The following is a 62670-nucleotide window of genomic DNA, read 5'->3' as shown; positions in this document are numbered from 1 at the left end:
CAAAATCTACTGTTCCCTGAGTTGTTCATGTTAGCCATTCTGATAGGTGTGAGGTGGTATCTCATTGTTCCTACATCACTCTTTAAAATGAATATTCCTTACCTGACTTTGCCAATAGGCCTATGGTGTTATGGAAAGACACAAGTAAAAGATACACAATCAGTTCTCTCACTTACTACACTCACATGCATATATGTGAAAATGCTAATATGCAAAATTAACACCCATCACAGGACATCAGCAGTGGAGAAATAGGGAGGACCGGGAAGTTGCTCCTCCATGGAGACAGAAATGGACTAAGTTACCTTGTGAGTGCTCCAGAAGGCAATTAGGAGAACCCCACCCAGGCAGGCAAGTACAAAAGACAAAGAAAAACATCAAAGAGACAAAGTTTGTGACACTGGCCCACAACAGCTACTCACCCTTCCTGACACTCCTTGGCAACACTGTGTGGAAACAGTTACCTCTCATCAGGAGGCGAAAACACAGGAGTGACCTCTATGTTCAGTGATCTGGCTTTTTTGCAGGTGCCTGAGGGACTTATTTCTGTCATGAAGGACGTGGAAGCAGAGAGAATGAGGGCACCTGCTGGATGCACTGTGATGGCTGCTCAGACAACAGGTGAGCTTTTGTTTACACACTGGAGAGACTACAGAGCTGAGGACAACAGAGGAAGGTATCATGGGCTCTAAAGAAGTAACTATACTTCCGTAAACTGGGAAATTCCAAAAATTCAGACGTTACCAATTACTTGTGTTCTCCTGTACAAACAAGTTCATAAGCCTAAACCCAGAGTTTGTGTTCTTAAATTCACTAATCTCAACAAAAGACCACAAGGCCATAAAGAAAAAGAAGAATTTGTTTCACTCACAGGAATGAAATAAATCTCCAAAACTGACCTTGAATTAATCAAGAAGTATTAATGGTATGACCAAGAATTCAAGAAGAAAACATCATAAAGATGCCCATGGAGGAAGAAGAGAAAACAGACAGGTAACTAAATGAGAGCAGAAAAACTATGCATGACCAGAATGGAAACCCAAAGAGGCAAAGTATAAGAAACAATCACCCAGAATTTGGGAGCTCAAGTGGAGAATCTTTGAATTTAAAAATATACTAAGGAGTCAGCAACAGACTTGATCAAGCACAAGAAAGAACTGGGACCTGGAGACCCCTTGTTTTAAATTACCTAAGAGGACCAAAGAAAAGTGTGGAAAAGAAGAAAGACTCAGGACACATGGACACCTACAAGTGGACCAATGTGTACATTATGGGGACCCCATAAAGAGAGCAGAGTGAAAGGGGGCAGCGAGTTTCCATGAAGAACTAAAGGCTTGTAGTTCCCCTATATGTGGAAAGGAGAGGCAAGTTCACAAGCACAGTAAATTCACAGTAGGATAAGTATCAATGGCAGGAGATGGGTGAGGGACAGTGCTTGGTGATGGCTATTAAGGAAAGCACTTGTTATGATGAGCACTGTATGCAAATGATGAGCCACTGAATGAATTATACTGAAATCAATATTGCACTGCATATTACCTAATTAAAATTTAAATAAAAATTGAAGGAAAAAAGACAGGACATGAACACAGTTGTAATTAACGGACCAAAAATGACCAGTGAAAAGAGAATTTTGAAAAGCTTGACAAAGGCAACTTATCTTGTACAAGAGAGCTCCTACAAGATTGTTAGTGGGGTTCTCGGTAGATGTTATAGAAAGAAAAGCATTGAACGATGTATTCAAATACTGAAAGATCAAAAAATATCCACCAAGAATACCCTACCTGGCACAGCTATTTTCCATGCATGTAGAAATGAAGACTTTGCCAAGGCAAAACCCCTCTAAGTTTATCAGCAGATCTGTCCTACAAGAAATGTTTTTTTAAACTTTTTTTGAAAATGTTTTTATTTATTTTTGAGACAGAGAGAGGCAGAGCATGAGCAGGGAGGGGCAGAGAGAGAGGGAGACACAGAATCCGAAGTAGGCTCCAGGCTCCATGCTGTCAGCACAGAGCCCGACGCGGGGCTCGAACTCACAGACTGTGAGATCACGACCTGAGCCGAAGCTGGACGCTCAACCGACTGAGCTACCCAGGCGCCCCTACAAGACATGTTAAAGAAAGTCCTTCTAGGGGCAACTGGGTGCGTCGGTTTGTCAAGTATCCAACTTTGGCTCAAGTCATGTTCTCACGGTTCGTGACTTCAAGCCCTGTGTTACTATCTTGCTGACGACTTAGTGCCTGGAGCCTGCTTCAGATTTTGTCTCTGTGTCTCTCTCAAAATATAAATAAACATTAAAAAATTTTTTTTAAAAAGTCCTTATTGAACTAAAAAGATTCTAAACAGTAACCGAAAACACATAACCTAAAGCTCTGAGAAGTATAAATATTTACACAACCATAGAAACCTGTAGTGTTGTAACAAGGTAGGACAAGTCACATTTATTTCTGCTACAGTCTTTTTCTTAAATAAAAGCATAAAAATCAAATCTAGGTAATAATATATGCAATATAAAAATAGAATTTATGATGTCGTCAACATAAAGTGGGTGCAGGTGCAGAGATGATACGTAGAAGAATTTGTATAAAATTGACACTATCGGCTTAAAACAGTGTCTTAGGGGCACGAAGGTGGCTCATTCGGTTATGTGTACAATTCCTGATTTCAGTTAAGGCATGATCTCCCAGTTTGGGAATTCAAGTCCTGAGGTAAGGGTTGATTCAGTGGCTATTCGGTTAAGTGTTGGACTTCAGCTCAGGTCATGATCTTGGGGTTCATGAGTTTGAGCACCACATCGGGCTCTGTGCTGTCAGCTAACAGCCTGGATCCTGCTTCAGATTCTGTGTCTCCCTCTCTCTCTGCCCCACCCCCACTCATATTCTCTCTCTTGCCTTCAAGAGTAAAATAAGATGTAAAAAAAAATTTAAAAAATTGTGACCCTAAAACAAAATACAAAGGTAATAGCAAAATCCCACCGAAATAATGTTGTGGAAAGTTCCATACAAAAGGAAGCACATTATTATGAAATTGCAAGCCCAGACAAAATGTAACCCAAAAATTTCTACATAAAAATGATGAAGTATTTAAAAGAGGCCCATGATAAATGTAGATATTTTTTAAAGCTTATTTTGAGAGAGAATGCTCTCCTAAAGCAGAGGAGAAACAGAGAAAGAGAGGAAAGAAAGAATCCCAAGCAGGCTCCATGGTGTCAGCTCAGAGCCCAATGCAGTCCTCAGACTCATGAATCGAGAGATCATGACCAGAGCCCAGGCACCCCGAGCTATAGCTCTAATTTTCAACTGTGACTGTGTACCCATGAAAAAGGAACATTTTCAATTACTGGCATGTCTTCACGGGCATTACAATTGTCAAGAATGTTCCTTAAAATCAACCATGGAAACCTCTAATGAAAACTTTTGTGAATAAGCACTTAAGACATTAAACAATGTGTTATGTGAATAGATTTCTCCTATCACACAGATTTCAGGGTATAATCCATTGTTCATTTTTTAAATGTTTATGTATCTTAGAGAGAGAGAGAGAGAGAGAGAGCGCGAGAGAGAGAGAGAGCGCGCGCACAAGCCAGGGAGACTTAGAGAGAGAGGCAGACACAGAATCCAAAGCAGGCTCCAGGCTGTGTGAGATCTCAGCACAGAGCCAGACATGGGGCTCAAAGTCACAAACCCAAGATCATTTCCTAAGCTGAAGTTGAAGGCTTAACCAACTGAGCTACGCAGGTCCCCTATAATCCATTCTTTAGAATCAAGCAAACAAAAACCTTTCATTTCTTTTTTGTGAATGTTTAAAAAGTTTGAGAGAGAAAGGGAGGGAGGGAGGAGGGAGGCTGGGAGAGAGAGAGAAGGGAATTCCAAGCGGGCTCCACACTGGGTACAGAACTGGACTTAGGGCTTAAATTCAAACCATGAAGTCATGACCTGAGTTGAAATCAAGAGTCAGATGCTCAACCCTCTGAGCCACCCAAGTGCCCCAAAACCTTTCATTTCTAAATAAACAAACACAATCAAAAATGTAAAATAGGCCAACAATCGCTTTTTAAAAAAAATCTTTGGTGTTAAATTCAAATACATTCTGAGTAAATAAATAATAATTGATTTTTTCTCACGTGAAATTACATTCATAATGAACTCTTTTTCTAAACATAGGACGTTTCCTAATTGTCTGCCTCACTTCTTATAAAGCAAATGCCCATGGTATATCAAGACTTTTGATATAACACATCATAAAGGAATCTCCTACATAACGACTCCGAGTGAAAACATATGACAAAGTCACAGGGACTTCATATTATACGAGATAAATTCATAAAAGGATTCAATTAACAAATAAAGTAACAATTGAGACTTAATTATAGGCTGTGAGTTTTCACTTCTAAATATCCTAGCTCCCCTATGGCATTAATTTAAATAGAATTATATGAAAATAATAGGTGCTTTACATTATTTCACCATTGAGGAATGCAAAACATTGAGTGGAAATTTCTTCTTTTACTTAATACAAAGAAAATGAAAGTTTATTTAGACACAGAGATAAAGAACAGTGTGGAAAGGGTGGGGTTGGAAGGAGGGACAGTGGGAGGGAGGGATGGTGGGAGGGAGGGAGAAACCAAGCACCATCTGGGCTGTCAGCCCAGAACCCTATGTGGGGCTTGAACTCAGAAACCCTGAGATCATGCCCTGAGCCAAACCAAGAGTTGGACTCTTAACCAACTGACTCACCCAGGCATCCTGAACTTTCTTTCTTTCTTTTTTTTTAATATTAATTTTTGAGAAACAGAGAACATGTGCCAGATGGACAGAGAGGCAAAGGATCCCAAATGGGTTCTCCACTGACAGCAGAGAGGCTGATGCAGGGCTCAAATTCAAACTGTCAGATCATGGCTTGAGCTCAACCCAGACGCTTAACCAACTGAGCCAACTAGGCACCCCAAGAAATGAACTTTTGAAGCGAAACAAAGAACGAGATTTCCTCATATTAGGGAGTTGCTTTATCACCTGATGTGATTACTGGGTCTGTATTTTGTATGATTAAAATGAAAGCCACCTTAATCCTGGAAAGGATCAACCCGAAAACTTGTGATGTCTCCCTCTGGCGTTCCTGAGATTTCTGCACCTCACCTCAAGGTGCCCACCACTATCCTGACACACTTCACACAAGAAGCAAAACAGAAGTCAGAAATGCATTGGCGTACAGTTCCTCAGAAATACAGAGATTTCCGCAAGACCTCAAAGCAAATGGAGAACCAATTAGATTATGGAGGACCTCACTGTGGATGTGAAGAACCCTCCGTGGGACTGAAGGAGAATCCTTACAGAATGGAAAGCTTGGTATGATGGAAAGCAGATGTCCGATGTGAGAGGAAGAGACCTGAAACTGGCCTTTTCAACCTAATTTCCATTCAAGGAGAGCTGCTCAACCACATTCTGAGGTCCAATTCCTCCTTCACGACTGGACCTCAGCTCTGTCATCCGCTTCATTTCCACCTACCTGGGTGTGTAGCTACTGTCTCCTTTCTCCTCACGGCCCAGACATCCTTCTTGTGTTCCAAAAAGATGACCAGGTCTGGCTTTGACACAACAAGACCTGTTTATTAGAAAAACAGAATATGAGTGTGGTTGGAGATTCTAACTTCTGATCCACTATTGTGCTTAGTAGAGCAGAGAGGACAGAGTAGAAGCTAGAAAATGATTTCCCAAATGCTGTGGCCCAACAACCCCTTTAGAACATGCAGGACAAATTTTCCATGTTCAGATCTTGACCTTCACTTCCGAGGACTACCATGACAATAATGAGTACAAATTGGTATTTAAGACAAAAGAGATACCGTTTTATGCCACTTAGCCTTTAGAATTGTCATTAATGTACAGAAATGATAATGTTACCCTAAGGAAGGGAAGGTAAAGCTGAAAAGGAAACACCATGAAGATTTTTCTGTACATCCACAAACCCATACTTCTTTCCCTGACTGCAGGGATCTGAATCCCAGTCATGCAAAGAGGAAGATTCCAAGAGACAGTCTTCAAGGGAAGGAACAAATCCCTGAGTATGGTTTGGGAAACGTGGAAGGAGTTATCCTCACCCAAGAAATGGAGGTGTCCGTAGTTCTCTAACATCACATCCCTGTACAGTTCCCACTGACTGTGGTTCAGGCACCTCAACTCTTTCTGAGAAAATTCTATGGCCACATCCCTGAATGTCAGCAATCCCTGCAATAAAAAACACACTTATCAAGTGGCCACAGGCAGAGTTCATAATGCTAGGTCAAATGAAAGAGGCAGTTAATGTCACCAGCCGGACTGCAAGACCTGACTTTAATGCTTGTGCTTGTACCTACCCATCTTAGTTCCACACTTTACTTAACCTCTTTTTCTATCTTATCTTTTACTTCACAAAAAACACCCCATGGGTATAGTCTCCTGTAGTGGAAACAGAAACCATCCAACAAAAGGTAATGACTGCCCTGAGGAAGAGTTTGGATGGGCTCAGTTGGAGATTAACCCCTGACTCACACCTAAGCAAATGCATAATAGACTAAACTACGGAGTGAGTACAGTTACCTTCATCTCATACATACATTTTATTTTAAATCTTATGTCTTTGAGTGAGATAGAGCGTGCCCAAGTGGGGGTGGGGCAGAGAGAGAGAGACAGAATCCCAACCAGGGTCCATGCTCAGAGTGGAGCCTGATCTCAGGACTTTCATCCTGACCTGAGCCTAAGTTAAGAGTAGGACGCTCAATGGACTCAGCCAACCAGGAGCTCCCTTTTACCTCATTATAATGCTAAAATCCCACCCAAGGAGGAGCACAAACCTCATTTCCTATGAAATATGCAGAGTACGTACACAACTGTTCTCTTAAGGCTTATGTGCAACCTTATACTCCACTTGACATAAGATGATGGCCTCCCCTTTCTGAATATCCACGCTAACCCTAAATGAAAGGACACCATTCCCCCTTCCTCCGTGAGTATCTGATTTGCATCTTCCTCCCTGTGATTTCCTTGTTTCTTGTAAATCATTTTTCCTTTGCTCACATCCTCACCTGGTATAGTTTTTTTGTGATCCACCAACGACTGAACTTCTGTTAGTTCAGTTAGATCAGGAGAACTGGTTCTGGCTTAGGTGAGGTTCCTGCTTGATGAGGTAAGATTATTTGTCACCCAGTAGTATTCTCTAGCATATTCTTTACCTTGGAGGTAAGAACCTTTATAAATACTGTTTTTATTCAAGAGAATTTTTAAAAAGAAGGCATCAACACAGGCATATACATTTTGAATACTGTATTTACATCATACACCTAAATGACACCTAAAATATACGGAGGGGCCCCTAACCAAATGATCATAGCAGGTGTCAAACCTGAAGAATGATGGAAAGAAGGTATGCACACAGAATTGATCACCTTTATACATTCCATGCTCACATCCATAAATATTCAAAGAAGTTGTATAGATATTAAATGTAGAAAAGTATACTGGTGACTAGGAAACATTTTCAATGAAGGACACCTGGGTGGTTCAGGTGGTTAAGTGTCCACCTCCTGACTTTGGCTCAGGTCATGATTTCACAGTTCACCAGTTCAAACCCCACCTCAGGCTCTGTGCTGACAGTCTGGAGCTGGCTAGGGATTCTCTCTCTCTGCCCCTGCCTCTCTCTTCCTCAAAAACAAACAAAATATTTTCAGTGACATGAAACTCATAAAACTAATTGTAGATAATGGTGCTTAGGTCTTTTACTCACACTATCAACACAAACACACATTAAGATACAAATACAACAGTTATTTCTGACTCTAGTATGATGAGGGATACAATCAGAAAAATTTTCACCTTTAGGACAGAAAGCTAACATACAGTTGTATTATATGGGCATTCATCAAATAAAGGCTGGTTCCTACATTTTTCTTTAAGTTTATTTATATTGTGAAAGAGAGCGTGGGTAAGCACGGTGTGAAAGGTGGAGAGGCAAAGAGAGGGAGAGAACCCCAAGCTGTGTCTTCAGGCTCCAGGCTGTGACTGAGCCACCTAGGTATCCCTGGTTATTACATTTTTACAGGGTCTCATGACAACAGGGACATGTCACCACTGCTTCATATTGAACTGAATGGTAAGCACCAGAGAAATCTTGCAGAAGCAGTTTTACACGTAGAAATTTAAAGAAACATTTGTGATTGAACACTCTGTGCACCTACCATCCCCTTGAACATATAAGCTTCATGCAACCAAAGTACAGTTCTTTCTGCCCCCGGGTCCTGCCCTGTGCTACACTTCAATAAACTATCTGGCACTACAGAGTATCTCAAGAGTTGTCTTGACCATAGTACTCCATGTTCTGCTAATATAGTTTTTATTTGAAAGCTTTTTTATTTTTTTTTTATTTTTTTTTTATTTTTTTTTTAAATTTTTTTTTTTTTCAACGTTTATTTATTTTTGGGACAGAGAGAGACAGAGCATGAACGGGGGAGGGGCAGAGAGAGAGGGAGACACAGAATCTGAAACAGGCTCCAGGCTCTGAGCCATCAGCCCAGAGCCTGATGCGGGGCTTGAACTCACGGACCGTGAGATCGTGACCTGGCTGAAGTCGGACGCTTAACCGACTGCGCCACCCAGGCGCCCCTGAAAGCTTTTTTAAATTTTATTTTTTAATTAATTATTACTAAGGAGAGAGAGATAGAGACAGGGAGAGAGAGAATACCAGGAGGGGCAGAGAGAGAGGGAGAGAGAAATGGAGAGGCATGGCTCCTGTTCACCTGATGCTGGGCTCCAGCTCAGGACTGGTGAGATCATGACCTGAGTGGAAGTCCCACGCTTAATGAACTGAGCCATGCACATGCCCCTCGTTGAAAGCTTTATTTCATTCATCATTTGTGCTGTTTTATTTCAGGATTTTAAGACACTCAAACATGGTAATTCTTGGTACTATGTGATTCTTCTTTCTTTTTCTGAAATACACAGAAGTAAATAGAGTATGCATGTGTCATGACTATGCAGCAAAACAAAAAGCTACAGGATGAAGGTCTGACTCATTGAGAACCTCGATGTAGAGGTCATTACATCTACTACACAACAATGAGGGTATCATTGTCCGGTGGGGACTAATGTGAGGTGGGCCAGGAGACAATGTTCAAGGAAATAGTCTTCAGCCATTTTGGTAAATGAGGCTGTTTGTGTAAAAGCACAGGGACAGGATCTGCGGGAAGAATGAGCTGCAGGGAGATTGAGAGGAGCTGTTGATTATATACTTTAAGTTGGGGGCGGGGGGAAGAAATATAAGTTTCTACAGGGATTTCCTATGTTAAAGAAGACTTCCAGGACCTGGAATTCTGTCTAGGGTAAAGCTAAGCTTGCTGTTTGCCTCTAGGAAAGCATCAACATTAAAGCAGTTGTGAATTCCTTTAGGGATTTCTTCCTTGGCCAGTCTCGAGTATTTCTGCAGGGCTTGTAAGTTGTGAGAAATTTTAATTTTATCCACATTGCTTTTGCATTTGTCCTCCTCCTCAGAAACTACAATGGAGGGAGGGGTGCCTGGATGGCTCAATCAAGCTTCTGACTTTTGAATTAGGCTGAGGTCAAGACGTCTTGATTTGTGAGTTCGAGCCCCGTGTCCCACTCAGTGCTGACCCTGTGTCACCTACTTGGGACTTGGCTCTCTCTTGGCCACTCCCCTGTGCACGCTCTCTCTCTCTCTCTCTCTCAAAATAAACTTAAAAACTTAAAAGAAAAAAAGCTACAAGGTAAAACAAATACAAGAAAAGAGAAACTAGGAGAAAGATATTTCCAGTTTAAATGTGATGGTGTCTGGAAATTGGTCAGGGAATCTGGCTGAAATCATTACAACTGATGAGAAAAATATGAACATTACAGGGGAGGAATCTGGCAGAGAGCACAAACCCAAGTAATAGAAGATAACATCAGCTGTAAGGAAACAAATGGATATCAGTGCCTAAGGCACACCTCAGGACACGGGATCGCCGGTGTGCTCTTGTGACCCCAAACAGTAAATCACAATATAAACAAGTTAAGGACACAGTGGATTTATACAGACTTTATCGTATATACTTGTCGTGTCCTGGAATATCTAGGATATCTTAAAGTAGCTTTTCCACATCCTCAAGAGCAGGAACATTCTAAGTTATTCTGTGCCTCATATCCATCTTGTGTATTTGTGCATTTTCATAATCCTCCTCTACCCGGGGCACAGAAAGCATTCAGATAAGACCTACACGGGAATGGTTTTCCTTGATTGGTATCCCAGGACCAGACCCCATCAGCAACAGGACAGTTGGCCTCAACACCTTCCTCTCTGGATCTGTCACAAAGGGACTATTTTCAATACTTGTAGGAATTTAATTCAAAGTGACAACTGCTGTTGCCCTACTAGAAGCCAGGTTGGAGAAAAGGGAGAGAGGTCTCTGGGATATAGGGGAGGAGTGTTCTGAAGACATAACCTGGAATATCATTTCTGAAATGTTAATAATTAGGGGAAAATCTGGGGCACCTGGGTGGCTCAGACTGTTTACAGTCGACTGTGGCTCAGGTCATGGTCTCACGGTCTGTGAGTTCGAGCCCCACATCCGGCTCTGTGCTCAGAGCCTGGAGCCTGTTCCAGATTCTGTGTCTCCCTCCTTCTCTGACCCTACCCTGTTCATGCTGTCTGTCTCTGTCTCAACAAAATAAACGTTGAAAAAAATTTAAAAAAAATTAGGTGAAAACCTAAAGCAGAACCATAAGAACTAAACAAATAAAACCATTGGTATTTAAAATTTTTTCATTTAGAGAGAGAGAGAGAGCGAGAGAGAGCGAGCATGCATGCAAATGGAGGACAGGGACTCAGGTAGAGAGAGAAAATCTTAGGTAGGCTCCAAGCTCAGAAGGAACCCTGATGCAGGGCTGGATAGCAGGTCCCTGGGATCAAGACCTGAGCCTAAATCAAGAGTCATATGCTCAACTGAATGAACCACCCAGGTGCCCTGCAATTTCTACATGCATGGATTATCCTGAAAACAAGGTGACAGGTCCTCTTGCAATGGACCGAAGCTTACCTGAGAATTGGCCATTGCTCCTTTCCTCTCCTCTTCAAGAGTTTTATCAGAAGATTTTTGTGGAGAAATCCCAGCTGAAGTGGGAGCAAGTGCCTTTAAAGCCACCACTGCAACCTCTTCACCAGTAACCTGGTCACCTGCAGGCAGGGCTTTGAAATGCAAAAAAGACCCAAGTTCCTCATCATTTGTGTCAGGAGCTATTCAGAAACTATGGTGTCCCACGTGGAGACCAGCCTCTGAGTTTCCTGTCTCTGCTTTCAGGGGGCCTCCCCTCCCACAGAAGCTCACAAATTCTGCTTGAGCATAGGAACAGTGTGTTACATGGACCTGACCCTCCCCATCCCCTGTACTGGAGACCCTTGAGCCAAAGCCTGCACTCAACTCTGATAACTTAATGGGAAGCCTTTCAGCTTAACTCTGGCTTCCCTTAGCATTTAGTTGGAAAACATAGGGTTCAGTAGGGAGAATGGGAACCATTAGGACCTGAGGCCCCTGGGTGGGGAAAACACATTTTGGAACAATGCTGAGAATGTCTGACTACCGAAAACCCCCTTAGCTGTCAGGTTCCTCTTAAGAATGGACAGACACCACCTATTCCCCATCAGGAATTTGACTAAAGACCTAACTAAAAACCAGCAGTAGATGATAAAACTTAAAACCCACAAGGAGCAATAAGGCCATAGACCACCCCTCCTGCAATGGAAATGAGCCAATAAGGAAGGGACAACCCAGCACCTGGAGTTGTTAATCCAGTACGCGTAGGACTTGAGAAGGAACAAGGGGGAAGGGAAGAGGGAGAGACCAGAACCTTATACCACAAAGGCCCTTGCCTATTGTCACTGGTATTCACATTCCAATGCCCCCTCTCTGTAAAGATAGCTTTCCTACTACTCTTCCTCTGTTATACTATAATAAAGTTTTGCCTGTTGCTCATTTTGTGTCCACCTCTTTATTCTTTGATTCGGTGAGAAAACAAATCCCTGAATCCTAAGTTGATGCAAAAAAATCCCATACAGAATCCCATGGAGCACTTCACTAAAACAACACTGTTGTTTCCACCCACACCAGTTGAGGGAATCTGAGGGGGAGGGTAGCAGCAATGATTACTAATGCAAACTCCACACAGGATCCTTTTGGGAAGCATTTGGGAAGTGAGCAAGGAAAACAGTAACCATGGGTATGGTTATTGTCCTGATTTGAATCCATGCCTTCTCCACTGATCAGAGTTTCTGCAAATTTACACATTCTCCTCCTTTCTGCTTCTCAGAAGGACACACGTTTACAAATGGAGCTTTCCCTGATACATGCGAATGAGCAAGTTTTCGGGTGATAGTGGGGTGGTCCAGAGCGATGGCCAAGAAAGAATTCTTGAAGACATTTTCCATTGGCATGGAAGATCTTTTTCCACACCTGTGCTTTCAGCCTGAGTGTGTTCCTACAGCTGAAGTGAGTCTCTTGAAGGCAGCACATATCCTTCATTTGTGTACTTCTTTCCTTTCAGTCAATTTATCTTTTGGATGGAGAATTTAGTCCCTCTATATTTAAAGTACGTATTGACACAGGTATGGATGGAGTTACTCTTGTCATTGTTTTCAATGTTTTTAGCTATTGTAGAATTACTTGCCCCTTTCTTATCTATTTGGTCTTTTTCTTTGTGATTTGTTGATTTTGTAGAGTGGTGTACTTCTATTCCTTTCTCTTTATGTTTTGTGTGTCTACTACAGGTTTTGCTTTGTGGTTACCAGGAGGCTTTAAGGAGACATCTTATAAAAATCTATTTTGTTAACACCTTAATTTTGCATAACAGAATACTTTGAAACAGAAAAACATCAAAGAGACACAGTTTGTGACACTGGCCCACAACAGCTACTCACCCTTCCTGACACTCCTTGGCAACACTGTGTGGAAACAGTTACCTCTCATCAGGAGGTGAAAACACAGGAGTGACCTCTATGTTCAGTGATCTGGCTTTTTTGCAGGTGCCTGAGGGACTTATTTCTGTCATGAAGGACGTGGAAGCAGAGAGAATGAGGGCACCCGCTGGATGCACTGTGATGGCTGCTCAGACAACAGGTGAGCTTTTGTTTACACACTGGAGAGACTACAGAGCTGAGGACAACAGAGGAAGGTATCATGGGCTCTAAAGAAGTAACTATACTTCCGTAAACTGGGAAATTCCAAAAATTCAGACATTACCAATTACTTGTGTTCTCCTGTACAAACAAGTTCGTAAGCCTAAACCCAGAGTTTGTTTTCTTAAATTCACTAATCTCAACAAAAGACCACAAGGCCATAAAGAAATAGAAGAACTTGTTTCACTCACAGGAATGAAATAAATCTCCAAAACTGACCTTGAATTAATCAGGAAGTATTAATGGTATGACCAAGAATTCAAGAAGAAAACATCATAAAGATGCCCATGGAGGAAGAAGAGAAAACAGACAGGTAACTAAATGAGAGCAGAAAAACTATGCATGACCAAAATGTAACCCCAAAGAGGCAAAGTATAAGAAACAATCACCCAGAATTTGGGAGCTCAAGTGGAGAATCTTTGAATTTAAAAATATACTAAGGAGTCAGCAACAGACTTGATCAAGCACAAGAAAGAACTGGGCAACCTGGAGACCCCTTGTTTTAAATTACCTAAGAGGACCAAAGAAAAATGTGGAAAAGAAGAAAGTCTCAGGACACATGGGACACCTACAAGTGGACCAATGTGTACATTATGGGGACCCCATAAAGAGAGCAGAGTGAAAGGGGGGCAGCGAGTTTCCATGAAGAACTAAAGGCTTGTAGTTCCCCTATATGTGGAAAGGAGAGGCAAGTTCACAAGCACAGTAAATTCACAGTAGGATAAGTATCAATGGCAGGAGATGGGTGAGGGACAGTGCTTGGTGATGGCTATTAAGGAAAGCACTTGTTATGATGAGCACTGTATGCAAATGATGAGCCACTGAATGAATTATACTGAAATCAATATTGCACTGCCTATTACCTAATTAAAATTTAAATAAAAATTGAAGGAAAAAAGACAGGACATGAACACAGTTGTAATTAACGGACCAAATGACCAGTGAAAAGAGAATTTTGAAAAGCTTGACAAAGGCAACTTATCTTGTACAAGAGAGCTCCTACAAGATTGTTAGTGGGGTTCTCGGTAGATGTTATAGAAAGAAAAGCATTGAACGATGTATTCAAATACTGAAAGATCAAAAAATATCCACCAAGAATACCCTACCTGGCACAGCTATTTTCCATGCATGTAGAAATGAAGACTTTGCCAAGGCAAAACCCCTCTAAGTTTATCAGCAGATCTGTCCTACAAGAAATGTTTTTTTAAACTTTTTTTAAAAATGTTTTTATTTATTTTTGAGACAGAGAGAGGCAGAGCATGAGCAGGGAGGGGCAGAGAGAGAGGGAGACACAGAATCCGAAGTAGGCTCCAGGCTCCATGCTGTCAGCACAGAGCCCGACGCGGGGCTCGAACTCACAGACTGTGAGATCACGACCTGAGCCGAAGCTGGACGCTCAACCGACTGAGCCACCCAGGCACCCTACAGGAAATGTTAAAGAAAGTCCTTCTAGGGGCACCTGGGTGTGTCGGTTTGTCAAGTATCCAACTTTGGCTCAAGTCATGTTCTCACGGTTCGTGACTTCAAGACCTGTGTTACTATCTTGCTGACGACTTAGTGCCTGGAGCCTGCTTCAGATTCCGTCTCTGTGTCTCTCTCAAGATATAAATAAACATTAAAAATTTTTTTAAAAAAGTCCTCATTGAGCTGAAAAGATTCTAAACAGTAACTGAAAACACATGATAACCTAAAGCTCTGAGAAGTATAAATGTTTACACAATTATAGACCTGTAGTGTTGTAACAAGGTAGGACAAGTCACATTTATTTCTGCTACAGTCTTTTTCTTAAATCAAAGCATAAAAATCAAATCTAGGTAATAATATATGCAATATAAAAATAGAATTTGTAATGTCATCAATATAAAGTGGGTGCAGATGCAGAGATGATAAGTAGAAGAATTTGTATAAAGTTGGCACTCTCGGCTTAAAACAGTGTGTTAGGGGCATGAAGGTGGCTCATTCGGTTATGTGTGCAATTCCTGATTTCAGTTAAGGCATGGTCTCCCATTTTGGGAATTCATGTCCTGAGTTGAGGGTTGTCCAGTGGCTCATTCGGTTAAGTGTTGGACTTCAGCTCAGGTCATGATCTCGGGGTTCATGAGTTTGAGCCCTGCATTGGGCTCTATGCTAACAGCAAGGAGCCTGGAGATCCAGATTCTGTGTCTCCCTCCCTCTCTGCCCCTCCCCTACATGGACTTGGTCTCTCTCTGAGGAATAAATAAACATTAAAAAAAAAAAAATCAAGCCCTGTGTTGAGCTCTGCACTAGCAGCATGTATAAAATTTTGTTATACCTTTAAGATGCTTTAAGTAATCTCTAAGGTAACTGGAATGAAAGTACATACAGACATTACATTCACCAATAAATACATGATGAAATTAATTCTATTAGCATGATAACTCACCTAAACAGGATACAACATTCATTTACCACTAATCAAGGAAAGAAATACACAAGATGAGTCACAAGTACGCACAGGTAATATTGCTACAAGTACATAGATACTTTTATTAGCGAAGGGCATAAAGCTGATCTTATCTGAGTTAGACTTACTCACGTCCAAAAACATTAGGAATTGAAAATTGTCACCCTATCGGGCACCTGGGTGGCTCAGTCGGTTGGGCAATGAACTTCCTTCAGGTCATGATCTCACAGATAATGAGTTTGAGCCCCACATCGGGCTCTGTGCTGACAGCTCAGAGCCTGGAGCCTGCTTCACATTCTGTGTCTCCCTCTCTCTCTGTCCCACCCCCACTCACATTCTCTCTCTCTCTCTCACCTTCAAGAGTGAAATAAGACATAAAAACAAAATTAAAAAGGAAATTGAGACCCTAAAACAAAATACAAAGGTAAAAGCAAAATCCCACCTAAATAATGCTGTGGAAAGTTCCATACAAAAGGAAGCACATTATTATGGAATTGCAAGACCAGACAAAATGTAACCCAAAAATTTCTACATAAAAATGATGAAGTATTTAAAAGAGGCCCATGATAAATGTAGATATTTTTTAAAGCTTATTTTGAGAGAGAATGCTCTCCTAAAGCAGAGGAGAAACAGAGAAAGAGAGAGAAAGAAAGAATCCCAAGCAGGCTCCACGGTGTCAGCTCAGAGCCCAATGCAGTCCTCAGACTCATGCATTGTGAGATCATGACCAGAGCCCAGGCACCCCTAGCTATAGCTCTAATTTTCAACTGTGACTGTGTACCCATGAAAAAGGAACATTTTCAATTACAGGCATGTGTTCACGGGCATTATAATTGTCAAGAATGTTCCTTAAAATCAACCATGGAAACCTCTAATGAAAACTTTTGTGAATTAAGCACTTAAGACATTAAATAATGTGTTATGTTAATAGATTCCTCCTATCACACAGATTTCAGGGTGTAATCCATTGTTCATTTTTTTAATGTTTATGTATCTTAGAGAGAGAGAGAGAGAGAGCACACGCCAGGGAGACTTAGAGAGAGAGGCAGACACAGAATCTGAAGCAGGCTCTGGGCTGTGTGAGATCTCAGCACAGAGCCAGACATGGGGCTCAAAGTCACAAACCCAAGATCATTTCCTAAGCTGAAGTTGAAGGCTTAACCAACTGAGCTACGCAGGTCCCCTATAATCCATTCTTTAGAATCAAGCAAACAAAAACCTTTCATTTCTTTTTTGTGAATGTTTAAAAAGTTTGAGAGAGAAAGGCAGGGAGGGAGGGAGGGTGGGAGACGGAGAGAGAGAAGGGAATTCAAGCGGGCTCCACACTGGGTACAGAACTGGACTTAGGGCTTAAATTCAAACCATGAAGTCATGACCTGAGTTGAAATCAAGAGTCAGATGCTCAACCCTCTGAACCACCCAAGTGCCCCAAAACCTTTCATTTCTAAATAAACAAACACAATCAAAAATGTAAAATAGGCCAACATTCGCTTTATAAAAAAAATCTTTGGTATTAAATTCAGATACATTCTGAGTAAAGTAAATAAATAAGCGATTTTCTCTGACGTGACATTACATTTATAATTAACTCTTTTTCTAAACATAGGACGTTTCCTAATTGTCTGCCTCACTTCTTATAAAACAAATGCCCATGGTATATCAGGACTTTTGATATAATAGATCATAAAGGAATCTCCTATACAATGACTCAGAGTGAAACCATATGACAAAGTCACAGGGACTTCATATTATACAAGATACATTCATAGAAGGATTCAATTAAGAAATAAAGTAACAATTGAGACTTTCTTATAGGCTGTGAGTTTTCACTTCTAAATATCCTAGCTCCCCTATGGCATTAATTTAAATAGAATTATATGAAAATAATAGGTGCTTTACATTATTTCACCATTGAGGAATGCAAAACATTGAGTGGAAATTTCTTATTTTACTTAATACAAAGAAAATGAAAGTTTATTTAGACAGAGAGATAAAGAACAGTGTGGAAAGGGCAGAGAGAGAGAGAGCGAGCGAGCGGGGGGGGGGGGGTGGGGAGGGAGAAACCAAGCACCATCTGGGCTGTCAGCCCAGAACCCTATGTGGGGCTTGAACTCAGAAACCCTGAGATCATGCCCTGAGCCAAACCAAGAGTTGGACTCTTAAACAACTGAGTCACCCAGGCATCCTGAACTTTCTGGGTTTTTCTTTAATATTAATTTTTGAGAAACAGACATCATGTGCCAGACGGACAGAGAGGCAAAGGATCCCAAATGGGTTCTCCACTGACAGCAGAGAGGCTGATGCAGGGCTCAAATTCAAACTGTCAGATCATGGCTTGAGCTCAACCCAGACGCTTAACCAACTGAGCCAACCAGGCACCCCAAGAAATGAACTTTTGAAGTGAAACAAAGAACGAGATTTCCTCATATTAGGGAGTTGCTTTATCACCTGATGTGATTACTGGGTCTGTATTTTGTATGATTAAAATGAAAGCCACCTTAATCCTGGAAAGGATCAACCCGAAAACTTGTGATGTCTCCCTCTGGCGTTCCTGAGATTTCTGCACCTCACCTCAAGGTGCCCACCACTATCCTGACACACTTCACACAAGAAGCAAAACAGAAGTCAGAAATGCATTGGCGTACAGTTCCTCAGAAATACAGAGATTTCCGCAAGACCTCAAAGCAAATGGAGAACCAATTAGATTATGGAGGACCTCACTGTGGATGTGAAGAACCCTCCGTGAACTGAAGGAGAATCCTTACAGAATGGAAAGCTTGGTATGTTGGAAAGCAGATGTCCGATGTGAGAGGAAGAGACCTGAAACTGGCCTTTTCAACCTAATTTCCATTCAAGGAGAGCTGCTCAACCACATTCTGAGGTCCAATTCCTCCTTCACGACTGGACCTCAGCTCTGTCATCTGCTTCATTTCCACCTACCTGGGTGTGTAGCTACTGTCTCCTTTCTCTTCATGACCCAGACATCCTTCTTGTGTTCCAAAAAGATGACCAGGTCTGGCTTTGACACAACAAGACCTGTTTATTAGAAAAACAGAATATGAGTGTGGTTGGAGATTCTAACTTCTGATCCACTATTGTGCTTAGTAGAGCAGAGAGGACAGAGTGGAAGCTAGAAAATGATTTCCCAAATGCTGTGGCCCAACAACCCCTTTAGAACATGCAGGACAAATTTTCCATGTTCAGATCTTGACCTCCACTTCCGAGTACTACCATGACAGTAATGAGTAGAAATCGGTATTTAAGACAAAAGAGATACCGTTTTATGCCACTTAGCCTTTAGAATTGTCATTAATGTACAGAAATGATGATGTTACCCTAAGGAAGGGAAGGTAAAGCTGAAAAGGAAACACCATGAAGATTTTTCTCTACATCCACAAACCCATACTTCTTTCCCTGACTGCAGGGATCTGAATCCCAGTCATGCAAAGAGGAAGATTCCAAGAGACAGTCTTCAAGGGAAGGAACAAATCCCTGAGTATGGTTTGGGAAACGTGGAAGGAGTTATCCTCACCCAAGAAATGGAGGTGTCCGTAGTTCTCTAACATCACATCCCTGTACAGTTCCCACTGACTGTGGTTCAGGCACCTCAACTCTTTCTGAGAAAATTCTATGGCCACATCCCTGAATGTCAGCAATCCCTGCAATAAAAAACACACTTGTCAAGTGGCCACAGGCAGAGTTCATAATGCTAGGTCAAATGAAAGAGGCAGTTAATGTCACCAGCCAGACTCCAAGACCTGACTTTAATGCTTGTGCTTGTACCCACCGATCTTAGTTCCACACTTTACTTAACCTCTTTTTCTATCTTATCTTTTACTTCACAAAAAACACCCCATGGGTATAGTCTCCTGTAGTGGAAACAGAAACCATCCAACAAAACGTAATGATTGCCCTGAGGAAGAGCTTGGATGAGCTCAGTTGGAGATTAACCCCTGACTCACACCTAAGCAAATGCAAAACCTTCATCTCATACATACATTTTATTTTAAATCTTATGTCTTTGAGTGAGATAGAGCATGCCCAAGTGGGGGTGGGGCAGAGAGAGAGAGAGACAGAATCCCAACCAGGGTCCATGCTCAGAGTGGAGCCTGACCTCAGGACTTTCATCCTGACCTGAGCCTAAGTTAAGAGTAGGACGCTCAATGGACTCAGCCACCCAGGAGCTCCCTTTTACCTCATTATAATACTAAAATCTCACCCAAGGAGGAGCACAAACCTCATTTCCTATGAAATATGCAGAGTATGTACACAACTGTTCTCTTAAGGCTTATGTGCAACCTTATACTCCACTTGACATAAGATGATGGCCTCCCCTTTCTGAATATCCACGCTAACCCTAAATGAAAGGACACCATTCCCCCTTCCTCCGTGAGTATCTGATTTGGAACTTCCTCCCTGTGATTTCCATGTTTCTTGTAAATCATTTTTGCTTTGCTCACATCCTTACCTGGTATAGTTTTTTTGTGATCCACCAACGACTGAACTTCTGTTAGTTCAGTTACATAGGAGAACTGGTTCTGGCTTAGGTGAGGTTCCTGCTTGATGAGGTAAGATTATTTGTCACCCAGTAGTATTCTCTAGCATATTCTTTACCTTGGAGGTAAGAACCTTTATAAATACTGTTTTTATTCAAGAGAATTTTTAAAATGAAGGCATCAACACAGGCATGTACATTTTGAATATTGTATTTACATCATACAGTACATGTGCTATCTATTTCTTAAATGGAAAGTTCTGGGGAGTGACAAATGTACTTAGCATATTCTAATATGAATTAGAATTTCACAACAGGACCTTGCGGATCTTGTTAAAATGCAGATACTGTTCAGGAGTTCTAAGATGGGGTAGATGTCTGCATTTCTAACGAGGCATTAGTCTATGGGCCAAGAGATACATATTTCAATAACGAAGAAGAACTCAAAGACAAGAACTTTTGGGGAACTTGGAACTGAATGGTATTCATAGCAACTATGGGTTCTACTAGAATAGCAAGAAAGGCAATAAACCTTTCCAAGCATTTCCTGGTTAGTAGAGAGCATTCACAGTTTTTCATAACTTATTGGAAAATAAATCATATTCTAAGACAACAGACACATTATTCTTCTATTTCCATGTGAATATTTTTTCAAGTATCCAACGTGGTAGGGATCAGGTTTTAACCCAGGTCATCTGACCTGGAATTGACCTAAAATGACACCTAAAATATACGGAGGGGCCCCTAACCAAATGATCATAGCAGGTGTCAAACCTGAAGAATGATGGAAAGAAGGTATGCACACAAAATTGATCACCTTTATACATTCCATGCTCACATCCATAAATATTCAAAGAAGTTGTATAGATATTAAATGTAGAAAAGTATACTGGTGACTAGGAAACATTTTCAATGAAGGACACCTGGGTGGTTCAGGTGGTTAAGTGTCCACGTCTTGAATTCGGCTCAGGTCATGATTTCACCGTTCACCAGTTCAAACCCCACCTCAGGCTCTGTGCTGACAGTCTGGAGCTGGCTAGGGATTCTCTCTCTCTGCCCCTGCCTCTCTCTTCCTCAAATCAAACAAAACGTTTTCAGTGACATGAAACTCATAAAACTAATTGTAGATAATGGTGCTTAGGTCTTTTACTCACACTATCAACACAAACACACATTAAGATACAAATACAACAGTTATTTCTGACTCTAGTATGATGAGGGATACAATCAGAAAAATTTTCACCTTTAGGACAGAAAGCTAACATACAGTTGTATTATATGGGCATTCATCAAATAAAGGCTGGTTCCTACATTTTTCTTTAAGTTTATTTATATTGTGAAAGAGAGCGTGGGTAAGCACGGTGTGAAAGGTGGAGAGGCAAAGAGAGGGAGAGAACCCCAAGCTGTGTCTTCAGGCTCCAGGCTGTGACTGAGCCACCTAGGTATCCCTGGTTATTACATTTTTACAGGGTCTCATGACAACAGGGACATGTCACCACTGCTTCATATTGAACTGAATGGTAAGCACCAGAGAAATCTTGCAGAAGCAGTTTTACACGTAGAAATTTAAAGAAACATTTGTGATTGAACACTCTGTGCACCTACCATCCCCTTGAACATATAAGCTTCATGCAACCAAAGTACAGTTCTTTCTGCCCCCGGGTCCTGCCCTGTGCTACTTCAATAAACTATCTGGTACTACAGAGTATCTCAAGAGTTGTCTTGACCATAGTACTCCATGTTCTGCTAATATAGTTTTTATTTGAAAGCTTTTTTAAATTTTATTTTTTAATTAATTATTACTAAGGAGAGAGAGATAGAGAGAGACAGGGAGAGAGAGAATACCAGGAGCGGCAGAGAGAGAGGGAGAGAGAAATGGAGAGGCATGGCTCCTGTTCACCTGATGCTGGGCTCCAGCTCAGGACTGGTGAGATCATGACCTGAGTGGAAGTCCCACGCTTAATGAACTGAGCCATGCACATGCCCCTCGTTGAAAGCTTTATTTCATTCATCATTTGTGCTGTTTTATTTCAGGATTTTAAGACACTCAAACATGGTAATTCTTGGTACTATGTGATTCTTCTTTCTTTTTCTGAAATACACAGAAGTAAATAGAGTATGCATGTGTCATGACTATGCAGCAAAACAAAAAGCTACAGGATGAAGGTCTGACTCATTGAGAACCTCGATGTAGAGGTCATTACATCTACTACACAACAATGAGGGTATCATTGTCCGGTGGGGACTAATGTGAGGTGGGCCAGGAGACAATGTTCAAGGAAATAGTCTTCAGCCATTTTGGTAAATGAGGCTGTTTGTGTAAAAGCACAGGGACAGGATCTGCGGGAAGAATGAGCTGCAGGGAGATTGAGAGGAGCTGTTGATTATATACTTTAAGTTGGGGGCGGGGGGAAGAAATATAAGTTTCTACAGGGATTTCCTATGTTAAAGAAGACTTCCAGGACCTGGAATTCTGTCTAGGGTAAAGCTAAGCTTGCTGTTTGCCTCTAGGAAAGCATCAACATTAAAGCAGTTGTGAATTCCTTTAGGGATTTCTTCCTTGGCCAGTCTCGAGTATTTCTGCAGGTCTTGTAAGTTGTGAGAAATTTTAATTTTATCCACATTGCTTTTGCATTTGTCCTCCTCCTCAGAAACTACAATGGAGGGAGGGGTGCCTGGATGGCTCAATCAAGCTTCTGACTTTTGAATTAGGCTGAGGTCAAGACGTCTTGATTTGTGAGTTCGAGCCCCGTGTCCCACTCAGTGCTGACCCTGTGTCACCTACTTGGGACTTGGCTCTCTCTTGGCCACTCCCCTGCGCACGCTCTCTCTCTCTCTCTCTCTCAAAATAAACTTAAAAACTTAAAAGAAAAAAAGCTACAAGGTAAAACAAATACAAGAAAAGAGAAACTAGGAGAAAGATATTTCCAGTTTAAATGTGATGGTGTCTGGAAATTGGTCAGGGAATCTGGCTGAAATCATTACAACTGATGAGAAAAATATGAACATTACAGGGGAGGAATCTGGCAGAGAGCACAAACCCAAGTAATAGAAGATAACATCAGCTGTAAGGAAACAAATGGATATCAGTGCCTAAGGCACACCTCAGGACACGGGATCGCCGGTGTGCTCTTGTGACCCCAAACAGTAAATCACAATATAAACAAGTTAAGGACACAGTGGATTTATACAGACTTTATCGTATATACTTGTCGTGTCCTGGAATATCTAGGATATCTTAAAGTAGCTTTTCCACATCCTCAAGAGCAGGAACATTCTAAGTTATTCTGTGCCTCATATCCATCTTGTGTATTTGTGCATTTTCATAATCCTCCTCTACCCGGGGCACAGAAAGCATTCGGATAAGACCTACACGGGAATGGTTTTCCTTGATTGGTATCCCAGGACCAGACCCCATCAGCAATAGGACACTTGGCCTCAACACCTTGCTCTCTGGATCTGTCACAAAGGGACTATTTTCAATACTTGTAGGAATTTAATTCAAAGTGACAACTGCTGTTGCCCTACTAGAAGCCAGGTTGGAGAAAAGGGAGAGAGGTCTCTGGGATATAGGGGAGGAGTGTTCTGAAGACATAACCTGGAATATCATTTCTGAAATGTTAATAATTAGGGGAAAATCTGGGGCACCTGGGTGGCTCAGACTGTTTACAGTCGACTGTGGCTCAGGTCATGGTCTCGCGGTCTGTGAGTTCGAGCCCCACATCCGGCTCTGTGCTCAGAGTCTGGAGCCTGTTCCAGATTCTGTGTCTCCCTCCTTCTCTGACCCTACCCTGTTCATGCTGTCTGTCTCTGTCTCAACAAAATAAACGTTGAAAAAAATTTAAAAAAAAAGAGGTGAAAACCTAAAACAGAACCATAAGAACTAAACAAATAAAACCATTGGTATTTAAAATTTTTTCATTTAGAGAGAGAGAGAGCGAGAGAGAGCGAGCATGCATGCAAATGGAGGACAGGGACTCAGGTAGAGAGAGAAAATCTTAGGTAGGCTCCAAGCTCAGAAGGAACCCTGATGCAGGGCTGGATAGCAGGTCCCTGGGATCAAGACCTGAGCCTAAATCAAGAGTCATATGCTCAACTGAATGAACCACCCAGGTGCCCTGCAATTTCTACATGCATGGATTATCCTGAAAACAAGGTGACAGGTCCTCTTGCAATGGACCGAAGCTTACCTGAGAATTGGCCATTGCTCCTTTCCTCTCCTCTTCAAGAGTTTTATCAGAAGATTTTTGTGGAGAAATCCCAGCTGAAGTGGGAGCAAGTGCCTTTAAAGCCACCACTGCAACCTCTTCACCAGTAACCTGGTCACCTGCAGGCAGGGCTTTGAAATGCAAAAAAGACCCAAGTTCCTCATCATTTGTGTCAGGAGCTATTCAGAAACTATGGTGTCCCACGTGGAGACCAGCCTCTGAGTTTCCTGTCTCTGCTTTCAGGGGGCCTCCCCTCCCACAGAAGCTCACAAATTCTGCTTGAGCATAGGAACAGTGTGTTACATGGACCTGACCCTCCCCATCCCCTGTACTGGAGACCCTTGAGCCAAAGCCTGCACTCAACTCTGATAACTTAATGGGAAGCCTTTCAGCTTAACTCTGGCTTCCCTTAGCATTTAGTTGGAAAACATAGGGTTCAGTAGGGAGAATGGGAACCATTAGGACCTGAGGCCCCTGGGTGGGGAAAACACATTTTGGAACAATGCTGAGAATGTCTGAATACCGAAAACCCCCTTAGCTGTCAGGTTCCTCTTAAGAATGTAACAGACACCACCTATTCCCCATCAGGAATTTGACTAAAGACCTAACTAAAAACTGGTAGTAGATGATAAAACTTAAAACCCACAAGGAGCAATAAGGCCATAGACCACCCCTCCTGCAATGGAAATGAGCCCATCAGGAAGGGACAACCCAACACCTGGAGTTACTAATCCAGTAAGCGTAGGACTTGAGAAGGAACAAGGGGGAAGGGAAGAGGGAGAGACCAGAACCTTATACCACAAAGGCCCTTGCCTATTGTCACTGGTATTCACATTCCAATGCCCCCTCTCTGTAAAGATAGCTTTCCTACTACTCTTCCTCTGTTATACTGTAATAAAGTTTTGCCTGTTGCTCATTTTGTGTCCACCTCTTTATTCTTTGATTCGGTGAGAAAACAAATCCCTGAATCCTAGGTTGATGCAAAAAAATCCCATACAGAATCCCCTGGAGCACTTCACTAAAACAACACTGTTGTTTCCACCCACACCAGTTGAGGGAATCTGAGGGGGAGGGTAGCAGCAATGATTATTAATGCAAACTCCACACAGGATCCTTTTGGGAAGCATTTGGGAAGTGAGCAAGGAAAACAGTAACCATGGGTATGGTTATTGTCCTGATTTGAATCCATGCCTTCTCCACTGATCAGAGTTTCTGCAAATTTACACATTCTCCTCCTTTCTGCTTCTCAGAAGGACACACGTTTACAAATGGAGCTTTCCCTGATACATGCGAATGAGCAAGTTTTCGGGTGATAGTGGGGTGGTCCAGAGCGATGGCCAAGAAAGAATTCTTGAAGACATTTTCCATTGGCATGGAAGATCTTTTTCCACACCTGTGCTTTCAGCCTGAGTGTGTTCCTACAGCTGAAGTGAGTCTCTTGAAGGCAGCACATATCCTTCATTTGTGTACTTCTTTCCTTTCAGTCAATTTATCTTTTGGATGGAGAATTTAGTCCCTCTATATTTAAAGTACGTATTGACACAGGTATGGATGGAGTTACTCTTGTCATTGTTTTCAATGTTTTTAGCTATTGTAGAATTACTTGCCCCTTTCTTATCTATTTGGTCTTTTTCTTTGTGATTTGTTGATTTTGTAGAGTGGTGTACTTCTATTCCTTTCTCTTTATGTTTTGTGTGTCTACTACAGGTTTTGCTTTGTGGTTACCAGGAGGCTTTAAGGAGACATCTTATAAAAATCTATTTTGTTAACACCTTAATTTTGCATAACAGAATACTTTGAAACAGAAAAACATCAAAGAGACACAGTTTGTGACACTGGCCCACAACAGCTACTCACCCTTCCTGACACTCCTTGGCAACACTGTGTGGAAACAGTTACCTCTCATCAGGAGGTGAAAACACAGGAGTGACCTCTATGTTCAGTGATCTGGCTTTTTTGCAGGTGCCTGAGGGACTTATTTCTGTCATGAAGGACGTGGAAGCAGAGAGAATGAGGGCACCCGCTGGATGCACTGTGATGGCTGCTCAGACAACAGGTGAGCTTTTGTTTACACACTGGAGAGACTACAGAGCTGAGGACAACAGAGGAAGGTATCATGGGCTCTAAAGAAGTAACTATACTTCCGTAAACTGGGAAATTCCAAAAATTCAGACATTACCAATTACTTGTGTTCTCCTGTACAAACAAGTTCGTAAGCCTAAACCCAGAGTTTGTTTTCTTAAATTCACTAATCTCAACAAAAGACCACAAGGCCATAAAGAAATAGAAGAACTTGTTTCACTCACAGGAATGAAATAAATCTCCAAAACTGACCTTGAATTAATCAGGAAGTATTAATGGTATGACCAAGAATTCAAGAAGAAAACATCATAAAGATGCCCATGGAGGAAGAAGAGAAAACAGGTAACTAAATGAGAGCAGAAAAACTATGCATGACCAAAATGTAACCCCAAAGAGGCAAAGTAAGAAACAATCGCCCAGAATTTGGGAGCTCAAGTGGAGAATCTTTGAATTTAAAAATATACTAAGGAGTCAGCAACAGACTTGATCAAGCACAAGAAAGAACTGGGCAACCTGGAGACCCCTTGTTTTAAATTACCTAAGAGGACCAAAGAAAAGTGTGGAAAAGAAGAAAGACTCAGGACACATGGGACACCTACAAGTGGACCAATGTGTACATTATGGGGACCCCATAAAGAGAGCAGAGTGAACGAGGGCAGCGAGTTTCCATGAAGAACTAAAGTCTTGTAGTTCCCCTGTCTGTGGAAAGGAGAGGCAAGTTCACAAGCACAGTAAATTCACAGTAGGATAAGTATCAATGGCAGGAGATGGGTGACGGACAGTGTGCTTGGTGATGGCTATTAAGGAAAGCACTTGTTATGATGAGCACTGTAGCAAATGATGAGCCACTGAATGAATTATACTGAAATCAATATTGCACTGCATATTACCTAATTAAAATTTAAATAAAAATTGAAGGAAAAAAGACAGGACATGAACACAGTTGTAATTAACGGACCAAAATGACCAGTGAAAAGAGAATTTTGAAAAGCTTGACAAAGGCAACTTATCTTGTACAAGAGAGCTCCTACAAGATTGTTAGTGGGGTTCTCGGTAGATGTTATAGAAAGAATAGCATTGAACGATGTATTCAAATACTGAAAGATCAAAAAATATCCACCAAGAATACCCTACCTGGCACAGCTATTTTCCATGCATGTAGAAATGAAGACTTTGCCAAGGCAAAACCCCTCTAAGTTTATCAGCAGATCTGTCCTACAAGAAATGTTTTTTTAAACTTTTTTTAAAAATGTTTTTATTTATTTTTGAGACAGAGAGAGGCAGAGCATGAGCAGGGAGGGGCAGAGAGAGAGGGAGACACAGAATCCGAAGTAGGCTCCAGGCTCCATGCTGTCAGCACAGAGCCCGACGCGGGGCTCGAACTCACAGACTGTGAGATCACGACCTGAGCCGAAGCTGGACGCTCAACCGACTGAGCCACCCAGGCACCCTACAGGAAATGTTAAAGAAAGTCCTTCTAGGGGCACCTGGGTGTGTCGGTTTGTCAAGTATCCAACTTTGGCTCAAGTCATGTTCTCACGGTTCGTGACTTCAAGACCTGTGTTACTATCTTGCTGACGACTTAGTGCCTGGAGCCTGCTTCAGATTCCATCTCTGTGTCTCTCTCAAGATATAAATAAACATTAAAAATTTTTTTAAAAGTCCTTGTTGAACTAAAAAGATTCTAAACAGTAACTGAAAATACATGGTAACCAAAAGCTGAGAAGTATAAATATTTACACAATTATAGAAACCTGTAGTGTTGTAACAAGGTAGGACACGTCACATTTATTTCTGCTACAGTCTTTTTCTTAAATAAAAGCATAAAAATCAAATCTAGGTAATAATATATGCAATATAAAAATAGAATTTATGATGTCATCAACATAAAGTGGGTGCAGGTGCAGAGATGATATGTAGAAGAATTTGTATAAAATTGACACTATCGGCTTAAAACAGTGTCTTAGGGGCACGAAGGTGGCTCATTCGGTTATGTGTACAATTCCTGATTTCAGTTAAGGCATGATCTCCCAGTTTGGGAATTCAAGTCCTGAGGTAAGGGTTGATTCAGTGGCTCATTCGGTTAAGTGTTGGACTTCAGCTCAGGTCATGATCTTGGGGTTCATGAGTTTGAGCCCCACATCGGGCTCTGTGCTGTCAGCTCACAGCCTGGATCCTGCTTCAGATTCTGTGTCTCCCTCTCTCTCTGCCCCACCCCCACTCATATTCTCTCTCTTGCCTTCAAGAGTAAAATAAGATGTAAAAAAAAATTTTAAAAATTGTGACCCTAAAACAAAATACAAAGGTAATAGCAAAATCCCACCGAAATAATGCTGTGGAAAGTTCCATACAAAAGGAAGCACATTATTATGGAGTTGCAAGCCCAGACAAAATGTAACCCAAAAATTTCTACATAAAAATGATGAAGTATTTAAAAGAGGCCCATGATAAATGTAGATATTTTTTAAAGCTTATTTTGAGAGAGAATGCTCTCCTAAAGCAGAGGAGAAACAGAGAAAGAGGGGAAAGAAAGAATCCCAAGCAGGCTCCACGGTGTCAGCTCAGAGCCCAATGCAGTCCTCAGACTCATGAATCGAGAGATCATGACCAGAGCCCAGGCACCCCTAGCTATAGCTCTAATTTTCAACTGTGACTGTGTACCCACGAAAAAGGAACATTTTCAATTACTGGCATGTCTTCACGGGCATTACAATTGTCAAGAATGTTCCTTAAAATCAACCATGGAAACCTCTAATGAAAACTTTTGTGAATAAGCACTTAAGACATTAAACAATGTGTTATGTGAATAGATCCCTCCTATCACACAGATTTCAGGGTATAATCCATTGTTCATTTTTTTAATGTTTATGTATCTTAGTGAGAGAGAGAGAGATAGAGAGAGAGAGAGAGCGCGCACAAGCCAGGGAGACTTAGAGAGAGAGGCAGACACAGAATCCAAAGCAGGCTCCAGGCTGTGTGAGATCTCAGCACAGAGCCAGACATGGGGCTCAAAGTCACAAACCCAAGATCATTTCCTAAGCTGAAGTTGAAGGCTTAACCAACAGAGCTACGCAGATCCCCTATAATCCATTCTTTAGAATCAAGCAAACAAAAACCTTTCATTTCTTTTTTGTGAATGTTTAAAAAGTTTGAGAGAGAAAGGGAGAGAGGGAGGGAGGGTGGGAGAGAGAGAGAGAGAGAGAAGGGAATTCCAAGCGGGCTCCACACTGGGTACAGAACTGGACTTAGGGCTTAAATTCAAACCATGAAGTCATGACCTGAGTTGAAATCAAGAGTCAGATGCTCAACTCTCTGAACCACCCAAGTGCCCCAAAACCTTTCATTTCTAAATAAACAAACACAATCAAAAATGTAAAATAGGCCAACAATCGCTTTTTAAAAAAAAATCTTTGGTGTTAAATTCAGATACATTCTGAGTAAATAAATAATAATTGATTTTTTCTCACGTGAAATTACATTTATAATGAACTCTTTTTCTAAACATAGGACATTTCCTAATTGTCTGCCTCACTTCTTATAAAGCAAATGCCCATGGTATATCAGGACTTTTGATATAATAGATCATAAAGGAATCTCCTATACAACGACTCAGAGTGAAAACATATGACAAAGTCACAGGGACTTCATATTATACAAGATACATTCATAGAAGGATTCAATTAAGAAATAAAGTAACAATTGAGACTTTCTTATAGGCTGTGAGTTTTCACTTCTAAATATCCTAGCTCCCCTATGGCATTAATTTAAATAGAATTATATGAAAATAATAGGTGCTTTACATTATTTCACCATTGAGGAATGCAAAACATTGAGTGGAAATTTCTTATTTTACTTAATACAAAGAAAATGAAAGTTTATTTAGACACAGACATAAAGAACAGTGTGGAAAGGGTGGGGGGGGGGAAGGAGGGACGGTGGGAGGGAGGGATGGTGGGAGGGAGGGAGAAACCAAGCACCATCTGGGCTGTCAGCTCAGAACCCTATGTGGGGCTTGAACTCAGAAACCCTGAGATCATGCCCTGAACCAAACCAAGAGTTGGACTCTTAACCAACTGACTCACCCAGGCATCCTGAACTTTCTTTTTTTTTTTTTTTTTAATATTAATTTTTGAGAAACAGAGAACATGTGCCAGATGGACAGAGAGGCAAAGGATCCCAAATGGGTTCTTCACTGACAGCAGAGAGGCTGATGCAGGGCTCAAATTCAAACTGTCAGATCATGGCTTGAGCTCAACCCAGACGCTTAACCAACTGAGCCAACAGGCAACCCAAGAAATGAACTTTTGAAGTGGAACAAAGAACGAGATTTCCTCATATTAGGGAGTTGCTTTATCACCTGATGTGATTACTGGGTCTGTATTTTGTATGATTAAAATGAAAGCCACCTTAATCCTGGAAAGGATCAACCCGAAAACTTGTGATGTCTCCCTCTAGCGTTCCTGGGATTTCTGCACCTCACCTCAAGGTGCCCACCACTATCCTGACACACTTCACACAAGAAGCAAAACAGAAGTCAGAAATGCATTGGCGTACAGTTCCTCAGAAATACAGAGATTTCCGCAAGACCTCAAAGCAAATGGAGAACCAATTAGATTATGGAGGACCTCACTGTGGATGTGAAGAACCCTCCGTGGAACTGAAGGAGAATCTTTACAGAATGGAAAGCTTGGTATGTTGGAAAGCAGATGTCCGATGTGAGAGGAAGAGACCTGAAACTGGCCTTTTCAACCTAATTTCCATTCAAGGAGAGCTGCTCAACCACATTCTGAGGTCCAATTCCTCCTTCACGACTGGACCTCAGCTCTGTCATCCACTTCATTTCCACCTACCTGGGTGTGTAGCTACTGTCTCCTTTCTCCTCACGGCCCAGACATCCTTCTTGTGTTCCAAAAAGATGACCAGGTCTGGCTTTGACACAACAAGACCTGTTTATTAGAAAAACAGAATATGAGTGTGGTTGGAGATTCTAACTTCTGATCCACTATTGTGCGTAGCAGAGCAGAGAGGACAGAGTAGAAGCTAGAAAATGATTTCCCAAATGCTGTGGGCCAACACCCCCTTTAGAACACGCAGGATGAATTTTCCATGTTCAGATCTTGACCTCCACTTCCGAGTACTACCATGACAATAATGAGTAGAAATCAGTATTTAAGACAAAAGAGATACCGTTTTATGCCACTTAGCCTTTAGAATTGTCATTAATGTACAGAAATGATGATGTTACCCTAAGGAAGGGAAGGTAAAGCTGAAAAGGAAACACCATGAAGATTTTTCTCTACATCCACAAACCCATACTTCTTTCCCTCACTGCAGGGATCTGAATCCCAGTCATGCAAAGAGGAAGATTCCAAGAGACAGTCTTCAAGGGAAGGAACAAATCCCTGAGTATGGTTTGGGAAACGTGGAAGGAGTTATCCTCACCCAAGAAATGGAGGTGTCCGTAGTTCTCTAACATCACATCCCTGTACAGTTCCCACTGACTGTGGTTCAGGCACCTCAACTCTTTCTGAGAAAATTCTATGGCCACATCCCTGAATGTCAGCAATCCCTGCAATAAAAAACACACTTGTCAAGTGGCCACAGGCAGAGTTCATAATGCTAGGTCAAATGAAAGGGGCAGTTAATGTCACCAGCCAGACTCCAAGACCTGACTTTAATGCTTGTGCTTGTACCCACCGATCTTAGTTCCACACTTTACTTAACCTCTTTTTCTATCTTATCTTTTACTTCACAAAAAACACCCCATGGGTATAGTCTCCTGTAGTGGAAACAGAAACCATCCAACAAAATGTAATGACTGCCCTGAGGAAGAGCTTGGATGGGCTCAGTTGGAGATTAACCCCTGACTCACACCTAAGCAAATGCATAATAGACTAAACTACGGAGTGAGTACAGTTACCTTCATCTCATACATACATTTTATTTTAAATCTTATGTCTTTGAGTGAGATAGAGCGTGCCCCAGTGGGGGTGGGGCAGAGAGAGAGAGAGACAGAATCCCAACCAGGGTCCATGCTCAGAGTGGAGCCTGACCTCAGGACTTTCATCCTGACCTGAGCCTAAATTAAGAGTAGGACGCTCAATGGACTCAGCCACCCAGGAGCTCTCTTTTACCTCATTATAATACTAAAATCTCACCCAAGGAGGAGCACAAACCTCATTTCCTATGAAATATGCAGAGTATGTACACAACTGTTCTCTTAAAGCTTATGTGCAACCTTATACTCCACTTGACATAAGATGATGGCCTCCCCTTTCTGAATATCTACGCTAACCCTAAATGAAGGGACACCATTCCCCCTTCCTTCTTGAGTATCTGATTTGGAAGTTCCTCCCTGTGATTTCCTTGTTTCTTGTAAATCATTTTTGCTTTGCTCACATCCTCACCTGGTATAGTTTTTTTGTGATTCACCAACGACTGAACTTCTGTTAGTTCAGTTACATAGGAGAACTGGTTCTGGCTTAGGTGAGGTTCCTGCTTGATGAGGTAAGATTATTTGTCACCCAGTATTATGCTCTAGTATATTCTTTATCTTGGAGGTAGGAACCTTTATAAATATTGTGTTTATTCAAGAGAATTTGTAAAATGAAGGCATCAACTCAGGCATATACATTTTGAATATTGTATTTACATCATACAGTACACGCCATCTATTTCTTAAATGGAAAGTTCTGGGGAGTGACAAATGTACTTAGCATATTCTAATATGAATTAGAATTTCACAACAGGACCTTGGGGATCTTGTTAAAATGCAGATACTGTTCAGGAGTTCTAGGATGGGGTAGATGTCTGCATTTCTAACGAGGCATTAGTCTATGGGCCAAGAGATACATATTTCAATAACGAAGAAGTAGAACTCAAAGACAAGAACTTTTTGGGAACTTGGAACTGAGTGGGATTCATAGCAACTACAGGTTCTACTAGAATAGCAAGAAAGGCAATAAACCTTTCCAAGCATTTCCTGGTTAGTAGAGAGCATTCACAGTTTTTCATAACTTATTGGAAAATAAATCATATTCTAAGACAACAGACACATTATTCTTCTATTTCCATGTGAATATTTTTTCAAGCATCCAGTACGTGGTAGGGATCAGGTTTTAACCCAGGTCATCTGACCTGGAGTTGACCTAAAATGACACCTAAAATATACAGAGGGGCCCCTAACCAAATGATCATAGCAGGTGTCAAACCTGAAGAATGATGGAAAGAAGGTATGCACACAAAATTGATCACCTTTATACATTCCATGCTCACATCCATAAATATTCAAAGAAGTTGTATAGATATTAAATGTAGAAAAGTATACTGGTGACTAAGAAACATTTTCAATAAAGGACACCTGGGTGGCTCAGGGGGTTAAGTGTCCACGTCTTGAATTTGGCTCAGGTCATGATTTCACAGTTCACCAGTTCAAACCCCACCTCAGGCTCTGTGCTGACAGTCTGGAGCTGGCTAGGGATTCTCTCTCTCTGCTCCTGCCTCTCTCTTCCTCAAAATCAAACAAAACGTTTTCAGTGACATGAAACTCATAAAACTAATTGTAGATAATGGTGCTTAGGTCTTTTACTCACACTATCAACACAAACACACATTAAGATACAAATACAACAGTTATTTCTGACTCTAGTATGATGAGGGATACAATCAGAAAAATTTTCACCTTTAGGACAGAAAGCTAACATACAGTTGTATTATGTGGACATTCATCAAATAAAGGCTGGTTCCTACATTTTTCTTTAAGTTTATTTATATTGTGAAAGAGAGCGTGGGTAAGCAAGGTGTGAAAGGTGGAGAGGCAAAGAGAGGGAGAGAACCCCAAGCTGTGACTCCAGGCTCCAGGCTGTGACTGAGCCACCTAGGTATCCCTGGTTATTACATTTTTACAGGGTCTCATGACAACAGGGACATGTCACCACTGCTTCATATTGAACTGAATGGTAAGCACCAGAGAAATCTTGCAGAAGCAGTTTTACACGTAGAAATTTAAAGAAACATTTGTGATTGAACACTCTGTGCACCTACCCTCCCCTTGAACATATAAGCTTCATGCAGCCAAAGTACAGTTCTTTCTGCCCATGGGTCCTGCCCTGTGCTACTTCAATAAACTATCTGGCACTACAGAGTATCTCAAGAGTTGTCTTGACCGTAGTACTCCATGATCTGCTAATATAGTTTTTATTTGAAACTTTTTTAAATTTTATTTTTTAATTAATCATTACTAAGGAGAGAGAGAGACAGAGAGAGACAGAGAGAGACAGGGAGAGAGAGAATACCAGGAGGGGCAGAGAGAGAGGGAGAGAGAAATGGAGAGGCATGGCTCCTGTTCACCTGATGCTGGGCTCCAGCTCAGGACCAGTGAGATCATGACCTGAGTGGAAGTCCGATGCTTAATGAACTGAGCCATGCACATGCCCCTCGTTGAAAGCTTTATTTCATTCATCATTTGTGCTGTTTTATTTCAGGATTTTAAGACACTCAAACATGGTAATTCTTGGTACTATGTGATTCTTTTTTCTTTTTCTGAAATACACAGAAGTAAATAGAGTATGCATGTGTCATGACTATGCAGCAAAACAAAAAGCTACAGGATGAAGGTCTGACTCATTGAGAACCTCGATGTAGAGGTCATTACATCTACTACACAACAGTGAGGGTCTCACTGTCTGGTGGGGACTAATGTAAGGTGGGCCAGGAGACAATGTTCAAGGAAATAGTCTTGAGCCTTTTTGGTAAATGAGGCTGTTTGTGTAAAAGCACAGGGACAGGATCTGCGGGAAGAAGGAGCTGAAGGAGATTGAGAGGAGCTGTTGATTATATACTTTAAGTTGGGGGGGAAGAAATCTAAGTTTCTACAGGGCTTTCATACGTTAAAGAAGACTTCCAGGAACCGGAACTCTGTCTAGGGTAAAGCTAAGCTTGCTGTTTGCCTCTAGGAAAGCATCAACATTAAAGCAGTTGTGAATTCCTTGAGGAATATCTTCCTTGGCCAGTCTCGAGTATTTCTGCAGGGCTTGTAAGTTGTGAGAAATTTTAATTTTATCCACATTGCTTTTGCATTTGTCCTCCTCCTCAGAAACTACAATGGAGGGAGGGGTGCCTGGATGGCTCAATCAAGCTTCTGACTTTTGAATTAGGCTGAGGTCAAGACGTCTTGATTTGTGAGTTCGAGCCCCGTGTCCCACTCAGTGCTGACCCTGTGTCACCTACTTGGGACTTGGCTCTCTCTTGGCCACTCCCCTGCTTGCTCACTCTCTCTCTCTCTCTCTCTCTCTCTCAAAATAAACTTAAAAAAGAAAAAAAAAGCTACAAGGTGAAAAAATACAAGAATAGTCAAACTAGGAGAAAGATATTTCCAGTTTAAATGTGATGGTGTCTGGAAATTGCTCAGGGAATCTGGCTGAAATCATTACAACTGATAAGAAAATATGAACATTACAGGGGAGGAATCTGGCAGAGAGCACAAACCCAAGTAATAGAAGGTAACATCAGCTGTAAGGAAACAAAGTGATATCGGTGCCTAAGTCACACCTCAGGACACGGGATCGCCGGTGTGCTCTTGTGACCCCAAACAGTAAATCACAATATAAGCAAGTTAAGCACAGTGGATTTATACAGACTTTATCGCATATACTTGTCATGTCCTGGAATATCTAGGATATCTTAAAGTAGCTTTTCCACATCCTCAAGAGCAGGAACATTCTAAGTTATTCTGTGCCTCATATCCATCTTGTGTATTTGTGCATTTTCATAATCCTCCTCTACCCGGGGCACAGAAAGCATTCGGATAAGACCTACATGGGAATGGTTTTCCTTGATTGCTATCCCAGGACCAGACCCCATCAGCAACAGGACACTTGGCCTCAACACCTACCTCTCTGGATCTGTCACAAAGGGACTATTTTCAATACTTGTAGGAATTTAATTCAAAGTGACAACTGCTGTTGCCCTACTAGAAGCCAGGTTGGAGAAAAGGGAGAGAAGTCTCTTGGATATAGGGGAGGAGTGTTCTGAAGACATAACCTAGAATATCATTTCTGAAATGTTAAAAATTAGGTGAAAACCTGGGGCACCTGGGTGGTTCAGTCGGTTGAGCATCCGACTGCGGCTCAGGTCGTGGTCTCGTGGTCTGTGAGTTCGAGCCCCACATCCGGCTCTGTGCTCAGAGCCTGGAGCCTGTTCCGGATTCTGTGTCTCCCTCTCTCTCTGACCCTACCCCGTTCATGCTCTCTGTCTCTGTAACAACATAAACGTTGAAAAAAATTTAAAAAAAAATTAGGTGAAAACCTAAAGCAGAACCATAAGAACTAAACAAATAAAACCATTGGTATTTAAATTTTTTTCATTTAGAGAGAGAGAGAGCGAGCATGCATGCAAATGGAGGACAGGGACTCAGGTAGAGAGAGAAAATCTTAGGTAGGCTCCAAGCTCAGAAGGAACCCTGATGCAGGGCTGGATAGCAGGTCCCTGGGATCAAGACCTGAGCCTAAATCAAGAATCATATATGCTCAACTGAATGAACCACCCAGGTGCCCTGCAATTTCTACACGCATGGATTATCCTGAGAACAAGGTGACAGGTCCTCTTGCAATGGACTCAATCAAGGCTTACCTGAGAATTGGCCATTTCTTCTTTCACCTCCTCTTCAAGAGTTTTCTCAAGATTTTTGTGGAGAAATCCCAGCTGAAGTGGGAGCAAATGCCCTTAAAGCCACCACTGCAACCTCTTCACCAGTAACCTGGTCACCTGCTGGCAGGGCTTTGAAATGCAAAAAAGACCCAAGTTCCTCATCATTTGTGTCAGGAGCTATTCACAAACTATGGTGTCCCACGTGGAGACCAGCCTCTGAGTTTCCTGTCTCTGCTTTCAGGGGGCCTCCCCTCCCACAGAAGCTCACAAATTCTGCTTGAGCATAGGAACAGTGTGTTACATGGACCTGACCCTCCCCATCCCCTGTACTGGAGACCCTTGAGCCAAAGCCTGCACTCAACTCTGATAACTTAATGAGAAACCTTTCGGCTTAACTCTGGCTTCCCTTATCATTTTGATAGGAAAAGATCGGATTCAGTAAGGAGAAAGGGAACCATTAGGACCTGAGGCCCCTGGGTGGGGAAAACACATTTTGGATCAATGCTGGGAATGTCTGACTATGGCAAACCCCCTCAGGTGTAAGGTTCCTCTTAAGAATGTGACAGACACCACCTACTCCCCCGCAGGAATTTGACTAAAGACCTAACTAAAAACTGGTAGTAGATGATAAAACTTAAAACCCACAAGGAACAGTATGGTCATAGACCACTCCTCCTGGAATAGAAATGAGCCAATCAGGAGGGAAAACCCAGCACCTGGAGTTGTTAATCCAGTATGCGTAGGACTTGAGAAGGAACAAGGGGGAAGGGAAGAGGGAGAGACCAGAACCTTATACCACAAAGGCCCTTGCCTATTGTCACTGGTATTCACATTCCAATGCCCTCTCTGTAAAGAGAGCTTTCCTACTACTCTTCCTCTGTTATACTGTAATAAAGTTTTGCCTGTTGCTCATTTTGTGTCCACCTCTTTATTCTTTGATTCGGTGAGAAAACAAATCCCTGAATCCTAGATATTGATGCAAAAAAATCCCATACAGAATCCCCTGGAGCACTTCACTAAAACAACACTGTTGTTTCCACCCACACCAGTTGAGGGAATCTGAGGGGGAGGGTAGCAGCAATGATTATTAATGCAAACTCCACACAGGATCCTTTTGGGAAGCATTTGGGAAGTGAGCAAGGAAAACACAGTAACCATGGGTATGGTTATTGTCCAGATTTAAATCCATGCCTTCTCCACTGATCAGAGTTTCTGTAAATTTACACATTCTTCTCCATTTGCTTCACAGAAGGACACACGTTTACAAATGGAGCTTTCCCTGATACATGTGAATGAGCAAGTTTTGGGGTGATAGTGGGGTGGTCCAGAGCTGATGGCCAAGAAAGAATTCTTGAAGACATCTTTGGTGCACCCAGGGGATTTTATTCAAGTATGGGGACAGGGCCCATAATCAGGAAGAGGTGCCCTGGGACCCTGAAGAGACCCTGACTTTACACTTGGGAACTGGGGGAGGTGAAGTCAAGGCGTAGTTTCCAATGAGTTTTTTTCCTATGCTAATCAAGACTCACAGGATACCTAGACCTAGTTATTGTGAAGCTAAAGTTGTTTTTCCCTCTAGGAAAGCATTAACATTAAGATAGTAAAGAATTCCTGGAAAAACTTTTACTCTGCCTGTCTCAAGTAGTTGTCCATGGGCTGCAGGTTATAAGGAAATTTAATTTTATCTGCCATTTCCTTCAGTCTTTGTTTCACTCGTCAACTGCCAAATAATCATCCAAATAGGACATACTTTTCAAACTCCCATTGGCCACAAACAAGAATTCGAATTGTTCATTATTTTCATCGACATTTGATGTTACACTATTTTCTTTTTTAGCTATTCTAGAAAATATTGAGTGGTTTCTCACAGTAAGTATCAAGTGGTCTTAATACTGTTGCACTGGTGGCTGAAACAGAAATCGCTTAAAAGTATAAAGTTGAACAAAAATAAAAATGGCGGCATTAAACCATCAGCGAGGCTTGACTTTTAACCAAGTAGGATTTTTCTTCTCTTGGGAAATCCTCCCTTCATCTCGTCTTAGCCTTAAATTTTTTTTTAAATATTTGAGAGAGAGAGAGAGAGAGACAGACAGAGGGCACATGAGTGGGGGAAGAGCAGAGGGAGACTGAGGATCTGACACAGTCTCCACACTCATAGCAGAGAGCCTGAAGTGGGGCTTGAACTCACAAATTGTGAGATCATGACCTGAGGCAAAGTGGGATGCCTAAATGACTGAGCTACCCAGGCGCCCCTCTTAGCCTTTTTAAAATGAGAAACCCAGGACCACACTGAAAACATGATGAACAAGGATGGCAACACAAACACAGTAACTGTCAAAACCAGATGGCTCCTGCATTTCCCTACAACCCCCCAGCTCCTTCCTCTGGGTTGGCTTGCAGTTTTCAAGACCCTAACCTGCTGCAGCCTCCTTTACCTGGCAAAGCAAGAAAGCTATTGTTCCTCTTTATCCCAAACTCTGTCTTCATATTATATTTTGGCTCTGAAGTACAGAGGTGAGTTTTCAGCAAGAGAGTGAATGTGTAGGAGAGGAAAATATTTTTCTTCACCTTTTCTCAGTTGTTTGGTAATTCCAATAATTAAGCTGACATAAGACAGTTCCACAAGAGAAAAATATTTAATGATAGGAACATCAGTGGTATGAGGCTCAGAGTCAGGCAGGTGATGCTTACATTCCATTGTGTCTTAAGGAGAGGGGATAGGCTTTAGAATTTCAAAAAGGGGGAAGTGCATTCACAGGAAAAAGGAAAGAGTAAATGTTTGCCAAACCAATGTTTGCCATGCCAGGCAGGTAATGCTTTATAAAAAGTTCCTGTCTGGTAATAGCTCTTTTCCAGGTAGTGGTCCCTCATCTAATTTATGGTTTGTCTAAAAGCCTCAGAAAACAGGCAAATCTTTCCCTTTGCAGCAACAGAATAATCCTAGAGGACATTTTAAGTTAAATGAGCCCCACACAGCAAAATACACAATGTAGGAAATCACATATATGTGGAATATGTAAAAAGACAAAAATGTAGAAGATTAGCATGTTTATTGCCAGGGGCTGAGGATGGGGAATTGTTCAGACATTGGATCAAATGATAAAAGGTATACTTACACAGGATGTGTAAGCACAGAACATGTACAGCATGGTGACTATATATATATAAATATAAATATAAATATATATATATATATAAATATAGATATATATATATATAATGTATCTGTATTTTAATTTTTTACATTTACTTTTTTTTTTTTTTTTAACATTTATTTACTTTTGAGAGACAGACACATCACAAGTGGGGGAGGGGCAGAAAGGGAATGAGACAAGGAATCCGAAGCAGGCCCCAGGCTCTGAGGTGTCAGCACAGAGTCCAATGTGGGGATTGTACTCGCAAACTGGGAGATCATGACCTGTGCAGGAGTCAGACGCTTAACCCACTGAGCCCCCCAGGCACCCCTGATGGTGACTATATTTAATACTAGTGTATTATATATTAAAAAAAAATTTCTTTTTAACATTTATTCATCTTTGAGAGACAGAGAGAGAGACAGAGTATGAATGGGGAAGGGGCAGAGAGAGGGAGACACAGAATCCGAAGCAGGCTCCAGGCTCTGAGCTGTCAGCACAGAGCCCGACGCGGGGCTCAAACTCATAAACTGCAAGATCATGACCTGAGCCCAAGTTGGACGCTCAACTGTCTGAGCCATCCACATGCCCCAATACTAGTGTATTATAAATGTGAAATTTGCTAGGAGAGACTATCATAAGTGTTCTCAACACACACACACACACACACACGCACACACATTTAACTATGGAAAGTGAGGTGTATGTTTATTAGATTGTTTTAGGTAATTACTTTCTAAGTGGGACACAAGGGTGCAGGAGCATTTGGCTCCAGGGGCCCCAGAAAGACCCAGTTGCCACTCGTGGCCGACCAAGTTAAAGGCAAGAAAGAGGACTTCCACTAACACAATTTTGATATCAAACTTTCTCATTGGGTGCTTTCCATCATGTGTCTCGTGGCTCAGGAAAAAGACTCTCAGGGGAACGGGAGCTACCCCCTCCAGCCACAAGGAGTACCCTGAGTCAGAAAGACCCCACCTGTGATAGACTCCAAGACAATGACTTAAACTTCATTGCCTACCTGCAGGCACCCACTCACTTTTGCCCATCCTCCCCTGCCCCCCGCCCCCGTTTCCCTTATATAAACCTGAAAGTGTTTCTAGCACATTGAAGATGGTCTTTGAGCCATCAGTCAGCTATCTTCCCAGTGTTGGCCTCCTTGAAATACCTTCTTTTCTTGTTTCATCACCTCTGCCTTTGGTTTTGTCAGTGGTGAGTGGCCAGACCTGGTCTGTTTGGGACCCCAGAGACAGGTGGTCTTGTGGGTCTCCCTTCATGTCAGTTACTCAGAGAGACATCTGTGGTGGCAAAACCAGAAAGGGATTTTCTTCAGGGAGGTCAACAATGAGAAGGCAGTACACTAATATCTCAAACACTGTACTGGTTTCCAAACTGCTGAACATACTTCCAGGTTCATATAAGGAAAATGTAGGACAAAAGAAAGAGGGGAAGCTGGTTAAAGCAGGTATTAGGGGCCAGCTAGATGTCTGAGGCCAGATAATCCCCACGCATGCTTTTGGCTTCTATAATCTTGCTTGCCTCTTGCATCCGCCAAATGCCAGTGCAGTACAACCAAAAAGTGCCCTGCCCTTTCTTTTTTTCCTTAAACCCCCGTATTCCCACCCATAAAAAGAGACTGACACTAGGGCCACGGGTTCAGCCTTTGGAGGTGATACACTGGGCCAGCACCAGTGCAAAATAAACAGTCTTTCCTGATTCCCAAGTGTGTGTCGCTGGTCTCTTCCTGCACACCAAATATTTGCTGTAACATTTTTGGTGCATTGGACAGGAGGTCGACAGCTGCAATGGCCTTTTGAGCCACCATGGTCAGAAACCAGTGGAGAGTCCACTCATGTGGGCTCCTGTGAGGGAAAGGAAGGCAGCCGCTGGTGGTTTCACTGGACCCCAACCCTCGCTGGGCAGGACAATAGTCAGCCACTACTGCACTCAAACGGATTCCAGGAGCAATCAGAAAATTCTGCCAGAATGGGACATCAAATGGGGTAAGTGTCCCCAGGACCCGAGGACTGAGTTCAGGCCCACCCTACAGGTAGAAGGGAAACTTGATCACTTCCTGGGCAACATAGTTGCAGCTTAGAACAGGGAAATTCTGGGTTAAAGTTTGCAATCTGTCTGAATGTGTGAGTGCCCTTGCTCCATGGTTTTGGCTATGGAGCCTGAGTGGGTCCTGCCCTGGGATTTTGTGATGACTTCATACAGCTCTTAAGGCAGAATCAGGTCTGCAGATGCCAATCTGAATCAGGAGTTTATACTGACCTGCCAATGCTGAGAGTTATGTAAGTCCTGCGAGAGGAGCAACCAGGAGCATGAAGCAACCTCTTCCCTCATGTTCGTCCTGCAATACTGTACATGGGAGGGATCTGCCTAGGATACCAGGATAGGGGGAAATTCCTCAAAACTAACTGTTTTGGAGTGTAAATTAAGAATTTTTAAAAGATATTTCCACATGACAATGGGGTCAAATTTACCCTTGGGTAATTATGTACCTTCTGTGAATTAGAATGGCCTATGTTCATTCTGTGTAGGTTGGCCTCCTGAGGACACCCTAGATGTCCCCACAGTCTGACCTGTTTATAAAGTAGTCAGTGGAGATCCCGGCCACCCAAATCAATTCTCATATGTCAATCAGTGGCTGGAAATAGCCCAAATCAAGCCTCCTTGGGTCTGATTCTATGTTAATAGTAAGGGACAATGTAGAGTCTTAGCAGCACAGACCAAGAAGATGACCTCACAGTGGAAAAAAACCACCTCCTATCCTCTGTGAAAATTCCAGAGTCTTTCCAATTCTACCACCATATGCCCCCAGAGCCCCATCAATCCAAGAGAGGGAAACCTCGCCTGCCTGATAGTTCACCCCAGTTGGTCTCACTTCTGCCAGCAGCCAATCTGCCCCAACATGGAACACCTGAACCAATAGGGAGACACCTTAGGTACATGGCTCAAGGCCCAAGGCCTCCAACAGCAATGCAGATGCCACTGCAGGAGACTATGACTCCCTAGAGAATAGGCCCTGACAGGACCCTACAAGAGGGGTGATCAGTTTTCTACTACCAACCATTCTCCCCTGCTGATTTCCTTAACTGGAAACACCACACACCGCCCTACTCTGAGAAATTGCAGGTGATCATAGATCTCCTGGAATCCATAATCCAGACTCACCACCCTTCCTGGGTCGACTGTAAGCAGCTTCTTCTTACCCTCTTCAACACAGAAGAGTGCCGATGAATTGTCACAGAAGCCAGAAAATGGCTCCAGACACAGGCAATGGATGGACAACCAGATGTTGAAGCTTCAGCATGGGAGGCCATACCTGAGTGGAGCCCCATTGGGACCCCAACACAAAGGCAGGAAGGGTCAGATTAGAAAGATACTGACTTGCTTTCCTCCAGGGGGTAAAAACAGGGCCAAAAAGCCCACCAACATGGCAAAGGTATCTGGGGTCCTACAAAAGCCAGAAGACAGTCCAGGTGATTTTCATGAAAGATTATGTGAAGCCTTCAGAGTTTACACTGTATTCACCCCCCCCCCCCAAAATCAGCACATGGTCAATGCTGCCTTCATGGGACAGGCCCAAAGTGACATTAGACAGAAGCTCCAAAAATTAGAAGGGTTCACTGGAAAGAACACCGTCAAACTATTGGAAACCACCAACAAAGTTTTTGTAAATTGGGATTGAGCTGTCAGAAAGGAGGCACACCAAATGAAGCAAAAGGCAGCTCCTGGCCATGTTCTTGGGGCACCCACCCTTTCCAGAAGGGCCCCCATGGAAACCACGAAGGATTCAAGAACAAAAAACAAGGGTGCCACTGGGACCAGATAAATGTTCTTACTGCAAAGAATTTCAACACTGGAAAAATGCATGCCCCAACTACCAAAAAGGGAAACCAAAAACCTCCATTCCACTGAGCCGCTACCAACCAGAACCACCTGAGGCTGACCTGATCAGACTAGCAGGAGTAGACTCTGATTAGAAAAGACTGGGCTCTATCCAACTTGGCCCCCATGAGCCCATGGTCAAGACAAAGGTGGGGGGCCAAACAATAGACTTCATGGTAGACACTGGGGCCAAACACTTTGTGGTAACACACAAGATGGCACCTCTGTCAGGTCAAGAAGTCACCACTGTAGAGCCACAGGGGCATAAACCTGAAGGCCATTTTGTGGTCCATGACTGTGCCAGCTGCAGGGCCACCAAATAGCTCATGACTTCCTGTATCTACCCGGCTGCCCAGTCTGTTAGGTAGACACTTGCTAGCCAATTTGGGTGCATAAATAGCCTTCACCTCAGATGGATAGATGCAATTATGCCTAAATGAAAAGGCCCAACCCATGATTTTGTCCCTGACAATTCCATGGGAAGAGGAATAGAAATTAAATACTTCCCTTCCTGGTGAGCCAACAGTGGCCCCCTGAGCTAGAAGCTGAATTTCCTTCAGTTTGGGCAGAAGGAAACCCCCCTAGCCTGGCATAAAAACCACCCCCCAATAGTAATTGACCTAAAGCCTGGGGCCACACCTGTCAAAATATGCTATTTTGGGAGTCACGCCTGAGAATTCAGACACACTTCGACAGGCTATGCAAATGGGGACTTCTGAAATGATGCCAGTCCCCATGGAATACTCCCCTGCTGTCCATGAAAAAGCCTGGGACAAATGATTACCGCCCTCTACAGGACTTAAGAACCATTAATGAAGCAGTCGTCACACTGCATTCAGCAATGCCTAACCCATACAGTCTCCTAGGACTCATACCCTCTGAAGCAGGATGATTCACATGTCTATAAGGGTTATGAGTCTCATAAGATGCCAGAGGGCAATACTTGCTACCGCATGCTTGGATGATAGATTATCAGGGACTGCTATGTGAGAACCCATGAGTAAGATTGGAAGCGGTAAAAACTCTAAACCTTGCCACTTTCTTGCCTGCAGTGGCAGGGTTCCCAGAACATGATTATCTAGAGGTCACTGATGAAGTCTATTCTAGCCAACCAGACCTATCAGGCCCTTACAAAATCCTGACCTCATCCTGTACACTAAGGGCAGCAGCTTCATGAAGGGAAAAGATAGGCTAGTTATGAAGTAGTCTCTTTTTGAGGTGATAGAAGCAAAGGCCCTGCCACAAGGATGGTCAGCCCAAAGAGCAGAACTGTGGGCCCTAATAAGAGCACTAGACTCAGTGAAGACAAATGGGCCAACATATACAGTGATTCACACTATGCCTATGCCACTCTACATATATATGGGGTTCTGTAAGAGGAGACAGGACTTTTGACTGAAGGAAGAAAAGAAAGAAAAAATCAGGAAGAAATCCTAAAACTCTTAAAGGCAGTCTGGGAACCCAGTTAAGTAGTAGTCATTCACTGCAAGGGACAGCAAAGGGGAAAGGACCCAGTGTTAAAAGGTAACCAAAGGGCTGACGCCACAGCTAAACAAGCAGTGGGAAAACAAACAACACACTCAAAAATCATCCTGGCCCTGGAGCTTCCAAGTTCCCCAAGGTACACAGTCCAAGAAACAAAATGGGAAAAACAGGAAAAAGGAGGCCAGACAAAAGAAGGATGATGGGTACTTCTAGACCAAAGAATCTATATACAGGAGCAGCTAGCCCACCAGGTGGTTCTACAATAGCATGAGCTCACATAACTAGGAAAATCTGTCCATGAAACCTTACTGAGCATTTACTATGTAACTGCTCAACTCCCATCCCTCTGTGCCTTGATCCCTCAATGCTGCCTTTTCTGAGCTCAAAATAATGGCAAACAAGGCCCCACTGGGCCCATAGGAATCCAACGCTGAGGTCAGGCATCCTTTGAAGATTTAGAGGTAGAGTTGACCAAAATAAGGCCCAGTAGAGCATCTAAATATCTTTTGGTATTCATCTACACGTTTTCAGGCTGAGTTGAAGCCTATCCTACATGCACCAAAAAGCCAAGAGAATTAACCAAGGCCTTTCTAAGGAAAATCATTTCCAGACATGGAATGCTGGGAACCAAAGGCTCAGAAAATGGCCTGGCTTTTGTGGCTGAGGTGGTGCAACAAGTACGCAAAACCTTAGGTAAGCAATGGAACTTACATGCAGTCTACCGACCCCAGAGTTCAGGGAAAGTGGAACATATGAACAAGACCTTTAAATCAGTCATGGTAAAAGCATGTCAGGAAACTAACTTGTCCTGGCCGGATATACTACCCCTGGCTCTTCTCTGAATATGCTCTACACTCAGGGCAAAAATAGGATTCTCCCCATTTGATATCCTATATGGAAGACCCACTCCACTAGTCAAATCCAAGGGGGACCTGAAAGAGCTAGGGAATTTAGAAATACAAAACAACTACAAGGATTAGGAAAAACTGTATTTGAGATACATAGGTGGGTGAACGATAGGATACCTGTTTCCCTAGGAATAACTGTACACCCTCACAAACCTGGGGATCAGGTTTGGATGAAAGATTGGAAAAGGGAACCACTCAAACCTACCTAGAAAGGACCCTATTTAGTTGTGCCAACCACACAGCCCTCAAGGTTGCAGGACTAACCACCTGGATATATCATTCTGGACTAAGGGCAGTCCACCTGACACCTGATAGCCACTTGGAAGGGAAAGTAACTGTTAACCAGCATAATTCTCTACAGATCACCCTTAAGAAGATAGCAGATGATAAGTGGCCTGCAGTTACCAGTGGCCTGCAGTTACCAGCGGCTTGAGGAAATCACCAAGCAACTTAAATGAACTACAATAAATCATTCTCTCTCAAATTTCATGGTCATCCCCAGTGTGCTTCTTTTTCTATACTTGTTGCTATACCCTTTGCTGTACAGCTTACCCAAGTTACTCTTGTAGACTGGCACCTCAGTCACAAACTCTGTTAGCCTCCCTCTGCTTACTAGTGTCAGAATACCTTATTCTCCTTAGATGTATATGATCTGAGTTGGAGCTGGTGTCCTTATCTGCATGGTTGTTCTCTGCCCTCAAAACTGTCTCCTACCCCAGCTGAACTAATCCTGGCACTAAACCTTGCCTCCTTACTTACACCTTCCTGTAAGTGTCTATCACACGACCTCCTCCTTTACCCCTGCCCTGAGTCACCTAAAATAGCTCTTAGGACAGGGACACGGACACACACACACACACACACACACACACAAGACATTCACACCACATACACATATCAACACCCAAGATGTTATCAATCTGCCTCACTCTGTTCCTATGGCAAAAAAATTACTGACAAGAATTAAAGCAAGACACCTTTGGCAGGGAACAACATGGCATGGAACCTCAGACAAATATGCATGCTGGGCACAACAAACCCACTTGGGATTGTCTGATGGAGGGGGAGTCCAAGAAGAGGCCTGTAACCAGGCAACCCAAGAGGCAGTTCAAAATTCCATTAAGAACATTTCTGGAAGTCTGCCCAGGAGACCCAAACGTCCAAAACTGAGACACAATGGGCCTTATGACTGTAACTGATAGCAGATTCTAAATTCAACTGATCACCTACCCAACTCCTCTAACCTTAAGTGAGCCAAAGACTGTTGGCTTTGCCTCTCTCTATCCCCCTTGGGTTAGGAGGCTACCTCGGTCCCAGAGGGTGTAACCAATATGATTATCTCTACAACATGTCAAGAGATAACATAACTGTCACAGTAGACCCCATGGTTACTGATATAAAACTAATAGGGCAGGCCTCCTTATGTTTTAAGGACCAACAAGGAACAACCCCTGTAGGTAAATTAACTAAAAACCAATGCAACCAAACTGAGATATACAATCAAATAGGTAAAAAACAAGAGTCACCCTGGTGCCTTCCCTCTGCGGGAATATCTTTTGTTTGTGACTAATGCTTCTTTGTGCCTGGCTGCTAACTGGATGGGAATTTGTGCCTTTGCATTCCCACCCCCCAAATATTCTCCCTAACAACCAATCTCTTATACTTCCCTTGGTTCCACATACCCATTCTAAACCAGCTATCCAAGAGATACCTCTATTAATTGGGTGGGGAATCACCACCGGAGTAACTGGTAGAGTTGGAGAAGGAGCCTTATATATTTCCATTTACCAAAAACTGTCCCAAGATCTGACAGATGACATAGAACAACTTGCAAACTCCCTGGTAACCCTACAAAACCAGGTGGACTCTTTAGCAGTATTACAAAATAGAAGAGAGGGGCGCCTGGGTGGCTCAGTCAGTTGAGTGTCCGACTTCGGCTCAGGTCATGATCTCGCGGTCCGTGAGTTCGAGCCCCACGTCGGGCTCTGGGCTGATGGCTCGGAGCCTGGAGCCTGTTTCAGATCCTGTGTCTCCCTCTCTCTGACCCTCCTCCGTTCATGCTCTGTCTCTCTCTGTCTCAAAAATAAATAAACGTTAAAAAAAAATTAAAAAAAAAATAGAAGAGAGTTGGACTTGTTAACTCTGAGAGGGGGGGAAATAAGTTTCTTCCTAAATGAGGAATAATGCTTCTATGTTAACCATTCAGGGATAGTTAGAGGTATAGCCCAACAACTAAGGGAGTGGATCTTCAAACAGAGGCAAGAATTAGCAGATTCATGGAACTCTTGGAGCAACATATAGAATTGGGCATCCTGGCTCCTCCCTCTAGTTAGTCCTCTCCTAATGCAGTTCATTCCCCTCCCGTTTGGTCGTTGTATCCTTAATATGCTAACCAGGATTGTTTCCTCTCTCCTAGAAGTGATAAAAGTCCAGATGATGCTCCAGTTGGACCATTCCAGCTGCCGTTACTCTCCTTTGGATGGTGAAGAACCCTAGCTGTCACATTCCTCACTTCAACGTCCCTGTCCACTAGGAAGAAGCCAGAATAGTCTTCACCCCTCCTCCAATTCCAGAAAAGGGTTCCCTGGTCCCCACAAACTGATTTTCTCTAAGTCTGCTATAGCAACTTGAGGATCAAAATTGGGGAATGAGAATGAAAGCTGGTAAAAGCAGATAAAAGGGGCCAGCCAGATGTCCAAGCTGGATACTCCCCTTACATGCTTTTGGCTTATGTCATCTCGCTTGCCTCCTTCATATGCCAACTGCCCATGTAGCACAACCAGTTAGTGCCCCCCTTTCCACGTTTTTTCTCGAGCCCCTGCAATCCCATCCATAAAGAGAGACTCACACCAGGGCTAGGGCTCAGCCTTTAGAGGTGACTCTGCTGGGCCAGCACTGGTGTGAAATAAACAGTCTCTCCTGATTCCCCAAGTGTGTGTCACTTGTCTCTTCCTGGTCACCGAGTATTTGCTGTAACAAAAGGTAGTGGTACGTACAGGTGGTGGTGAAGGTCAAGCCAATAACTGTGTTGCTGTCAGACATGTGGGGTCCTGCTGGTCCAAGGCAGGCCTTCTTGCTGGAGGGGATAGTTTCCTTTTCCATCATGGGATGCTTTGCCTGCCGGGGCTTCTGTCTGACCTAAAGATGAGCTGGAAAAAAGAACTGAATCAGGAAGTATAGATAAAGGTCAAACTAGAGACAGTTGAAGGCACTCCTGGGTCCTTTTTTCATCTCACAACATGTAATGTGCTGTTTTTTAAAATGTTAACTAGTAGACATTCAGAAATGGAAAACAAGGTGATGGATGGGTTGGCTCTTGAAGCTCCCATGGAACAAGAATGTCCTGTCTCATTTTGAGGGGAGTAAGAATCCCTGTCCCTTTCAGGTCATTCTGGGTGGACTAAGTATCAAATTGACATGACACAGATGAATGGGAGAGAATCAAACTTAATAGCATAATTATAAGGAACCTCCCCCCCAAACACACACATAGACATCCCAAAGGCAAGCAGGCAAAATGAGGTATCTCTCTCATCCTGAACCAAGTAGAAGGGAGCAGGAGTCTGGGATTTCAACATAAAAAAAATGCAATTGATAGTGTGAAAGGAGACGAGCAGGTGTTTGATAAAGAGGTTTAGGACAGGTGCCCCTTAACCCCACCCAGAATGTGCCAATTTGGCATGTCGATTATTCTGAGCTGAAAACACATGAGTCCCTATGGTCTCAAGATACAGGTTTGTCCCCCACTTAACCACACAGAACAATCTAAGTTGAAGGTCTTTCCAGAATAAAGGGTATTAACAAATTTTCTGAGTGATTCTTCTGTATGGTAGGGCTCATGTTTATCACCAAACCTCTGTTCTTCCTATCACCCTGTGAATTACATTTCTTTGCTCTGAAATTCCAGACCCCTACTCCCTTCTTGACAATCCAGAGGCCCATATATACCTCATTTTGCCTGTCTTTAAAATTTCCATGTCTCTGTGGATTCATTGTACATATGCCATTCCACTTGATTTTCTCCTGTTAATCTGTCTTCTGTCAATTTGATTCTTAGTCGAGTTAGAAAGACCCTTGAAGGAGACATGTGTTATTACTTCCTGACTTTGGTAATTAGATGTTTGGTCTGCTGGATCTATGGATCACTCAGATAAAATTTATCTCCTATAATAACCCTTATTTTGAAAAGGGCACCCAATTTAGATTCCTCTAGGTAGTTAAGGGAGGAACCAAAATTTCCTGGAGCCCAGTGTCTTGATTGCCTTCAGCTCCAAATAATCCACATGCCCAACTGGCACATACTGGCAGGGCCTATCCCAACCCTTTCCAAAGCACAGAATTTGGTGAGAAAGACAGAAATGAAAGCACTAAAACGTACAGTCTTTGCTTCCATGTATATCTGATTTGAGGTTTCAACAAAACATTAGCACCTAATGTTTGAGAAACTGTTTAAGAAGTGGGAGGAAGAGTGATCCAAACCTCTGGTGATTATCAACTGCTACTTTGGATCACACCCTTGTGGAGGGAAAAATAATTAAATTTAGTGAAATATTAAGAATTCTTTAATTCTATAATATTAATGTGTCATTGTTAGTTGTAGGTTTCATCAAAAGTACCAGAGTAATATCCATTGTCAACAACAAGGGAACAGGGTGAGGAGTAGATGAGTACTCTGTGTCCTCTCTGCCACACTTCTGCAAGTATTAATTACATAATAAAAATTCACATTAAAATTATAACTCTATGGGGGCTCCTGGGTTGCCCAGTCTGTTAAGTCTGTGAGTCTTGATTTCAGCTCAGGTCACAATTTCATGGTTCATGAAATCGAGCCCACATTCTCCACAGTTGGGTTTCTCTCCAAATCTTATTCTCCTCAGTCATATTCTCTGCAGTTGTTGGGTTTCTCTCAAAGTATATATACTCTGATGTCAAGGAAATTCTGAGGAATGTTTAAAGAATTCAGCCAATTCTTTACATCTGTAAGGTTTCTTCCCAGTATGAAATATTTGATGCCCAGGAAGACTTCAACTTCAGGTATAGACTTTGCCACATTCTGTACTTTTGTAAAGTTTTTCTCCAGTATACACTCTGTGATGTGAAAAACAAAAACAAAAGCAAAAAAACCTGAGTACTGGTTAACGGCATCGCCACATTCTTTATAGGTAAGGTTTCTTCTCTGGATGAAAATTCTTCCTTTAGCAAGTTTTGAAGACTGCTTAAAAACTTTGCCAAACTTACTACATTTGTAAGTGTCCTCTCCAGCAAGGAAACAGTGACATTTAAGAAAATTTGAGGTTGGATAAAAGACTTTCCCACATTTCTCTCTTTTAAACTTATTCTATTGAAACTGAGCTCTCTGCTATTTATTCAGATTTGATACATGGTTAACCTTTTCCCCAGATTCACTGTATTGTTATGTTTTGTCTCCATGGTAAACACATTGGTAATTATTAAATACACAGTCCTTACTAAACATCTTCCTGAATTCACAACACATGAAAAGTTGCTCCAAATTCAGGATTATATGATACTATTGAACAGTGATGTTTGGATAAAATCCTTCCCATAATTACCAAAATTAGAACTTTGGAACAAAGAGGAATTATTTGTTCGTGAAAGGTTAATAACCCCTCAAAAAAGAACATCCCAGGGGCGCCTGGGTGGCTCAGTCGGTTAAGCGGCCGACTTCAGCTCAGGTCATTATCTTTTGGTCTGTGGGTTCGAGTCCCGCATCGGGCTCTGTGCTGACAGCTCAGAGCCTGGAGCCTGTTTCATATTCTGTGTCTCCCTCTCTGTGACCCTCCCCTGTTCATGCTCTCTCTCTCCCTGTCTCAAAAATAAATAAAATGTTAAAAAAAATTAAAAAAAAAGAACACCCCAAATTGATCATATTTAGACATTTTATCTTTATTTTTAACTTTCTAAAATCTAAAACTGTTCGAATAATTTATCCAATCCTCTATTTGAAATGATTGGAATTATTACTTTTGGCACACACTCATTGAATTTCTAGATTTTCCAAATTTCCTTTCAGAGCATATATATGTGTAAAAAAATGGACTTTGGTCTTTATGCTCATAACAACATTGTTCCACAAACAGTTGTCTTAAAGTGGGGTTACCCCCAAAAAGTTTCATACCCTTGTTCTCTTTTTAAGGTTTATTTATCTATCTATCTATCCATTCAATCATTCTTTCATTCATTCAAAAAGATAGGCAGGGAGGGACAGAAAGAAGAGAGACAGAGAATCTCAAGCAGGCTGCACACTCTCAGTGCACAGCCAAACTTGGGGCTCAAACTCACAAAACCATGAGATCATGGCCTGAAGCAAAGTCAAGAGTGGGAAGCTTAACTGACTGATCCAGCCAGGTGCCCCTCCTCAATCTCTTTAGTCAGTAAACATTCTATTGTGGGTAAATAACCCAGTTTGGTTCTATCCATCATAATATTCCTTCTGCTCTTCCTTCTCTCCTTCACCTTCCTAATCTTCCACTAACAGTGAATACTCAAAAGTCACAGTTACCATATCTTCCCAATAGCACCCCATGGAAAGAATCTCCTTGGCTTCTCTTTGTCAACAAGCCCAAGGTGTCATCAAAAGGCATAACTGAAAGATACCAAGTAAATGATCCAACAACTGCACTTGCATCAATATACTATAAGGTGCTAATGCAAAAACTTAATACCCATCACCAGACAACAGCAGACTTGAGAAATAGGAGGCACAGAGACTCTGCTCCTCGAAGCAGAAACAGACTGGCCCAACTGCCCTTTCAAGTGCCCCAGAATCCGGTTGGGAGAAGAAAGCACTCCCAGGCAAGGACAAACTGAAGAAGACTCACATCAAAGAGGGAAGAAAATTTAGTGAAACTTTCCCCCAATAGTTCTTCACTCTACCTGGGACTCCATGGCAAGATTATGAGAAAATGCTCAACTCTGCATAGGAAATAAGACATGAGGGACCTGTGTAAAGATCTGGCTCTTTTGTAGCTACCTGAGGGGACTGGATCCTGTCATACAGGACACTGAGGGCTCAAGGAATGGAAGCATAATAATGAAAGCATTGTGCTGGCTGCTCAGAAAAAAAAGCTGAGTATTTCTTCAAACACCAGCGAATGCAGAACTTAAACCAAACATCAAGGAGAGAGAGATGTATCATGTGTTCTAATTAAGACCCAACACACACTTTCTTAACTGGGAAATTACAAGAGCTCAAGCTTCATACATCTTCAGAATGTTTCACAGGACCCAGGATTTACTAGCACAGCTCTGTTTTGTTTTCCTTTACAAAGTAAGTTCACAAAGCCTGGGACCAGAGGCTGGTTTTTAAATTCCAAACACTCAGTGAAAGATCACAAAGCATACGAGGAAACAGAAAAATGTGTTATGGGGCGCCTGGGTGGCTCAGTCGGTTGAGCATCCAGCTTCAGCTCAGGTCATGATCTCACGGTTTGTGAGTTCGAACCCCACGTTGGGCTTTGTGTTGACAGCTCAGAGCCTGGAGCCTGTTTCAGATTCTGTGTCTCCCTCTCTCTCTGCTCCTCCCCTGCTTATGCTCTCGCTCTCTCTCTCTCTCCCTCCCTCTCAAAAATAAATAAACATTTAAAAAAATTAAAAAAAAAATGTTTTACAATTGAAGGAACAAAATAAAACTCTAAAACTTACCATTAATTGTTACATAACTATTCATTACCTGACAAAGAACTCAATCATCATAACCATGATCATGGAGGAAGAAGAGAGAACAGATGGGGCACTAAATGATACCAGAAAAACTATATATGGCCAAATAAAAATTCAAACCAACAGAAAGTGTTGAAAAAATAAAACAAAATTTAGGAGTTAAACAGTCCAGTAAATGTATTTTGAAAACCAGTAGAAGGGGTGGCAGTGCTTAGCTGGCTTAGTTGGTAAAGCATGCAACTCTTCTCAGGGTTCTTGGTTTGAGCCCCATGTTGGGTGTAAAAATTAGTTAAAAAATTAAATATATTTATTTAAAGAAGAAAAAGTAGTAAAGGGTTAAGAAAAGACTTGATCAAGCAGAAAAAAAAAGAATCAAACAACTTAAAGACCACTTGTTTAGAATTAATCACTGAGGGAACAAATTACAATTGGAATAGAACAGAGTCCAAGGGACTTCTGGGACACCAAAAGTAAATCAATATACATAAGGGGAACCCATATGAAAACAGAGTCAAAGGGGACAGAGAGCTAACATGAAAAACTAATGGCTTATAATTCCCACATTGGTGGAAAGAAACAAACATGCAAGAATTTCAGTGAATTATTAACACAGGATGAATGCCAATTCTTAAACAAAATGACACACTATAATTAACTGATCATAAAGCACAGGTGAACAGAAAACTTTGAAACACTAGGAGAAAAGCAACTCATCTTGTGCAGCAGATCCACTGTAAGTTAGTAGTGGTTTCTCAACACATCCTACAGGAAGTAGGCATAGGATGATACACTCAAGTACTAAAATACCAAAAAATAGCAACCAACAATATTGTACCTGGTAAAACTGTCCTTCAAAATGGAGAAATGAAGACTTTACCAGGAAACACCCCTAGAAGTTTACCAGTAAACTGTCTCTACAAGAAAAATTCAAGGAAGATTCTGGTTAAAGTACAAAGACTGTAGAAGTAACTGACCCAAAAGGAACATATAAAACCCTCCGCTTTATGTAAATACTTAAACAAAGAGAGAAACCTACCATTTGTAAAAAGGTACCACAAATCACTTTTATTTCTGTGACAGAGTATTAAAAAATTTAAAACTATAAAAATCACGAATCCATATCGTAGTGTATGCAAAATAAAAGACAGAATTTGGGATATCGGTAAGACAAAGGGGGTGCAGTGGTGGACATGGCATGTGTGAGAGGTTTTCAGTCATTCTCATGGAAACCACATAGAAAATGCCTCTAGAAGACATAGAAAGGATAGGAGAATGGTATCAAAGCATGTCATTACAAACACCACAAAAACATAATGGGACACAGGAACAGCGAGGAAATGGCATAAAATAGCCACAACAAATACAGAAAACTATACAAAGTTGGTAGCAGTAGTGGTTCCCTTTCAGTAATATATTGATTGTAAATGGATTCAAGTCCTCCAATCAAAAAGCATAGACTGGTGCAGTGAGTTAACAACAAAACCCTACAGTCTCCTGTGTATAAGAGACTCACAGTAGATTTAAGGACACACATAAGATGCAAGTAAAAGTGTGTCAACAGACATTCCATGCAAATGGGAGCCAAAAGAAGGCATAGGTGGCCATACTATTATCAAACAAATACACATTAAGTGTCAAAAAGTGTCAACAAGAGAAAAAGGACATTATATAAAGTCATGAAATTACCAGGGCACTATAACAATTATATTTATGTGCACACCTAGCGTCAAGGATCCCATACATGTGAAGCACACATGACAGAATTGAAGTACGAAGTAAACAGCATCATAAGAGTAGCAGAGGTCAACACTACAGTTTAACTGGATAGAAAGACCGAATTGCATTCCAGTAAGAAGTGCACTTAAGCAACATTACATACCAATTACACATAATAAACATCAAGAGACAGTTCCACCAAGGAAAAGCAGAATACACAACCTTGTCAATTACACACTGATCATCATCCTGTATAGATACTGTGCTAGTCTACAAAACAAGTCTTAAGACATTTGGGAAGATTGACATCATACAAGTATGTTTCTTGTCCACCATGGAATGAAACTAAGTTTTAAGAGCAGATGGAAAATTGTAAATTCCACAAACATTTGGAAGCTTAACAATATGCTCTTGAACAGTCAGATATGGAACAAAACAACCAGAAAATTTCTTGAGCCAAGTGAAATGACTCACAATATACTCAAACATACGGAATTCAGACAAAGTAATTCTAAGGAAACAGAGGAATGAATAGACAACCTGTGAAATGGAAGGAAATTTTTTGCAGAGCACTTAGAGCAGAAGGAGGTAATATCCACAATAGAGAAAGAACTCATGCATCAACAACCAGAAAGCAAATAACATGATTTAAATTTGGAGAAAGGATAGATGGGCATCATCCAGTGAGGATATACAAGTGGCCAACCATATGAAAGATACTCAAAACCATTATTCCTTAGGAAAATATAAATCTGATCACAGTGAGTTATCACATTACACCAGTTCACATCCCAGTATTAAACAAGCATATGTTGGAAAGGATGTGGACAGACTGGAACCCTTACACACTGCTAGAGTAAACACAAATGGTGCAACTACACTGGAAAACAAGATGAAGGTTTGTCAAGAAAATTTAAATAATATTATCATAAAATCCAGCATCCCACTTGTGGGTATGTAACCAGAAGAATTCAAAGTAGGGTCTGTAAAAGACATGTGCACAAGTAGATTCCTAGCAGCATTATTCAGAAAAGCCAATAATAAGCTAAAGCAATAGAAATGTTCACAGGTGCACGAATGGGTAAAGAAAATGTACCATATACACACACTGGAAGAATATTCAGCTTTGAAAGAACCTATCTCATCACATTATACAACCTGGCTAAAATGTGATGACATTATGCTTAGTGAAATCAATGAGTCACAGAGACAGATACACTGATTTCACTTATGTGACTAATGTAATATAGTGAGCCTCACAAAGAAAGAAAGGAAGAAAGAGGGAGAAAGAAAATGTAGTTGGGGATTAGAATAGATACAAATGTGGAAGTGGTTATTTAAGAGGCATTGAGTTTCAGTTTTCCAAGATGAGAAAATTCCAGAGGTTGGTTTCATAACAACTTAAGTATACTTAACACTACAGTTTAAAATGGTCAGAATAGTAAATTTTATGGTATATGTTTCAACCACAATTAAGAGTAAAATATAAAACTTAAAGTTGATACACAGTTATGAGTTTTAAAATATTACCTTCAATTCAAGACAGTATTTCTCTCACAATGGGAATATACTTTCATCCATAGATTATGACCTGAATTCTACTATAACAATTCACCAAGACAGCATAAAATAACCACTGACCACTAACCAAGAAAAGCAGCAAGATAAATCATAAGCAAAAAATGTATGGGTAATATTAATATAGACAAATGTACAAGTAATTTATTGGAAATTGACATATGGCTGATTCCTATTTGAATTAACCCTTAAACTGCCATAAAATGTACTGAGTTGAAAATTGTCATCCACAAACATAAAACATAAAAAAACAAAAACAATATTAATTAGTGTTGTGGAACCTATCATACAAAAGGAAGCATCGTTACAGAGTTGTCAAAAAAGAGAAATTTTAACCATCAAAATCCTGAATCATCGATATTGATTTAAAAAGCATCTAGCTAAAAAAAAAAAAAAAAAAAAAAAAAAAAAAAAAAAAAAGAAGAAGAAGAAAACCTCCACCTCCAAGTATTATTGATACAATAACAAGGAGTGGAAATTAAAATCTAAGAAGTAGCCAATACCAAGAACCCAGAAATGGACCCACAAACGTATGACCAACTAATCTTTGACAAAGCAGGAAAGAACAGCCAATGGAATAAAGACAGTCTCCTCAGCAAATGGTGCTGGGAAAACTGGACAGCGACATGCAGAAAAATGTACTTGGACCACTTTCTTACACCATACACAAAAATAAACTCAAAATGGATGAAAGACCTAAATGTAACACAGGAAGCCATCAACATCCTCGAGGAGAAAGCAGGCAAAAACCTCTTTGACCTTCACCGCAGCAACTTCTTACTCAACACATCCTTGGAGGCAAGGGAAACAAAAGCAAAATTAAACTATTGGGACCTCATCAAAATTAAAAGCTTCTGCACAGCGAAGGAAACATTCATCAAAACTAAAAGGCAACCGACAGAAAGGGAGAAGATATTTGCAAACGACATTATCAGATAAAAGGCTAGTATCCAAATCTATAAAGAACTTATCAAACTCAACACCCCAAAAACAAATAATCCAGTGAAGAAATGGGCAAAAGACATGAATAGACACTTCTCCAAAGAAGACATCCAGATGGCCAACCGACACATAAAAAATGGTCAACATCATTCATCCTCAGGGAAATACAAATCAAAACCACAATGAGATACCACCTCACACCTGTCAGAATGGCTAACATTAACACCTCAGGAAACTACAGATGTTGGCAAGGATGTGGAGAGAGGGGATCTCTTTTGCACTTCTAGTGGACATGCAGAGAGAGGGGGAAAAAGAAAATCCCAAGCAGGCTCAACAACTGTCAGCACAGAGTCTGGCACAGGGGTCGAACTGATGAACCATGAGATCATGACCTGAGCATAAGTCAGACACTCAATTGACTGAACCATGAAGGCACCCCAGAAGGAAATTAATTTTTAAAATCAGGAAGCCATCTCTTTCTTCAGCTGGAATAGAGGAGTAGCCTCCATGAGCAAGATCAAGTCCAACCCTTGCTATTGGGTCAGATGACTACCAGTGATATGTAGAGAGAGCTCCTCCTGCCAAATCCCGATTCCATTTTAATGATGTATCCCATTACCAATTTTCACTGTTGGAAAGGAAAATTTGCTTTGTTCAGGAGGCTAGCATTACAGGAATAAGGTAGACTTATGTCCAAAGACTATCTACAAATCACCTACCAAGCAGGGAGTATTGAAGGGGGAGGCACACAGAACTAGTGAGCACTGACATGTAGGAGAAGCAGTGCTACAGTGCTTAATCAATATGATTAATATAATTCTCAGCATATTGAGAATGATTCTCAGATCCCAGACAGCATGAGTGCCTGTAGAGCAACGGTAGTGAAAACCATGGGCTTCCTGACTAAATATTGGGTTGACTGTTTGAAGCAGTTGTACTTGCTGCTTCTGACTACTGAATTGTGACCCCATTAATTTCTAACAGGTACAGAGCCCAGAGCACGTGACTACCCTAATCATGGGCTAAGTGGCAGGAGGGATGTACCTGTCAGGTAGAGTCAGCATCCCTGGAAGATCATCCATCTACAGTGGAAACAATCTACGGCGGGGTTATGTACCTGGGATACTCGTGCTTTGTGGTATCACAGCACATGCCTTGCGATCGTGCCTATTACATTGTCCACAAGGCTTCTTCATCTCCAACATCTACTCTGCCATGTGACATTACAGAAAAAAATATTGTAATGGTTATATTTACTTTTGAGAGAGAGAGAGAGAGAGAGAGAGACAGACAGACAGACAGAATCCAAAGTAGGCTCCAGGCTTTGAGCTGTCCAGAGCCTGACACAGGGCTCAAACTCAGGAACTGCAAGATCATGACCTAAGCCAAAGTTGCATGCCTTAACTAACTGAGCCACCCAGGTTCCCCTGGTTGCTATATTCTAAAGGATCTCATGACTACTGGTATACCTGATAATTAATATCAGAGTGAATGATAAGCACCAGAGAAATCTTGCAATATTTTAGGGGCAGAAACTTGAAAAAAAAATTATGAACTAATACTCCCAGCATGAACTTCCCCCTTGAGCACTAAGCATATAACCATCATCTTCATCAACTTCAGCCAAAATGCAGCTCTGTCTGGCCACTTATCCTGTCCCTGTACTACTTGCATAAACTTACGAAGTTGTACCATAAAACATCTCAAGAATTCTTTCCTGACCAATGATTCCACCACAATTTTGTTACCTAAAAACCTGTTTGGAAGCCAAGTCAATTTAAAAGCCAATACTCAAGAGGAGCTTGACTGGAAAAGAATTTAAGGTCTTTTCAGGAGGCTGGCCCTTTGGGAAGCAGGCAGACTCTTCTCCAAACACCAACTTCAAGGTTACTTCCTTGTCAAAAAAATTTTAAAGGCACCTTAGAGCACTTAGGCAGTAAAAGTGAAGGGCAGTAATATGTAACACCTCTTGGCTGTGTGTACACTCAATTCAGGCAGCTACAAATATTATTGGGGTGCTGGAATGTTGTGTATTGGTGCCACAGGGGGAGGCTGTGCAAGAGGGTTTGGGACCAAGTCTAAGAAACAATGAATGATAGATGCATCTACAAAGAGAGATCTGGTTAATCAATTATGCAGGCCACAGGTGCATGCTAAAATATTCCTGGGGCACCAGAGTGGTGTAGTCCGTTATACACCTGATTCATGGTTTTGGTTTAGGTCATGATTTCACAGTTCCTGGAGTTTGAGTCCCACCTTGGGCTCTATGCTGGCAGAAAACAGCCTGCTCAGGATTCTGTCTCTCTCCTCCTATCCCTCCTGAACTTGCGATCTCTTTCTCTCTCAAGATGAAAACAGTATTAAATTAAAAAAAAAAAAAAACAAAAAAAAAATGTAAAGACTGCTTATTTGGCTAGAGGGGCTGCATTATGGCTTCAATGTAATGTGTAAAAAAAAAAAAAAAAAGGCCCTCTAGGTTTATTGTTGGTGTAAATGAAGGACTTCCTTTTCTGTTTTAAGTTTATGTATTTATTTTGAGAGAGACAGAGACTGCTCAATCAGAGAGAGGCAGAGAGAAAAGCAGAGAGAAAGAAACTCAAACAGGCTCCAGACTACCTGTGCAGAGCATGATGTGGGGCTCATATTCACAGACCAACCAGGAGATCATGACTTGAGCCAAAATCAAGAGTCTGATGCTTAACCTACGGAGCCACCCAGGTGCTCCAGGAGTTCCTTCTTTTGTGAGGCTGATATGGTTACCAAGAATAAATTAGGAGGGACAACTGTACCAGAAAGAGAGCTAATTCCAGAGATTAACTGTTTATATCATAAGACGTTGGTGCCTGGTGTGGCAAACCAGTATGAGACAATCAGTTGCTCTTTGCTTTCTTCTGTATTGAATATCTTTCTCCTGCTCTGAAATTCTAAATTCCTACTGCCTTCTTCAATGTCCCCATGTTATAAGCATCAATCATCTTTGAGACTCCTATCTTTAAGGTTCCCCTAATTAAGAAATAATTTTTTTGTCTTGTGAATCTGTCTTAAGTCAGTTTAATTACTAGACCAGCCAAAGAATAGAGAAGGGAGCAAGAAAAAAGTTTTCCTCTCCTACACATTCTGTTGTGGAAACTGACCTCTGTGCTTCAGAGCCAAAACATAATTAGAAAAATAGTGGGGAGTAAAGAGGAACAACAGCTTTCTTGCTTTGTCAAGCAAAGGAGACTGGAGCACATTAGGGCCTTTAGGACTGCAAGCCACCCAGAGGGAAGGGCTGGGGGGTTATGTAGGGAAATACAGGATCTAGCTGGTTTCAAGAGGAATTGTGTTTGTGCTACTGAAGTAGTTTGAAGCTTTGGCCTTCAGAGCCAATGGCCAAAAAAGAATTCTTGACACAACTTCAGTGCCAAAAGATGGTTTTATTAAAACATGGGGACAGGTCCTTTGGGCAGAAAGAGCTGCACTGAGGTTGTGACAGGTGACTGTCACAGGTTGTGATAGGACTTCAAGTTGGGAGGGGGTTGGGGATAGTGTAAGTTGATGGGGTTTTGGAGTGGGGGTGGGGGTCCAGAGCCAAAGGCCAAGACAGAATTCCTGAGACATCTTTGGTGCAAAAGGGTAGTTTTATTAAAGCCCTAGGACAGGACCCCTGGGCAGAAGGGTTTCCCCAGATCCTGAGGAGAGACTGATTATATGGTTAGGAGTTGAGGGAGGTAAAGTCAAGGGTAAGTTCCCAAGTGGATTGTCCTATGCTAAAGACTCATAAGATACCAGAGGCCTAGCTATTGTCAAGCTAAAATGGTTTTTCCTTCTAGCAAAGCATAAAGACAGTAGGGAGGTCCTGGAGAAATGGTAGACTCTGCCTGCCTCAAATATTTGCCAATGGGCTCTAGGTTATAAGGAGGTTTAATTTTCTCTACCATTTCCTTCTTCCTTTGTTTCTCATATCATAAGTCTTTAAGGAATTTTTGGAAGCAAGGTTTCCAGGAACTTGAGGAGGATAGGAGGTACTGCTAGGAAAAAATCATTTCTTACTGCTTAGAAAAAACTCAGTCATGAGATCCTTCAAATGTACATCCATTGGGCAGATGTTCGGAGTATGACTGCTAACATATATCTTGGGGGGTAAAGAAAAAGGAAGTTCCCAAAGGAATTTTTGTATGTTAAAGTAGACTTACAGGATCCTTGAGATTAGAATAATGTTAAGCTAAGGTGGCCTATTCCTCTTACCAAAGAGTCATCATCTAGGCTGCTGAGCTCCCAGAGGAAGGTTGTTCTGCCT

General features: G+C 41.8%; 2 protein-coding genes across 2 annotated transcripts; both read right to left on the bottom strand.

Moving 5' to 3' along the window:
- Positions 1–5381: 5381 nt before the first annotated feature.
- LOC128778089 (KRAB domain-containing protein 5-like) lies at positions 5382–12304 on the bottom strand. The gene is made up of 4 exons (XM_053906470.1): positions 12232–12304; positions 11060–11196; positions 6098–6224; positions 5382–5601 (listed from the first exon to the last, which is right to left on the bottom strand). The coding sequence occupies exons 1-4, from the start codon at positions 12302–12304 to the stop codon at positions 5492–5494; spliced, it is 447 nt and encodes a 148-aa protein (XP_053762445.1). The 3' UTR covers positions 5382–5491.
- Positions 12305–31229: 18925 nt separating this feature from the next.
- On the bottom strand, positions 31230–42531 carry LOC128778088 (KRAB domain-containing protein 5-like). The gene is made up of 4 exons (XM_053906469.1): positions 42460–42531; positions 37031–37102; positions 31844–31970; positions 31230–31347 (listed from the first exon to the last, which is right to left on the bottom strand). Exons 1-4 carry the CDS (start codon positions 42529–42531, stop codon positions 31238–31240), a joined length of 381 nt encoding a protein of 126 aa, XP_053762444.1. The 3' UTR covers positions 31230–31237.
- Positions 42532–62670: the final 20139 nt, after the last annotated feature.

This window comes from Panthera pardus, unplaced genomic scaffold (assembly GCF_024362965.1).
Source record: "Panthera pardus isolate Hobbes unplaced genomic scaffold, ASM2436296v1 HiC_scaffold_18, whole genome shotgun sequence".
NCBI lineage: Eukaryota > Metazoa > Chordata > Mammalia > Carnivora > Felidae > Panthera > Panthera pardus.
This window is presented reverse-complemented; position numbering and strand designations above follow the sequence as displayed.

Coding starts and splice junctions, on each gene's coding strand:
- LOC128778088 (XM_053906469.1), bottom strand. CDS start 42,531: ATGAGGGAAGAGGTTGCTTCATGCTCCTGGTTGCTCCTCTCGCAGGAC. Junction 37,103..42,459: donor ATAACTCTCAGCATTGGCAG/GTCAGTATAAAC, acceptor CTCCCACTTCAG/CTGGGATTTCTCCACAAAAA. Junction 31,971..37,030: donor AAGAAATGGCCAATTCTCAG/GTAAGCCTTGAT, acceptor TTTTTATTGCAG/GGATTGCTGACATTCAGGGA.
- LOC128778089 (XM_053906470.1), bottom strand. CDS start 12,304: ATGTGTAAATTTGCAGAAACTCTGATCAGTGGAGAAGGCATGGATTCA. Junction 11,197..12,231: donor GGACAATAACCATACCCATG/GTTACTGTTTTC, acceptor CCCTGCCTGCAG/GTGACCAGGTTACTGGTGAA. Junction 6,225..11,059: donor GAGCAATGGCCAATTCTCAG/GTAAGCTTCGGT, acceptor TTTTTATTGCAG/GGATTGCTGACATTCAGGGA.